Source organism: Perissodus microlepis, chromosome 7, assembly GCF_051167445.1.
Source record: "Perissodus microlepis isolate ML-2025 ecotype Zambia chromosome 7, ASM5116744v1, whole genome shotgun sequence".
NCBI classification, from domain to species: Eukaryota; Metazoa; Chordata; class Actinopteri; order Cichliformes; family Cichlidae; genus Perissodus; species Perissodus microlepis.
In genome coordinates, this window is record NC_140467.1 from 41,523,815 (window position 1) to 41,589,896 (window position 66,082).

Consider the following 66,082-nt stretch of genomic DNA (forward strand, 5'->3'; position numbering starts at 1 on the left):
TGTGTGACCACTGTAGCGTCTGCCGGAGGGCCCCTCTTTGGTCATTCCCTTGCTGTGTTCCCGGATTCCTTTGAGACTGAGCAGCCTGCAGGATGAAAACAAGTAAATAGACCCAGGAGTATGCGTAAAGCGGTGTGCCAAACACGCGCAATCCCATTGTGCACACGGTTAAAGGAAACCGACGGTGACAAAGCGACTGTTATAACGAGGTTGTCTTTGACTCAGTTATCCTTCATTTATGTCTGAAGGATATTCCGTGAGCAGTGAGGAAAAGCTAAGTTTCAGTGTATCCGTGTAAACTCATAACGCTCTGCAGCAGATGCGCTCTGTGAGACGACGGCGATGATGATGACGAGGAGGAGGAGTTAAGCATTTAGAGTTGCTGGTTCTGTTGCACAATCTAGTGCTGCTGCTCATATAACAACTGGAAGTGTGATCGTGCCCAGCCAAGAGTGTTTGATAACTGCTCAGTCTGGCAAGTTTAACAGCAGTAAAACCTTTTTTCTTCAGCACAAAGAGGAAACACGTATGTCTGTGCATCACACAGACACAGCAGCAGACGAAAGCTTTTTTTGTGAATCCATTTCGTTTTAGTCATGATGAATAATATGTCCCATTTCTTTGAAATGTCTCTATACTGTCTCCATTCCTTTCTTTTTCCAACCAGATTGATAAAAAGTCATGATAAACTTTTGTCCTGACTGTTGGATGAACTCCCAAACATACACCCTGCAACACCCTGTGCCAAAACTTTATTCACTCATCCATTATTTTTCTTTCATAGGAGAATTTCAAACCTAAACATGACTCTTTGATGGCCATGCAACACTTTCTGGGAAACCATCTGCCACATATCCACCCTCCAACCTCAACCCTAGCTGCACTGGAGCTTTGCTGAAAACGTGAAACACACATCACATGCAAAATTTTTTTTGCAAAAGTCACAATTAGTCTGTCCCGAGGAACCTCTAGTGATACTTGATATCTGCTTGACTGTGTCTGGCAGCTGACTGCTAAACTCTGTTCTTCTGCTGATAAATCCAAGTCATTTGGTCATTTGCTGCAGTCTAGTCAAATCACTGCCCTGGTGGTGACACCAGATGTATAATGCATATGTTGAGAAACTTAATCCACGGTTCTTTCTTTCTCTCTCTCGCAAACTAGGAAGTTTTTTCTAGCATCTACACAATTGACCGCAGGAAGCCTGCTGCTAAACCACAGTAAATGGTCACAAGGATTTTACAGCTTCTCAAATCGCAAAGTTTTATGAGAACAACCGACTTAAAGGGAAAGAATCTGGATTGTATTAGATTATATATGCTTCCAACATGTACGAATGCAATATATCTTTAAAAACACAAAGTTCACAAGCAAGCAAAGTAGCTGCACAACACATCTTGATTCATTTTAGTCAAGGTGTGAGGAAAAAGGGAAAAAAAGAGCATTAAAAAAAGAATTAGACTTCATGTGACACACGGCTGTTTAATGAATATGGGAAAAAATAAAAACAAATTTTCTGTATCACAGATCATTTGGTGTCTTATTGCTAGCAGATGACTCCAAACAATACTGCATTTTATTTCTCTAAACAGTACCTGAAAAAGATACCTGACAGGAAAATTGTACACCTGTACTTATTTTCTTTGATTTAGTTCTAGTTCTTGATGGGTTTTAAATCTGTGTCTGAAAATTAGGCAAAAAAAAAAAAAAATGTTGCTGAAACTGAAATCTGTGCCTGGGAGTTACCTTCAGCTGTGGAGTTAAGTGCCGGTCATTAGTGTCACAAAAAATGGTAATAACACTATTTAGAACATTTAACCTTTATTTCAGTTCACACACAGTTTGAAAGTGAGCACCAACACTGGAGCAGCTTATGGTTGTTATTTTGGGGGTTCTGGGTTTTCCTCAAGGTTGTGTCTTTGATGATGATGATGATGGGGGGTAATTTAAATTTCTTGTTTTCTCTTTCTTTTTTCATCCCCAAATGACTTGTGTTACTTGTTGGAGGAGTTAAGCACTATGAAAATCTTCAACCTTTACAGGGTGTTTTACATATTCACCATAAAAGTAACAAAAAAAGCCCTTATACACACTTTTCCTCTGCCCAATTTAAGGCTGTGAAATTTCCAATTTTCCAATCACTTTTTGGATGACAACACCAGGTTGTTTTTAAACTTCACAACCCATCTCATTAGGACCTTTTGAGCAGTGACACATTTTCTTCTTCTTTCAGCTGCTCCCTTTAAGAGACCCGGAGAGGGTCATCAGCCTCCATCTCTCCATGTTACTACCATGCTCCTCTGTCACACCAACTCTCTGCATTGTCCTCCCTCACTACATCAATGAATCTTTGCTGTGGTCTCCCTCTTTTCCTTCTTCTTGGCACCTCCATATTCACCGTTAAGGGGCGATCGTGGCTCAAGAGTTGGGAGGTCGCCTTGTAATCGGAAGGTTGCCGGTTCAAGCCCCGGCTTCGACAGTCTCGGTCGTTGTGTCCTTGGGCAAGACACTTCACCGTTTGCCTACTGGTGGTGGTCAGAGGGCCCGGTGACGGCAGTGTCCGGCAGCCTCGCCTCTGTCACTGCGCCCCAGGGTGGCTGTGGCTACAATGTAGCTTACCATCACCAGTGTGTGAATGGGTGGATGACTGGATGTGTAAAGTGCTTTAGGGTCCTTAGGAACTAGTAAAGCGCTATACAAATACAGGACATTTACCATTTCCAATATCTCCACTATCCTCTGCACATGTACAGGCCATCTCTCTGACTTTGTCTGCTCGAACCAAGCTGGGCATCTGATCTTGTCCATTCTCAATGGAAATGTTCACACCTTCAGCTCGGCCTCCTGTTTTTATGTCACTGCCACCATCTCCAAACCATACATCACAGCAGGTCTCACTGCCACCTTGTAAACCTTCCCTTTCGCTCACCCTTTTCAACACTTGTCTCCACCCTGCCTGCACTCTCTTATTTACCTCTCTTGTGCTTTGTCTGTTGCTTTGGATTACCACTGGTATTTGAACTCGCCTGCCTTCACTACATCTACTCCTTGCAGCTTCACTTTTCCATCTGCTTCCCTCTCATTCACACACATGTATTCTGTCTTGTTGTACTGACTTTTATTCCTCTTCTCTCCTGAGAACACCCCAACTTCTCCAGGCTCGTTACCACCTGGTCCCTATTTTCACTACAGATCACGATATCGTGTGTGAACATCATAGTCCACGGAGCCTCCTGCCTGACCTCAGCTGTTACCCTGTCCATCACACTAACTTAAAAGGAAACTCTAGCAGTTTTCTGTACCAAGGTTTGTAACCAGATTTGGTTATAACACTTTACAAAGTAACACATTACTGTAATTACATTACATTTTTCAATAACTCAGTCAGGTACTGTACTAAATTCAGCAATCACATTATAGCTACAATTATGTCGTTACTTGGGTTACAAAGGTTCTTCAGTTGTCTGCATCCCAGGTGGACAGAACGATAGAAACATCTAACATATAGCCTATCTTCCTGTTCACTTGCTACAATTAGCTGATGTTAGTGCGTGTGCAGGAGGAGGACAAATGGTGGCGGTCTTCAAGAGTGGAGATATGCACTTTACTTTTATTTTTATTGCACAAAAGACAAGAGGACGTTAATAAACTGAAAACTGCGTCCAGGAGAGAAACTACTGCATTACACTGCTAACACAACGTCAACTCTTTGCAACCATCTGCGCAGACAGCATGTTAGCTAACGCTAAGCTAGCAGAGAACCCAGAGTGATGATGAAGCAGCAGTGTTGCCAACTCCTCAGTAACGAAAATCGCTATTGGTTCTCCTAAAAGTCGCTAGAAGTCGCTAAATGATGTCATCGCCTAATTTGCATAATTGGTCATGCTAATCTCATTGTAACCTATGTTGTTGGAGAGAGAAATAACATCGTGGAAGAGGCATAAAATGAGTAAACAACGTCCTAGATGCATTTAGAGTTTATTTAGAACTACAAATTAAATTTCTTTTAGCAATTATTGTTTTTTTTTACAGTTTTTTCTGAATGCTTAAACCCTAACTGTGATTCTTACAGCACAATTCCTAAAACTATTAATACTTATAGCAAAACCACTCACTGAGTTTGCAAAACTAAAAGCACAAACACTGCTTTGCACTCAGTTTGCAATTTTGTAACACACACTTTGCAAAACTGTAGGCACAATTCACTGCACAACACTCTTTTTGCAGAACTTTAAACACAACTCAGTGCTTACACTCAATTACCAAATTTCCAACACACTCCTAGCAAAATTATACACATGTATGGCTATCATTAACACTATTTTGCCAACTGTCTGGCACACTTTCACATGTGAAAACTGTTTTAGATAATTAGTCCACTTTGCAATCAGCCTAAGCACTATAAACAGGCCACAGGTAAGCTGTCTATGTGGAGTACAATGGAAGGAGCAGTAAGAGTGAGAAGAGTGAGAATCAGAGGAGGCCGAGGGAGAGGACGTGGAGGTGAAGAAGCAAGAGGGTTAGAGGAAGTTAGAGGAAGAGGACAAGGAGGAGCAAGAAGAGGACGAGGAGGGGAAAGAGGAAGGGTAAGAAGAGTAAGAAACAGAATAACTGATGACATCAGAGCTACAATAGTGGACCATGTCATCAACCATGGGATGACCCTGAGGGAAGCTGGCCAACGGGTTCAGCCTAAACTGAGCCGCTACACTGTGGCAAGCATCATTAGGACATTTCGAAATGAGAATCGGTAAGTACTTTGTAGCACTGCCGTACTCTAATGAGAAACACAACAGTACCATACATGCAAAAATACTGAAATTGTTACTTTACAGAATTGCTAGACGTCCAGATGTTGGGGGCAGAGGCAGAATGTTCACTCCAGAGCAAGAGACCCATATAGTGAACATGGTGATTGCCAATAATGCAATAAGACTGCAGGAAATACAGCAGCGCATAATTGATAATGACACCATCTTTCAAAATATACACAGTGCAAGCATTTCTGCACTAAGTCGTGTGCTTGCGCGCCACAGAATAAGAATGAAGCAAATTTACAGAGTTCCTTTCGAGAGAAACACAGAACGTGTAAAGCAACTGCGATATGACTATGTGCAGGTAAGCTAGTGTCATTGGTTCTGAATTTGGAAGTGCATACTGTAGTGCTGTGCATGGGCCTGCTGTGCTGAATTTGTTTTGTCTTGTCTAGAGAGTGATGGAACTAGAAGCAGATGCAATGGGACATGAGCTACTTTTTGTAGATGAGGCCGGTTTTAACCTCAGTAAAACCAGGAGACGTGGCAGGAACATTATTGGACACCGTGCCATCATCAATGTCCCAGGACAACGTGGTGGTAACATAACCATGTGTGCAGCTATAAGCCAAAATGGTGTTGTTCACCATCATGCAACCATAGGCCCATACAACACTGCACACATTATTGCATTCTTGGACACCTTGCATGACATGCTCACTGTTCAGAGACCAGAGCAGACCCGATATGTCATCATATGGGACAATGTTAGTTTTCATAGGGCTGCTTTGGTCCGCAACTGGTTTACAGACCACCCATCCTTCATGGCACTCAACCTCCCTCCATACTCTCCATTCTTAAATCCCATCGAGGAGTTCTTCTCTGCCTGGCGCTGGAAAGTGTACGACCGTCATCCTCATCAACAGGTAGCCCTTTTACAGGCAATGGAGGAGGCATGTGGAGATATTGACCAGACATCATGTCAGGCCTGGATACGGCATTCAAGGAGATATTTTCCCCTGTGCCTTGGACTGGAGGATATCGCATGTGATGTGGACGAAATTTTGTGGCCGGACCCAGAAAGACGACATGATGTAGGCTGATTGTCTTTTTTTTTTCCTTTTTTTTGTGAAATTCCTATTTTGTGTTCTGACTTTGTCTTGGTTTTGATGAGTGTGAATAAACACCAATACTTGAAGTTTGGATCCTTGTATGTTTACATGACACTATGACAAAAGTGTGACCTCAAATTGACATCTGTACACAGAGAAAGCAAAAGCCAGATGTGTTTTGTATTCATACCATCAGTGTGCAGTTGGCGCATTGTGTGCTTAGTAGATGATGGCTTGTGTGTACTGTTTGATACGAAAACACCATTTATACAAAGGTGTGAAGAGTTAATCTAGCTGTGTTCGCTTTTGCAAGAGAACTACAATGTTTTGATAATTGGGTGACAGGTTTTCTTATTTGTGTGTAGAGTTTTGCAAAAATAGCCAATAGTTACAAAAAATGTGCTTAAGCAATCAGAAAAAACTGTAATGTCACAATTCCAACCCTGCTCCTTTATCCGGGCTTGGACCGGCAAAAGTGACCCGAAATAGGCACTCTGGTGGAGTTACTTTGTGTGTGTGTGTGTGTGTGTTTATAAGTAGTTTTAAACCTTGTGATCCACAAAACAGCATAAGAGTAAAAGAGTAAAAGAAGAACTGACTGCGTTACAGCACCCGCTGCTTGTTGAGAGTAAAAGTGATACGCGCTTTCACGTCTTTTTTTAGCGACTTTTTTTTTTTTTAGAAAAAAAGTCGTTAAGGGGTCTGAAAACTCGCTAAATATAGCGACAAAGTCGCTAAGTTGGCAACACTGTGAAGCAGAGTGTGGACCCCAGCCCTGCAGCCAGGCCCTGAACTTTAACAGGTAACAAAGGCAGTGATGAACAGTTAAGCTTACAGCCGCCGTTTCTACCTTTTCAGGTGTCTAAAGTAGAAACACTGTAGTAATAACGGTAAAGCTTATTTGTGCTGGTTTCCATCTTTGCGTTGTTTACATACCTAAATTCTAAAAGAAAGATTGCATATGTGTCCTCATTAGGATTAGAGGGTTGTGTTGGTTTGTGGGACTGTAGACTACTGTTTGCATTTTTAGTAATATTAACGAGTATTTACAGGACGTTATTTAACTTATCTAGTCGTTATAATGTATTGCACTGCATCAAGGTGTCACTATATCACAAAGCTGCTTTTTAAATCAAATTAACACATTTAAAAAGATGAAAAAATACTATGTAGGTACTCTTTTAAGCATTGCACTCGAATTAATACAAATAAATGCGTATGCGATTTACAACAATAATATTGCGGTTTCGGTGCATCCATGCTGCACTCTGTATGGATTTATTAAAAACACTGATGTCAAGCTACACACTTTTTTTACATTTTTATGCTGGTTATAAATCATCTAGCTCACATAAAAAACATTTTAGTAGGACTCGTTCTTCTGGAGAAGTGGCAGCTTTCCAGTTTCTTGATAGCAGTTTGCACATGTGCCTCCGATGGCTTGGTGAATTTAGTCAGCCATAGTTAGCAACGTAATAACCAGAATCATAGTACAGTGGTAATGATTCGAACTCAGATTCTTTATGAAAATGAAGACACGTAGAAAGGATTCGAACCGTGGTCACATTCTTTTCACAGCAAAAAGCGCCGCTTGGGAAGGAAACAACTCCTGGTTGACACACATAGCACTGCAATGCGGCCGCTAGCTTAATGGCTAATCCTCGTTAGTATAGTGGTTAGTATCCCCGCCTGTCACGCGGGAGACCGGGGTTCGATTCCCCGACGGGGAGGCTCTTTTTTTTTTCTTCTTTTTTAAAACTATATATATGAGAAGTTAACTTAGCACCATCAGTTTTATTTTAAAAACCAAATCAAAACAGGCTTTAGAGAAGATTAAATAAACACAAGTAAATAAAAAAACACAGTAAATGAAGATTAGACGTGTGACTAAATACGAAATAAAGCCAAATTATAACCAAACTATATAACGGTCCATGGCTGATCTAAACTACCATTAACCAGCCCCGTTGCTAGCCATCTTGTTCTTCCCTATATTAAGTTATGAATATTTGACCTAACATTTCAAGAGTGTTAAAAACAAATTTGACAAAAATTTCTGAATTAAATGTCAAATAAAATAAGTAAAGAGAAAAATGGATGCTAAAAATACTTTATAGGCTAAAAATGGGCTCGATTTAATGGTAGAGTAAACTGATTGAATCATACTGTAAATTACAGTTAAGTCAGCTGTATTGTTCTTGGATAATGACAGACACACATCATCTCGCTGTTGGAGGGAGGTTTAAGCTTGTGCAAACTGTGAGTCAGAGCCAGTTACAAGAGCTTGAAAAAGTATATTGACCTTGTAGTGAATCTGTTGATCTAAAGGTACATGTGGATACAGAAGAAGGTCCCAAAGTCTAATTTATCCAGTTGATACATGGAACCTGGCTTCACAATAATCAGGATAAAAAACGATGGCCTTAAATGATAGAAAAGCAAACTCTTATGAAAAAGCTGCAACAGCAATATAACCCACTGCTGTTTTGCAACTGTTTTCTGTCTTCAGTTTGTCTTCTAGATGCCGTCTAACCATTTGAATTTGAACTATTTTGGATCTTTTCCAGAATAAATCTGCTATTAAAGCCTGCCTTTTAGCCAAGACATGATTGTGCTGTTGCTTTTAGGATGACTAACATACATTCTGCATAACAACAGTTATTCCAAAGAGTGAAAACTTTGTACACGTGTTCCCGGGTTGCCTCCTCCTCCCTTCCTTGGAACACCGGAGAGACAGCCAGAACCAGCTGTACTAGGTCACTGATGTATTTCGTTCATATTTCATTGAAATTTCTTCTCTCTCTCTCCTTCGAGGGCAGCGCAGCGTTTGCTCACACAGCTTGGAGACACATCTGCAAGGAATTAACCCAGTTCTTTTGTCCACGTCGCTGGAATTCACCCCGGTTCCTGACTTTCTGGGCACTCATTTGAGCTAAAAGAATTTGACAAAAAATCCACGTCTGGGATGCAGAATATGGAGGAGGGGACAGACTCCTGCATAATAACACCACTGTGTAAAACACAAAAAAGACACTTTCATAATGCTAAATTTATCAAAAATCAGCACCAGTTTTTCAGTGCCATCATTGACTCAACATCTGTACTTATGTCTGATTCTTTTTTATAAGAAGCTACTAGTATGATGTAATCCCCACAGAGGTACTTTGGGACTTAAATAAGTCCTTAAAACATGTTTAAAATCCAGGTTCAGCTTTATAATGAATATAACTTTCTTAAATGTCTCCTGGATTCAGTTTCATGACATCCTGATGATCTCATCGCAGTGAAAGAGGACCACACACACACACACAAACACACACACACACATTAAATTAAAGCCTACTTCCTCTCTTCTGCTTCCAGGATTCCAACCTTCAGTCCCACAACAGTTTGCTTCTCCTGATCACAGATTTGTACACTCTCAGATTTACACTCAGGCTTCCCCTCCTCCCTCATCGAATAAAGCTCAGCTCAGACCTCTATGACAGAAACAGACAATTCAAATATTTTCTCCTCTCTCATAAATGGTGGGTTTCCATTACTGTTGGAGCACCCAAGCTGGGGCTTGCACTACACACACACAAACACACACAGTCTGGTGGACTACGTGGCAATCTGCACATACACTGACGTTTTTGTAACCGGGAGGAGGAGGAGGAGGAGGAGTGCTTTATCAAGACAGAACCAAGCAAACTTTACATTATTCAGTGACTCGTGCTGATTTATATTTCTCACTCCCAGTATCTGCTTTTATTTTATTTCTGAAGGGATCTGTTTGTTCAATCACACAACAAGAAATAGCTGTTTCTAATAATCCTGCAAGTTATCGTTTGGCGAATACACTGAAACTGCACTTTTATCAACATCCCTGATCTGACTTTAACCGGGACTCGGGCAAAGGTGGAGACTTTGCTATTGAAATAATGTGACTTAGCTTTTTTTTGGTAAATTTTGCTTTGCCTTGTTTTTGTCAACTAACACCCAAAGAAAACAACTCTCTCATTAGCTGCTAATAGTTCACTATTTCCGCAAGGTAATTGCTAACCACACTGTTTGGTACTGAGCAGATGGGATATGGTTGGTTTTTAGAGCTTTTTAACTGAAAACTATGGGAGCAGTGAAAGTGAACCAGAACAGTAAAGTTGGGTTGTGAGGAGGATGCCAAGGCATCAGATGAAAAGCAGTAAAGTAAAGCTGGGTGCAGCCACAGTGGGGGTGAGATAACTGTCTGTGGAGAAAGCTTCCACTTTGTAATCATAGTCTAGTAAACCACTATTCATCCACCTTCGTACTGTTTACATGTCATTTATCAAGAAAGAGAAGGCTAAGTTCATTTAATGGATGTCTTTGCTTAATTTGGCTGAAGTTTGAGGGTTTCCTGAGCAATAAAGCATCAGAAAATCGGGAATAAATGCACTGCTGAACTTTGAACATGGTGCCACAAGTCAGAAAGTTGTGAGTGTAAATCTCGGTCCCTCGTCCCTGTACAGGTTTGCATGTTTCTTCCCACGTTCACCCCTATTTCCTCTGTATACTCCATTTTCCTCCCGCAGTGAGAACACATGCTGCCCAGGTGGGCTGGAAAACATGCAGTAAGCTAAACACAGGTGTAAGTCTTACCAAGTAAGTGTTAGCCCGTCTGTCATTTCCATCACATCCAGCTCATGATGGCAGGTTAGACTTCTGTGATACCTTTACAATGACAAAACCAAATCAATAAATCAGCAAATAAACAAACACGTTATTTTTCTCATTCATACTTAAGTTTAAGCTTTTCACCTGGCAACATAAGCAACCAGCAGGAGATCATTTGCTATGCCGCGGATTTGCTTTGACTTTCATAAAGGGGTTTGGTTTGCACAAACTAGTGCAAACCACCTAAAAGAGTGGTTTTTGAGAATTAAATTAAAAACCAAAACAGAATCTGTACAATTCTAGTGAGTTTGAAGGTCAATATTTGGTGTGACCACCTCTATTCTTCAGCACAGTCTGAACTCTCTTAGGCAGCTTTCTTAAAATTTCTTAAAGTAGTCTTTCAGGAATAGTTCGCCAGGCTTCTTAAAGGAAAATCAAAGTTCTTCTTTGTATGTTGGCTGCCTTTCATTCTGTTCTCTGTCAAATATGATCCCACTCTGCTACAATATTGTTGAGGTCTGGACTCTGGGGAGGCCAGTCCATGACTCATAGCATAGTTCCACTGTGTGTGTTTCTATCCAGGCATGCTTTTATTGCATCCATAGTGTGTTTGGGATTCTTGTCAGGCTGAAAATGAAGCTGTTAACAATCAGATGCCCAAACACCCCTCGCTGAAATGTTGCTCATTACAGAGCCTCCACTCACACTCACTGTTGTACCTCTCTCCCAACTGCCTCCATACACACTGACAACAATATTGGAAAGAAATTGTAAGTTTGGATTCATCCCTCTATAAGACTGTTTCCACTGACTTTCAGTCCAGTTCTTGTGTAATGTGGGATACCTCAGCCTTTTCTCCCCTCCTTAACCATGGCTTCTTGACAGACATCTTTCCACCGAGACCTTTTGTGATGAAGCATAAGTGAACAGTAGATTGATCAATTGACGAGCCAGATACATTTCTCAGGTCCTGTGTCAGATTTTTCTGTGGATTTCATATGGACATTAGTTTTAGATACTATTCACCTGTTGTAGACAGTGTTTTTAGGACTGCTACTTCTTTTTTTGTCCTCCACTTGTCTACTTTCCTTAAAATTTTAAGGACACACTCTACACCAGCGGTCCCCAACCCCCGGGCCTCAGACCGGTACCGGTCCGTGAGTCGTTTGGTACCGGGCCACGAGAGTTGAGGCTCAGGTGTGAAATGTATAGTTTTCAGGGTTTTTATCGGTTTTCAGCGTTATTTTGTTATTGTTTTTATCGTTAACTCGGTTTTCCTGGGTCTTTTCATGTGTGTTAAGAATAAATCTTCTTTTTTTCGGTACCGGTACTAGTTTTATTTTGTTGTATTTATCCGCGACACCTTAAAGGCCGGTCCGTGAAAATATTGTCGGGCATAAACCGGTCCGTGGCGCAAAAAAGGTTGGGGACCGCTGCTCTACACCATATCGAGATATGTCAAGTTTTCAGCTAATTGCTCTTTGGGAATCAAAACTGTGTTATTAGATTCAGCTATAGAAATGGGAACAAATGATCTGTGTCTAAAGAAAATTTTCTAAAGATACAAATTAAAATTAGTCCTTTGCTATGTGTAGACAAAATATTGATTTATCCCTCGAGTTAGTGGCCTTTTTATGTTTAAACGATTCATAGGTCAGTATTAATTGACATAACAAACAAAAAGCATATTCCTCTGAAAAAGACCAAGTATGTGGACTGGACTGAAAATGAGTAAAAAAGGAGTAAAAAAGAAGCAAAACAATAAAAAAAAACTTTGGAAGAACTTCAAAAAGTCTGAACAACTATTGCTCAAGACCACTTTCCAATACAATCTGGCTCCTATGAAACAACAACAAAAATAAATGAGAGGTGTCTTATCAATTTGGCCATTTCTATAAATCGGCAGGTACAGATACATATAGATTCGTGCTTTGAAGGTCTGAATGTCACTTAAGGTGATGATTTTGTTTAGAAAGAAGGATGGCTCCACCTACAGGTCACAAACAGTAAAAGCACAATCACATCAATTAGATTGCTGAAATTAAACTTGACTACACTTTTTATATTACAATCTGCAGAGGTGAGAAGTAACGAAGTACAAATATTTTGTGACTGTACTTAAGTAGAAAACCTGGGTATTTATTTTTCTGACAACTTTTTACTTTTACTCTCTGCATTTTTAAACAACTCTGTACTTTCTGCTCCTTACATTTTCAAAACAGGCTCATTACTTTAACACATTTGAGGGGAGGGGAGTTGTTATTCCTCGCCATTGCTGGCCTTCAAGCATCATAACGATTTGAGCCTAAACAGTAACACAGGAAAGGCAGTCCTGTTCGTTTATTCCTCACCAGGGGATGTTGCTTAAAAATAATAAAAGAGGCAAAACTGTCTGCCATAGTCAGACGTTAAAGTGGGCTGTTTTTGTTTGTTTTTTAGCACACTTTTAGCACAGTGTGTTGCTAGCTAAAGCAGCATTTCCCAACCACTGTGCTACGGCACATAGGTGTGCTGTGAGAAGTGGAAGACTGCTTTCACCTGGGTGGCTGTAGCTCAGGAGATAGAGCTGATCAGCTATTGATCGGAAGGTTGGCGGTTCGATCCCTGGCTCCTCCAGTCTGCATGCCAAGTATCCTTGGGCAAGATACTAACCCCAAGTTGCTCTCCGATGCGTCCATCGAAGTATGAATGTGTGTAAATGTGGTTAGACAGCACTCAGTTTAGAGTCAGTGCTTATGAGGATTGGTGAATGTGGCATGTTGTATACAGCGCTTTGAGTAATCCGGAGAGCGCTATATAAGAATCAGTCCATTTACCTGATTAGTAGGGGAGAGCGGGGTAAGTTGTCACACTGTTCATAACTCCAACACTAGAGGTTCTATCTCAAAAATGAAATAGCCACTTTGTGTGACTTCTTCTTCTATAGTCAACCTCCTGTTCACATGTGGTCAAGACTGCTCTAATCTGAGGTGAGCACATCTTTTTTATTTTTTTGACCTAAAAGGAAAAATAAATCACTTTAAATTTTCTTCAGTACAACTTTGTTAGGTATAGATGTTACAAATTATTATTTTACACAAAATAGAGGAGACATTAACGTGTCTTTTGATACTTCAGCTGATGTGCTATGTTGAGCTAACCCTGACATTTAGCCAAAATTAGCATAAATGTCAGTTTGGGGCAAGTTGTCTCATTAACTTTGGGGCAAGTCGTCACATGTGACAACTTGCCCCAGTACAAATAAATGCTCCAAAAAATTGTGATATTGTAATTCATTTGTATTTGTAATAAGGTTTTTGAAGAAAGGAAGGAGAGGCAGGAATTAAGGAAGGAAGGAAGAAAGTAAGATGGTTCGAAATTATCAACGAAAGACAGAGCGTGGCAGAACACCACCTGACATTATGTTAAAGGCAGTCAGGCAGGTAAAGATGCAGAACAAATCAATCAGAAGTACAGCAAAGGATTTTTGACATAAATTAGCGTACTCTAACTCGGTATTGTCAAAAGATTACCAGAGAAGAAATTGAAAGTCAGACAGCCATGCCAACAACAATGGTTGGTTATACAACGCCAAGGAAGATTTTTTCCCCTGATTTGGAAAAGCAGCTTGTTGAGTATATTACTAGGTCAGCTGACATTTATTTTGGTCTGTCACCAAGTGAGGTCAGAAAGCTTGCCTACCAGTTTGCTGTGGCACACGAACTGAAGTTTGTGCCTTTGTGGGCAGAAAAAGAAAAGGCCAGCAAAGAGTGGTTTACAGGCTTTTTAAAGCGGCATACAACATTGTCACTGAGAAAGCCAGAAGCAACTAGCCTTGCCAGGGCAAGTAGCTTCAACAGAGAGAATGTCAATGCTTTCTTTGACAACTTAGAGAAAGTGTTATGCAAATATGAGTTTGGACCAGGAGACATTTGGAATGTTGATGAAACTGGGGTCACCACTGTACATAAACCAGACAAAGTGTTGGCCAGACGTGGATTCAAACAAGTAGGGTCATTGACCTCTGCTGAAAGGGGAACCCTTGTCACACTGGCCTGTGCTGTCTCAGCCATAGGGAATAATTTACCTCCATACTTTATTTTCCCGCGTGTCCACTTCCGTGACCATTTCCTGATCAACGGGCCACCCGGCAGCAAAGGAGGGGCAAATTCCTCTGGATGGATGAAAGACACACACTTTGTTGACTTCCTGCAACATTTCAATGAACATACAAAGTGTTCAAGGGAGAAGCCCTGTCTACTCCTTTTGGACAACCACGAGTCTCATCTGTCCATTGATGGACTCAATTATGCCAAAGAAAATGGCATAATCATGCTGTCATTCCCACCCCACTGCTCACATCGGCTCCAACCATTAGACAGGTCTGTCTACGGGCCACTAAAGAGGCACATCAACAGCACGTGTGATGCCTGGATGAGGAACAACCCTGGGAAGACAATGTCTATTTATGACATTCCTGGGATTGTGGCAATTGCATATCCTCTGGCTGCAACCCCATTGAACATTCAGGCTGGTTTTAGGGTGGCTGGGATTCAACCTTACAACAGAAATGTATTTCTGGAAGCCGAGTTTGCACCATCCTACGTCACAGATCGCCCTATTCCGGACCCTGCCCTGCCAGGCCCCAGCACTACCTCTGCACTGCCAGGCCCCAGCACCAACTCTGACCTGCCAGGCCCCAGCACTACCTCTGCACTGCCAGGCCCCAGCACTACCTCTGCACTGCCAGGCCCCAGCACCAACTCTGCACTGCTAGGCCCCAGCACCAACTCTGAACTGCCAAGCTCCAGCACCATCTCTATCACGAGCTCACCCTTACCCAGCACTGCAATTACTGACAGCGGACTACCAACTCCAGAGGACATCCGGCCATATCCAAAAGCTGGCCGCCGAAAACCATCCAGCAAAGGAAGAAAACGACGCAAATCAGCAATTCTAACCGACACGCCAGTGAAGCAGCAACTAGAAAAAGAAAAGAATAAGGCTGAATCTAGCAAAAAGCTGTTTCAAAAGAGAGGGACGCGAGGGGGGAAAACATCTGGACCTATGAAGAACAACGCAGCTAAAAGAAGAAAAATAATTCAAGAGTCATCATCAGATGATGAAGAGTGCTTCTGCCTTGTCTGTGTGGAGCCATTTTCAAACAGTCGTCCAAAAGAGACCTGGGTAAAATGCGTAAAATGCAACAAATGGGCCCATGATGCTTGCACCTCAGGCCAGGCAATTTATGTGTGCCAGAATTGTGACTCTGAAGTTGAGTCTGATTAATCAGAAATAGGGCATCTGTTTTGTTCAGAGGATAAACATGTTAAGTAAAGAAAGTTATTTGCAGCATTCCATTCAGTTATGATGGATTTATGTGCAAGCCAGAGAACATTTGAGTTTAAAGTTCAAACTAAAGTTTTCTTTCTACTTAATGTTTTGATTAAAATGTGTATTGGATTGAAATAATTGTTTTTTTTTCCAAATTCTCTTGGCATAATTGTTCAAATTTCCAGTTTTGGTTTGAATTTAACAATTAAAATCAATAATCACAATTAAGTATTTATGTTCTTATTTTAAGATAATCTAGTGTGACAACTTACCTGCCGATGGGGCAAATTGTCACAAGTGCACATTCTCCATTCAACAGTCTACAACTCCGTAATGAGATAAGATATGAAAATGTAATGAATACATCATATGTGCCCGAGACTTCCTTCTTTCATTTGGTGAAACATTTATTACGTTGTGATGTATGGTGCTCAGTAAAAGTTAGTCAGTGTGAAAAGTGTGACAACTTACCCCGCTCTCCCCTACTCTAAATCAGGAGTCCCCAGTCCACGAGGGCCGTGTCCCTGCAGGTTTTAGATCTCACCCTGGGTCAACACACCTGAATCACATGATTAGTTCATTACCAGGCCTCTGGAGAACTTCAAGATGGTTATTTATCCATTTAAATTAGCTGTGATGGATCAAGGACACATGTAAAACCTGCAGGGACACCGGCTCTCGTGGACTGGGATTGGGGACCCCTGCTCTAAATGATCGGCCTGAGTAACGGACAGAACAATTGCATCTCTTCCACTAGAGGGCAGTACAACTACCTGCTCTAATTAAATGGGTTGCCAACCGCCAGTAAAACAAGAAAGTCAATCTGACATGGGTCCTGAGCATGAGTAATGGTCAGTAGTGGTCAGAAAACAATAAAGGTATACTGGGGACAAACCGAGCCAACTCTGCTATGCCTGGTGGAGGAAAAAAAATTATCAATATGCTTTTTGTGACATTTTTGTTTTGTGGTGTGATTTTTCTAATGTGAAAAATATGCCGAATTGTTGAATTAAGTTGTGTATATCCACAAAGAACCAGCTCCAGTAGGCAGGTATCCTGGCTTGACTTTATTTATTTGGCTCCGCTTTAATAGTTTGCGTTAAGATTTTGTGTTACTGTAATACTTCATCTTTACTTGTGAGCAGTAAATAGGCTGAGTTGATTTAAAACACTGAGGAAAAAACATTGTGTGAAACCCGGAGGAATAATAATTAAGTAAACTGTCTTGAGAATTTATACTTCACACAATAAATAATTAGGCTGTTGCTGGAGCCAACAGTTGGAGAAACAAAGAGCACACTGTTTATTGCAGCTCAGTTTTTTTTTATTGAATGCAAAATGCAACATAAGATAGACAAGTCCATGAAAAGCAGATAAAGCAAAAATATATAACATTTTCAAGGTATGCTTACATCTCATCTGTGCATAAAATCTTCGTAATAGCACTAGTAAATCCCATCATCAAATCTGATAAAATATTAATTTTGGTACGATAAACTGCATACTGTAACAGAGTTGAACATATCTGCTGAAATCACATTTCACACTCTTACAGCTGATTGCTAAAATTCAAATAATATGTTAATCTCTCACAATAATATAAAATGTAGTTGTACAATGTGCCCTAACCTAGCCATACAGAAAAAAAGCAGTATGTCCTCCACAATAATGCTCAATATTTATGACCTGATTAACGTAAAGCAAAGTGCAGAGTAATGATAACAGATCCAAAGACAGTTAGACAGTGTGAAGTTCAGTGTGTCAGACAGTGAAGAGCAGACTTTTTAGTTAAGTGCCATGTCTCTCAATGACCAACGCTGAACACCCTGATAGACCTTCAAAATGTACAGCAGCAGCTTGGCCTACACTTTCTGCACTGATGAAGCTAAACCCATAGACACCAGGGATAATGCATGTAGAAAGGGCTGTCTGTGCACTCCAGTGGGTTTGTTTGTTGTACATGAGCTAATGGGAACAAGTGATTCTCTCTGGATATGGATGTACTCATTCAGGCAAGAATGATGGAGGTCAAGGTGGGTCTTTGGGGCCATTGTAGCCCTACTGGAACTAAAGAGAAACAAAAATGTAAATCACTTAAGAATATTGTAAACACATTAAATATTGCAGACTTTTAATTTTTCACAATTCCACCTCTCACATTATTTGGGAGACATTTTCACCCTCAAGGTCAAAACTAAGCACTTAGGTTAGAAATGGGAACAAATTTCTAACTTCATGTCTGCTACAGTAAACAGCTGTTTTGTCTTGGGTCTGTAGGATATTAGATTTTATATTATTTCAATATTTTGAGCTATTTAGAAAACATTCAGTATTGTTAATTGGATGGAAAATGATGATCTGACAGCAGCACAGTAAGATAAAGGGAGATATATACCTCATTGCCCTGCACGTCGTCTGTGACCTCATTGGCCTCCAGGTCTTGAACGACCCCATCGTCCTGGAGGTCTTCGATGACCTCATTGCCCTGCAGGTCCTGGCTTTCCAGAACCTATATAAAAAGAAATGTCCAAATTTTAATTAAAAAATGCACAAATTAGTAAACAATAAATAGTTTTTAAGTTTTTGTGTACCAGCTTTAGCAAGATGTGAAGCAAATAGATACTTTCATTACACTTTCTACTCAATTTGAGCACTAAAAATGCTTTCTCAAGCCTCATTCATTCAATCATACAAGGGCTTTTTTCTTTACCTAAGGACCTTTAACCTCACTGACACAGTATGCACACTGCATGGACGGATCGGGGTGTGAGTGTGTGGAGATAAAGCCAAAAGTGTGCTTAGGTGCACACTCAGATGGATACATCAGTGTGAATGTGGACTTCAGTATCTTGCCTAAGCACACTTTGACATGCAGTTCAGTGGAAGAAGGGATTAAATGACCTTCCCATCTGAGCCACAAGATATGTAAATAGGTGTTGTGCTTTTATATTGTGACTAGCAATTAGTTAGTGATGACTACTCACGGCTGCTTCATTGAGTGGAAAACAGTTGCCTGAAAGATCAAACACCACATTTGTTATTTAAAATTTGACAGAAGATGTAAAATAGTTGCATTAAACTACCATGGGTGAAAAATCAGTGTGATTTTGGTGCTGAGTGTTTGTTCTAGTGCTGTCTCACCTGAGCCGCAGCGTCTCTCCTGCCAACTGACCAGATTCAGACGAGGCGCCGCTGTGCATGGCGTGAGCCGGTTCTGTGCTGACGTGACACTGAAGACATCACGGGTGACAGATTGAATCCCAGTGTTTTCACAGATAATAGAGGACAGTGTCACACGGGACAGAGCTGCTCTCTGCTGTGTGGTGAAGACACCTGGATTCTCGTACCACAGCCTGAGAATTTTTCACCAAGTGGAGGAAGGAAGAGATTAATGTCAACAGAATCTATATCTTAAATGATATACTGATGTCAATAAAATAATATAAATAAACATGCATTAGCAAAGTTTCAGATTTTCTATTTTCAGGAAAAAAAGGCACGTTCATGATGTATAAATTATAAACGCCATAACTCTAAACTCTAAACTCCACATCCGACACTGTTTTGCAAGCATCCATACCCATACAGACCTGTCACCCTGGCGAATCCTTTGGAACTGGGTTGCGATGAGGCAAGCAAACAGAGGCCCGACACGACCACCCTCGGCAAATGGCTCTGCAACGCCTCCGAGCCAAACATCAATGTTGTCGGGGGTTCCATAGAGCTCCAGCAGCTTGCGGGCCAGGTCGCTGTTGTTCAGCACCCTACCCAGCTCTTCTTGATTCTTGGGCTGAGACAGACCACAGAACCCCCGCCAGGCGTTGTAGCCTTAAGGAGAAAAATACATAAAGTTAGCACAGATGAGAACCATTCTGAGATGATGAAATGCTAGAAAGAAAAACCTAAAAGTGAATAAGGGATGTACCAGGGATGCCGTGGTCACGTGCCCGCTGCATGTTGAGAGAAGCGAGGTCCAAGGATATATGCTGTACAAACTGGAACAGCTTGTCTCTCAGAGCGGTCACCATCATGTGATCCTGGGTGTTTAGTTTAGCGGGACTGCCAAACAAACCACGCAGCAGAGGGTCAATTCCACCTGGAAATAAAAGAGAAAAAGATTAGGCTGACAGTTTAAGACAGAGGATAAAAAGAAAATTCAACACAAGTTTTCCTCATGCAACTCACCCTCGAAAGCGATTCTCCAGGGTGTGAAGAAGGCTTTAAACAAGGGTACACTAGGGAACTGAGGGTGATCCCGGAAGTTTGTATCCAGGCGGAACATAATTGGCTGAACAGCTAAGTGGGCGAAGCGGTAAGCTGCGGCTGCAAAGACGTTGGAGATGCTGGGGTCAACGGCGGGATTATAGCCGGGGTAGCGGCCAAGCTGTCTGCGCATTGCATTGGTGCCAACGATGTGCGGCAGATAGTCTCTGAACACAAACAACTGAGAGAGACGGAGAGCTTTAATTTGAGTAAATATGAGCAAATGTTGGAGAATATAAAAGCTGATTCTGAAGTTTAGCTACCTGTGTGTAAGCACCCATGATCTTGCGGGCCTCTTGGTAGAGCGTCTCGCTGTCCCAGTGGGGGTTTATCCTCTTCAGTGCACGAGCAAGGCGGTTATGCTCACGCAAAAACAACGTGTGAAGGGAGGTCAGACCGATGTTTTCATCCACACGGGCATCACCTTATGAACAGAAAGAAAACAAACATCAATACTGTTCATCTCCTGCTTAGACTGTACATTTAGAGCAGTTTAATGGATTAGTAATAACTGAGCAGCCACTTCTGGCATTAAAAAATAAAACCAAAGTGCCACTAAGTGCAGTTCCTTTAGTGATTGCTTGAGAAATTACTAACCTGCAATGAAACAAGGAATCTCCCTGGCGTTTGTATCGTTGGTGACTCTTTTGCGAGTAGCGCACATTTGCACCTGGAGACTGTGGAAGGGCAGCAGCTCACGCCCGTTGTCTCTGAACTCTGTGTTTACTCGCAACAGGCCGCCATTGTCAGTGAGATTGCGAAGAGTTAGAGCGAGCTTATCTTCAGAGCCATACACCTGGCTGAGATCGAGGAAGGCTGTCAGCGCGTTGACCTGCTCTCTCCTGTTCGTCTCACCACCAAAATTTAAGGCACTGTATCCTGTGCCGCAAGCCGGGGCGGATCTGAACGCAGGGATGCACTGAGAGAAGGATAAGCGAGAGTCGCCGGGAGGAAGCTGTTCATAGACAAGAAAACATGGGTGAAAAAACTGCTGGTCATGGATACCGAAAACAACATGCCACTGTTTGGTTTCGTGCGTCAGACACTAACCGGGATGGGAATGCATGGCTCGGTGTGCTCACAGCTCTCGTCACAGTTCACCCCGTTGCTAAAGGAACGGATGCTGGGTGAGAAGGGTGTGAAGGTGAGGTCATGGTCGTTCCACTGGCCAAACAAGGTCACCATGTGAGAGTACATGGAATCATTGCTTATGCCTGCATCTCCTGTGCTTAGGATGTTGTTGGACACCTGTCGCACCTGAGAGTAAAGAAAGTAAGAATGCACAATTCTGGTATAAAAACTAGTAAATACATCCATTAAATTTAAAATTAAAGTCTGATATGTGTGCGTCCTACCAGTGGGAGCAAGAAGTTGTTGAATTTCCGGGTCCTGTTCCATCCTTTGGGTTCGGAGATGCCGTCGTCATACTCAGCAGGCAGCCAGCGGGTGAAGGGGGTGTTGGAAGCACCGAGGCGTGGGTTTTTTCTAAAAGTAAACAAGAAACACCCATGTTTGGAAACACCACTTGAGAAACTCCAAGGGAAGTGTACACATCTTTTGCTATAGAAGGTCTCAAATTTTTAGGTGTATTGCGCAAGGATTTCCTTTGAATTTAGACTCTAGTTGGTCTCAAAATCAACTAATTCCACACAAGATCTTTTCATTTTTTCTAGGAATTATGACATAAATTACCCACCCACCCCCCATCCCCAGCAACACATTATTATCCATGAAATCAAAAAATTAAAATAGGCTACATGATGAATAATGCAGTATTTTTCTCGTCGAAAATGAGAATGGTTTTATATTTTATGTTTGAAATGCACAATGGTGTGCGTTGTTGCATATGCATAAAAGAAGTGCTACAGAGGTTAAAATAGAAAGTTTCTCTTACAGGTTGTTGCACACGCTGGTGATTGTGCGGTACTTGATGAGGTTCGGTGTGGTGACGCACTGCGGAGCTTTGACTTGAGCGGCACATCCAGTTATTTGAGCAAGTTTTTGCAGATCTTCGGGAGTGAGCAAATCTGGAAAATGTGACAGAAACAGTTAAGTGAGTGCAACTTTGTCACCTTCACAAGTCTAATAGTTAATTATATTAAGAGAGAATTGAGTCTTGCATCATGAAACACTAAAGATTCTCAACTCCAGCCAGTAAAAGTTGCCGCAAAGATTGTGTGTGTTGCCTTTGTGTGGGTGCTGCATGTCTAACCTGTTGCATTGAGTGAGCGCTTGTGCACATGATGCACTTTCTCCTGCACAAGACGGATGGTTTGCCCCATGTAGTCCGCAGATCTCACCGCAGAGCGTGTGTCACCTCGGGGTTGCTTCAGGAGACGAAGAGCATCGTGAGGACTCACCACATCCCTGCGGACTCGTCTCAGACTCCTGGAGGGAAAAAAGTCACACGGTTGGAGAAAAAGGTGCATTTCTTCTTCTTCTTTTTTTTTCTGAACTGATAAATTATGGCATTACTACTGGCTTAAAAACCAGTTGAAAAGCATTTTACTGCGTAGGTATGTGGGGTAAGAAAGCCTATGAGATTAACTCACTCTTCTCTGGAGTACTTGTATGCATCATCCACAATTTTCCTTGCTTCTTCAAAAGATCGCTGAAGAAAAGGACTGCCAAGATATTCATCTGCAGACAAAGAAAATTAACAATCTTATGACATGACTGGGGGAAAAAATATCAGGTGAGGATGAGTATTAGTGACAAAACAGCAGCGTGAAGACTTACTTGCTGGTTTAAGCTCAGCGGGCACCAGGCAGATGCCCAGCATAAGCAGGACAGAAAAATGCATTTCTGAAACAAACATTTAATCAGAATCCAGTTAAAAACACAACAGCAAACAAACAAAGTAACAAAAAACTTTTTTATTATTATTATTTTTTAAATTTGGTGTCACATAAAAATATCTAAGAAAGAAATTTTTTTTGTTACCTGTGAAGGTTTCAGATGCTCTCTCAGGGCTTCAGATGCTCTTTGAAAGCTGGTGGTAGTGATGCTGTCTCTCACATTTTCACCCTTTTTATACTCTGTGGGAGGCCAGAGGCCTCACCCCCATAGATAGAGCAGGTACAGATACCGTCAGTAAAGAGCTCTTCCTTGTTCCTTCTATGTGTGTTGAAGGAAATGCTTTGTTTTTTTCTAATCAGTTACTGCTTCTGGTCAACTGATAGGACTGACAATACTTTTTGGGAAACAATATAAATATTTTGGCATGCGTACCACTTCGGGTGGTTGTCTTCATGGCAACAGCAGAGAAAAAAAAATATTAATATTTGTAATTTCATTTAGGGATTTAAATAAAATGATTTATCTTCTTTTTCAGTTTTATTTAAATGCTTTCTGTCATCAAACATAATGATGTTTTTTATTCATATTAATCTCCTGAGCTGACTTTGCAGTCTTATCTGAGCACGTTGCATTTGGCTTTTCTGCACTTTATATTTCATTCTGCTCAACACAGACCTGCTGCATCCCAAACAATGGAAATAATTTAAATAAATTAAAGGAGATAGGAGAGGGAATGCTATGCAAAAAATGGCCTGTATGTAGATATGAACCTTGCACGTTTTGGTTTTCATTTATCACTTTCAGCTTTGGCCATCAGAGACAAGCACACTAACTTTCTTTTTTCTTCTCATTTCTTTTCATAAATAAAAGTCAGACTGTGCTGGGTTGGGAGCAATTTCAGTGTTGCCTCATTCAGGCAGTTCTTATAAAAGGCTTTAAAGCATTTACGGGGTCTGTCTTTTTGTTTCATTTATTGATGTAGTTAGCGACGCGCAGCATTACAATACAAACTTCCTGCAAAACTTGGGGCAGATTTTTTTTTTTTATTGATAAAAAATGAAAATCTTCATTGAAAACTAAGCATAAAAATCAGTAATTGTGTTTTTTACCATTCTTTCCTTCTGGGCAGTTCGCATCAATGCTTTATTAACTGAAGGCGTTAGCCACAGACGAACAAGTAAATAAGTAATAGGTTGTATTTGTTAGACATGCTTGAGCAATGAGGAAATGCAGTGAACCATAATTTTACCTTGTACTAGTTTATCTGTGTTTGGGTGGAGATTCCTGTAGTTTTTGTATATACACTGGCTTTGTGTTATTTGTCAAGGCAACCTGTGACCCAGGGGATAATAACACAAGGAACAAGTCTGAGAGAAGACCATCAACCTGGATAACAATAACTATGTGCACATAGTCACAAGAAAACCATACTTGTTCTCATTAAGCTCAAAGATTAGCTAAAAACACAATTCGTGACAGTCTATGATGAAAAACACCTTTCATTTATTAACAGACTTCATATTTCTGCTGATAGACTGCAGGATTACATTAGACGCTGGCCTAGCTGGAACTAATTGCACATGTTTTTATACTTCATGTCTTCACAACATAGGCCGTCCTAAAAATGTCTGATTGAACAAGGAAATAAATCATTTTGTTTTTATTTTAGGTCGGCTACAAATATTCACTTGTTGAGACTGGATTCATTATGCGTGTGAAGAAAACCATCTTTTTTCCTTTCATTGTGTTTCAGGTCATCCTTTGCATGTTTACTGTGTTTATCCTGGAAGTGATTTGTAAACTGCGAGCAGACTGATCATCCACGCAACAAAAATAATTTGACCTTTGTTTTTGAAATATTTTTTAAAAATTGAGGTGCAAAAATTAAACATCAGGTAAATTTTCAAGCTGCAAAACAACTTCACCTCTACACCATTTTTGCCATCGCTGTCTTCAAGAAGGACATTTTACAGGGTGGGTATCTTTGCCACGCTGGGGTTTTATTTTTTTATTTCATTTTTTATCTAAAAAAGACGGTGGGACTTCACTTGAAAAGTTGGGAAATTGGGCTTACAGTTATGTCAAAGAAGAAGTACATCCTCTTTTGAGTCTAAGGTTTTACATTTCAGGGCATAATATTAATTAAAAAAAAAAAACCAAAAACATCCTTACGAGATACTAAGTAAGGTACACACAACTTCAGATGAACAGCAACACATGCCTTATTAGATTGTGCCATTATTTTATTTATTTAACAGACATAAGTCAAAATGCAGAAGCAGAGGGTGGAAAAACTAATAACAACCTTACTGTTTCCATAGTAACTAAGAAGGTAAGTATTAGTCAGGTGATGCTAATTAAATGCAGTCATTTAACTAATCATCAACAACGATGAGCATGTCTATAAAGTTTTAGCAGTTTGTTGATCTGGAGCATTCAGGTGTGTGTTAATAAAATACCGATGAGGAAAGATATCAGCAATGATCAAGGACTACGCTTCAGACTCTCAGTTAACTTTTAAAGTTCATGGCAGGACAATTAGACTGAACACGTGTGATTTCTTTGGAAGGCTTTCAGGGAGAAAGCCTCTTCTCTCTACAAAGAACATGTCAGCACAGCTTAGGTTTGCAAAGTTGCATCTGAACCAACAACAAGACTTGTGAAACAATGTCGTTTAGACGGGTGAGACCAACGAGGAGACGTTTGGCCATAGTGCATGGTGCAATGTGAAGCACGGCGGTGGAGTGACCTGGACATCTTGCAGTTACTGAGTCAAGCATGAACTCTTTTTTTTCCCCCTTTTTTCCCCCCTCTTTTTCCTTTTCCTGGATCACCTGTTGAGAAAATAGAAAACAAGCAGAAGAAGACTAGAGCAATAGAATAAACAACATCATGGATTGGATTTATATAGCGCTTTTCAAGGCACCCAAAGCGCTTTACAATGCCACTATTCATTCACTCTCACATTCACACACTGGTGGAGGCAAGCTACGGTTGTAGCCACAGCTGCCCTGGGGCAGACTGACAGAGGCGAGGCTGCCATATCGCGCCATCGGCCCCTCTGGCCAACACCAGTAGGCAGTAGGGTAGAGTGTCTTGCCCAAGGACACAACGACCAGGACAGAGAGCCCGGGAATCGAACCGGCGACCTTCCGGTTACAGATGCGCTTCCCAACCCCCTGAGCCACAGTCGCCCGTGGGAATATAACACTAAATACTAAATGTTTAACATTATTGTGCAGCACGTAAGATCGACAGCGCACATTGTGCTTTAAGATAGGAGCCAAAAAGGGTGTCGTTTGTGTGTGTGAGCACCCGTGTGTACACCTGTGAGCATGAACGCGCTTGTTTTTAAAAGGTTCCTACTTGTAATGATCTGTTAGCGGGTGTGGGGAGCCACAGCCCCGTCCACCGGGGCATGAACTCTTGACTCTAGAGTCAAATGTGAGGCCATCTGTCTGACAGCTAAAGCAGCTAAAACACTCCTCAGAGATTTGGGTCCATACTGATGTGACAGATTTGTCGGCCGCACGTCCATGATGAGAATCTCCTGTTGCTTCAACTTGAAGCAGTCACATTCCAACTCACTTAAATCACCATTCTTACCCATTTCAACGGTCAGCAGGTGATCTTGACCATTTTTGCATACCTAAATGAGTTGCATCGATGAGCAGTTGATCAGGTGTACCTCACAAAGAGCCCGGTGACTCTATATTTTTGTTATGAGACAGTTTAATGCTTGCTTTGATGTGGTAATGCAAAGCTTGACTTGAAATAAGAACATTTCCTGCACATCAAAACACATTACTGTTAATGAACTGAGATTAGTGACTGACAGTGCATGCAAATCTTTGGATGTGTCTAAGACCTTAAACATTAAGAAATATGATTCATGTTTTCGTTCAGACTGTCTGCCGGTGATAAAAAAAAAAAAAAAGGTTTATCTTTCCTTCTTTCTGTGAGGAAACCTCTGTTTTTCGCAACATTAGCTGAAGGATTTCACTTGCAGCCGTGTCCAAATCAGACTTTGAAGGAAGTAAAAAAGCAGAAATAAAAAGCAACGACTGAGATGTTGTTAACTAACTTCAAGGTTTAGCAAGAAATCCGATTTCACCACAGGGTTGGGTAGTAAGTTTCGAGGTTTTGTATTAGACCTGATTCTGCTTTTAGATTTTAGCAACAAAGCTGCACAATCAGGGAAACATTAAAGGTGGATACAAACTGAATGCAGCACTTTCATTTTTAATGATCCCTTTTGTCTAAAATTATTTTGTGAGATTGAACAATGCCTCTTAGTTCAGTTAGTAATTCCGCTGGTGCTTTATACTCACCTTCATTATAAACATGATAAGGAAACTGGGAACTAGAGACAATAAATCGTCACACTTGCTTTGGTAGTAGGAGTTCAGCATGCATGAAATCTTATCTTAACTCACCACCTTTATCAGATCGTCCTAAAGGTTAAACCACATTAACCCTTTTTATGTTTGTTTTTCTGAATCTGGTTCACCCCCCTTGTTTTTCTTTCCGCCAGAGCAGTTTAGGGTCATCAGGGCTATAATAAAACATCTTTGTAACCATTTTTTAAAGCAAGGTTAAAGCAAGGCTGTGTCATAAAATACATTTTACCCATTTTACCTGGAAGAACCCGGACTTTTCTTCTTGGAATTGAAAACTTAGCTGCTTGACCTGATTTCAGCCTGAACAAAATCCTAATATTCAGGGAACATTTCAGGAACTCCGTTATTGAAGTTTCGACGCGTCTTGTGAAACTAAAAGACAAAAGGGCATGTCTGTTGTCTCATGTGTGTTTCCTGTTTTTAAACAAAGACAAACGTTATAGTGTAATGAGCCTGCATACAAAGAGTGTGTGTTCATTATTATATACCATTTCAAATGCTTGATTCAAAAATAAAAAATCTATAAATTACAGCAGAAAAGGATTTCCGTCAGCCCCGGCATCACTTCACCTCTTTGAACTGTAGTTCTGTGTTGCTCCAGTTAATAACTGACCCAAACGCAAATGCAGGTACTTTACAGTCAGTATTTACATTTGTAGCACAGCGGTTTAATATGCGATTCAAATGGTTGTGACTGTACTTGTTTATATTGTGTTTATATCAATGAGTAATTCTGAAACTTTCTATCTCATATAGATAAGAGTTCTGAAGTAGGTCATACTAAACACACTGGCCACTTCATTACGCACGCCTGCTGACGTTCATACAGAGCGTCAGGACGAGGAAAGAAGTTAATTTAATTGACTTTGAGTGTGCCATTACTGTTGACAGGCACCCTTCATCTCAAGAGTCTCGATTTCTGCTGAAACATTTGAATGGCAGGGTCAGAATTGGATATAAACAAGATGAAAGCACAGGCTGCTGGCAGTGGTGTAATCATGTAGGGGGTATTTTAATAGCACACTCTGAACCCCTTAGTACCAATTTAGCAATGCCAGAGCCTATATATTGTTGCTAGCCATGTCCATCCCCATATGACCACAGTGTAGCTTTTGATGGCTTCTTCCAGCAGAAAAAAAACAAACCTCAAATCATCTCAAATTGATTTTCTGAGCATGACAATGATCACTTTACTCAAACTGACTCCACCGTCATTAGATCTCAATCCAGTGAAGCACCTTTGATGTTGTAGAACAGGAGATTTAGTTCATGGACACAACCATCAAATCTACAGTAACTGTGTGATGCTATCATGTCCATATGGACCAAAATCTCTGAGCACCTTTTTGAATCTGTGTCATGAAGTATTCAGGCATCTCTGAAGACAAAAGGATTCTAGCAAGTTTGCGCAGAAACACACAGAGTAATAGAGACAGACACAAAGATAATATGTGTATTAAATCTATGTTTGCTTGTCAACTTCAATCCATATTCCTCAGAGAAGCAGCTTCCACGTATCCCACTCCTGAAATTAAACTACATTTGCTACTGGCTTTATCTTCTGAGATTCAAATTTCAAATATCCATTCAAATTTCACGAGACTATATTACAAGACTGTACTGCATGTAGCAACTGTTTTCCAGCTTTTGTTTGGTGATTGGTGTCCTCGCTTACAAAACTGCAAATACAAATATCTATTGTTTCTGGTTATACATGAACGACAAACGGAAAAAAAATCCCGTACTGTGATCTACAATGAACAGATGAGCTTGATCGCGTCACAAATTGTGAGGTTGAAGGAAGAAGAAATGTGCAGAATGCCGAACTGATTTCACAAGCTGTGAAAGAAAAAGTACCTTGGAGAAAGAAAAAAAACAATGGGTTTAAATTAAACAATGAGTGATGCAATATTCAGTGGAATTCCAGCCTTTTTATTTACACTATCTATTGTGACACTAGGAACACGATACTATGGCTTTCTATTAATGTCTGTCATCTCCTCTGATTCAGATTACATGATACACATGATCACCAGGAAGTTTTATTTTTTATAGGGTTGAATAATGAAGCGGAAGAACAAAAAGAAAATATATAATTTTTCATTTCAGTACATGCCTCTGCAACACAAATCCAACACTCTTTACTGCAGTCACCTAGTTTGCGTGAGATACTTTTCAACCTTTAACAACCATCATAAAAGTACGTTATTACTTACAGGGCAGTGCATTTCTTCTTGTGCAAAGAGAAGTTATTAAGTGATGATGTGATAAACTAAATGACTGTGGGGTTTTGCAGAATAGCAAAGATGAGGAAGGATCTTCCTGCAGTGTTGATGAACCAGGTAATGAGGTGTTAAACCATGTGGTTGATACAATTCACAATGAGGATAGTGATGCCAAACTGCATTTGTTCGCAGCTTTTCAAGGCAGTTCTTGGAAAAATATTTAACAAGCAAATAAGCTGTCAAAAAAGAAATAGCTGCTCTGTTTCTTAATCTCTGGCTGGCAGTGGCCAGTTTAAAACATCTCATACCAGCTTTGCTCTGTATTTTTAGATATTGTGCAACATTTACTGGGTTTTTCCTGCATGCACGCAAAAATAAAATGAAAAATAAATTGGCAACCCCTCCAAGAAAGCTTTGGGCTCACTGTTTATTTAATCAAAATAATATATATTTGTTCTTAACTTCTTTTAAGTAGCACAATACAGAATCACTATGCAGACCAGTTATGCTTACATAAAGAGTCAGCCCACAAAGGCCCATTTTGATCCAGGAACAAACTCTCCTTTTCCCGCTGTATGTCGACTTGTATCCTCAAACATAAAGCCCGAGGGGGACATAAATGTTGGACTTTTAACTGTATTTTCATAAATTTTACAGCCTGTCCTACTGATAAAGACCTTCCCCACAGCCATTCATACCACTAAACTGAAGTAATAGGTGAACAATTAAATAAACGAAAAGCTCCTGTTTTTTCACTGTGCACTCTGGAAAGAGCTTTTCCAGCAGTTTGCTGACAGCAAAAATAAATCAAATCAAATAAAATAGGACATTTTCTATGACTTAACAAAAAACTTCTGTAATTTTACACATTTATTTCTTACAATTTAAGCTCAAGCCCTGACAGACATCTTTCATTTACTTCAGCAGTATTTCTTTATCATGTAAAAAAACAAAACTGAGAGGTACTGTTGAAATGGCACTTCCTTCTCTTATACTGAGATCTCTCAGGAATTCAATTTGCAGTTAAACTACTTTGCACTGACAGAAAGACCGCTTAAGATCAAAGTACGTTGTATGCGGCTCATGAACATACATGATTTACATGAACGTGATGTACGCTTGACACTGAATACTAATATTCTAATTACTTTCCTTGGAGGCCGGCAGTTAAAACAATAAAATAATTACTTACTGTTGGGGGCGATCGTGGCTCAAGAGTTGGGAGTTCGCCTTGCAATCGGATGGTTGCCGGTTCAAGCCCCGGCTCCGACAGTCTTGATCGTTGTGTCCTTGGGCAAGACACTTGACCCGTTGCCTACTGGTGGTGGTCAGAGGGCCCGGTGGCGCCAGTGTCCAGCAGCCTCGCCTCTGTCAGTGCGCCCCAGGGTGGCTGTGGCTACAATGTAGCTTGCCATCACCAGTGTGTGAATATGTGTGTGAATGGGTGGGTGACTGGATGTGTAAAGTGCTTTGGGGTCCTTAGGGACAAGTAAAGCGCTATACAAATACAGGCCATTTACCATTACTTGAAAAGTAAGCTGGAACATGAAAGGGAACAAAGGCAACAGAACTGACCACAAAAGAGGAACATGTGAGGGAAAACAGCACATTAAATGAAGCTCAGACAAAGTGGCAGCAGACCATTTTTTTTGTAACAGTGTCACTTTGTTACAAAGAAGTGCTTTACCCACACTGAATTAAAGTCATCTGTGCAGAACTGAGGCTAAAGGATAAACACAAACAGAAACATGAAGAAGAGGGGCCTACATTTCCAGTTCTTCCACAGATTTGGACACCTGACAGCTACATGTGTCTGCAAAGGTCAACGTAGCACCAACCAAGAGCCATGTTCAAGGCCTGGAGTTTCATCAGTAATAAGTTAGTAATAAACGAAACTCCAGAATCATTGTGTGGTTCTGACTTTGACTTCTGAATCATAGTTTGGTTCTAGGGAAGTGGATAAAAAATGTTTTTTGCAACAGGTATGATAATAATGATTGGGCCATGAATGGGACAAAACCCCTCGGAGTAAAGAAACGACACTTCCCTCCTGATTATGAATTCAAAACACGGCAGTGGCCTTTTATCGGTTTTATCAGATGTGATCACATCAGCCAATTCCTGGCGTCACTCTCGCTGTATCCTTTAGATTTAAAAAAATTCCTATTAAAAAGTCCTATGAAAGTTTTTCCACCTTTAGTACTAAAGAGTTTTCAGACAGAAAAGTAGAAGAGAAAAGAATCATACCCAGGCTGCTGCACCAAGCATTGTGGCACATGATCACCTGCTTACAGTTTTTGCCCGTTGCTTGAACACTATAAACCCATGCTTAGACTAAAGTAACACAACTTGAAGCTTTTGTTGCCATACCTCAAACACATGTACCCATACCTTAAACAAAAGCGTTGCTTTGCACCCTAGTTGCAATTATGCAACACACTTACTCCTTTATGCAACACACATGGTCCTGCATACTACACTCTATTTCATACATAAGACACCTCGTTCACAAAATGACATTTCAGGGTGCCATTTGGAAAACACATGTATCCAAAATACAAAACACATCGGGTAATTGCAACCACTCAAATACACACCTGAAGGCACTTACTTGCAAAACTGAACACCAATTAGCCAACTACAAAAAGCCCTCAGTTTAGCCAATTCAAGAACTTTGCAAGCATGGATGGAGGGAGAGCAAGAGGAAGAGGAGCAGGAGCAGGAGGAGGAGGAGGTCGAAGAGGCCATGCACGGACCCATATTTCTGATGATATAAGAGCAACTTTGATGGACCATGTCATCAACCATGGCCTGACTATGAGGGAAGCTGGGCAGAGAGTCCACCCACATCTAAGCCGCTTCACAGTGGCATCTGTAATAAGAACATTCCGACTAGAAAACAGGTCTGTCTTCACCTCTCTACCTTCTACTCTACTCAGATGGTTTTTATAGCACTGTTCTACAGTATATACCATTACCATATCAAGTGTACAGGGTATTGCAGGGTGCTAATGCTCCTTTTGCAGCCAAAGTGGTAGTTTCTGTGAAACATACCATGATTACTTATATTGAAGTACAGTGGATGATACAGTATATACAGTAAAGTACTGTAAGAAAAATAGGCAAAGCGATGACAGTATGTGGTTGTATTTCTCTAGAATGACTCGAAGACCTTCTGGGGGAGGACGCCAACGCCTGTTCACACAACAGCAGGAACTTGCCGTTGTGGACCTAGTGAGGGCAGACAATGCCATCCGTCTCCACCAGCTACAAAAGCAAATACTTGCAGACAGGCAAGTGTTCAACAACATAAACCATGTGAGCATCACCACCATCAGACGCATCTTGGGAAAACACAGCATCACCATGAAGCAGCTCTACAGAGTCCCATTTGAGAGGAACAGTGACAGGGTCAAAGGACTTCGAGCTGAATATGTACGGTAAGTGTAACTGTCCTTTACATGTACAATAGAGTATTGGTGAAATCCAGTAGCAGCTGAATATGTACCATATCAGTACCACATGGATCCATTCTGAGAGCTACACAGGTACCTGTGTGATGGGGTGAGGGTTCTGTATGTGTAGCACTGTAGTACAGTAATATGTTCTCTTTTTTTTTTTTTTTTACAGAGAATCTTGGCCATGGATGGAGCTGCACAGCCTCATGAATTCATTTTCATTGATGAAGCTGGATTCGACCTGTGCAAAACAAGACGACGGGGTCGTAATGTAATTGGCCAAAGGGCAATTGTGCACGTCCCAGGGAAGCGCGGGGGAAATATCCCATTGTGTGCCGCCTTAAGCCTTCGAGGGCTTCTGCATCATCATGCAAAACTAGGTCCATACAATAGCCAACATATACTCACATTTCTAGATGCTCTCCATAATATAGTTGTACAGAACAGACCAGATCAGCCCAGGTTTGTGGTGATATGGGATAATGTCAGTTTCCATCGGGCTGCTCTGGTCCAGGCCTGGTTCTCCAACCACAACCAACTTGAAGTGGTATACTTGCCCTCTTACTCACCATTTTTAAACCCTATAGAGGAATTTTTTTCGGCCTGGAGATGGCGTGTATATGACCGCCAACCACATGCCCCCATGCCTCTTCTGCAGGCAATGGAACAGGCCTGCGGCGACATTCAGGTGACAGCAATCCATGGATGGTTTCGACATGCAAGAGGAGTTTAGGTTTTGAGAGTAGAGTTTCAATTTGGCACAGATGTGAATGGTATATTTCCCAGTGTTGTGTCATGTTTACTTGTGTTTAGAGTTTTGGCACAATGAGCGAAGTTTTGCAAAATGTGTTCAAGCAACGGGCAAAAACTGTAATCAGGTGCACTAAACTGGCACTAAAACTGACTTAAGGTTTCAGTGGACGGATTAAAAACACAATGGTTGTTACTGTTATTACTGGAAGTGCGTCAGTAATGTTCTCACCTAAGTTATCTGTTCCAGTGATAGTGAAGACTATAATAATTAATCCTTTCACCCACCAGAGGTCACTACTGGTTTCTTAGTGTTTTTTTTTTTTTTTTTTGCATATTTGTCATAATTGCATGTTTCAGGAAAACATATAAATGTTAATATTAGACAAACATAACCTGAGTAAATGTAAAATTTAGTTCAGTTCAGTTTCATTATTTCATTTATTAAGGGGAAAAGGCTGTCCAAAGCTACTTACATAATTGCTCCCTAATCCTAATAACTGGTTGTCCCACCCATGACAGCAAGAACTGTAATCATGCATTTGTGATGACTGCCGATGAGTGTTTCACATCACTGTGGAGGAAATTTGTCCCACTCTTCTTTGCAGAACTGTTTTAATTTAGTCACATTGGAGGGTTTTCAAGTATGGACAGCCAAAAGGATCTCATGTCCAGACTTTCACTAGGCCACTCCAAAACGTTCATTTTGTTGTTTTTGAGCAATTCAGATGTAGATTTTCAGGTGTGTTTGGATCATTGTCCTGCTGCATAGAGAGCAGAATTCACAGTTCCAACAAATTACGCCAATTCATCCGGGTCCTGAAGCAGCAAAGCAGCCCTAGGCCATAACACCATGTTTGACATTTGGTGTGATGTTCTTTTTATTAAATGCTGTATTAGTTTTATGCAGACGTAACAGGACTCCAACCTCCAAGAAAGTTCAACTTTTGTCTCCTGAGTCCACAAAGGTCTTGGGGATCATCAAGATGTTTGACGACAAATGTGAGACTTTTTGGTCAGGAGTGGTTATTTCCCTTTCCATGCATGCTGCTGTTTCACTTTGTTACAAAGAAGTGCTTTACCCACACTGAATTAAGGTCATCTGTGCAGCACTGAGGCTAAAGGATAAACACAAACAGAAACATGAAGAAAAGCAGCCTACATTTCCAGTTGTTCTACAGATTTAGACACCTGACAGCTACATATGTCTGCAAAGGTCTACGTAGCACCAACAAAAAACTGTGCTCAAGCCCTGGAATTTTTTCAGTAATAATTTGGGATTAGATGATACTCCAGAATCACTGTTTGGTTCTGACTTTTACTTTTGAACTACGGTTTGGGCTCAGAGACAGAATTACACCCAGGCTGCTGCACCAAGCCTTGTGGCACGTGATCACATGCTCAACCAGGTTGTAAAGCTGAAGCTTTGGCCATCACACACCTTTGCCATTGTTACGCCCCAGTCTAGGGGTACAGGAACGCAACATAAGTTTGAAAGGATTGCCCCGCCCTGGTCCCCAAAACCATACACAGAGGGAAAACCAATTTCTTAGTGAATGGTGGTTTATTTTTCTACACTGCAAAAATGAAGCTCCGGGGTGAACAAAGGCCAAAGTAACAAACAAAACAAGCTAAGTCAGGAGGAGGTGCTATCTAAAACCCTATGTGAAATCAAACATCAAACAAAAGACAAGTGCTACACCTAACTCCCTAACTGAAATAAACAGGAGAAAACAGTGCAAGGAAAACAATGGCAGCTCACCCCTTCTGTCCCAGTGCTATTTACAATGTGCTATTTACAATGAAAACTAATGTACACACTATATACAGAACTGAGAAAAGTCGCACAAAGTCACAGGCACAAATGTCTCAGGTTTTGGAGGCCAGGGTCAGGTCTGCTGCTGCCGTCAGTGGCTGCCCCCGGGACAACTGCTGGTGATGGATTTTGAATGCGACCACATGATCAGCGGACCAATCGGCAGCCGTCAGCTCATCCAATCCGGGGCCTGCAAAGACTTAAAGACACAGACAAAAACAGCCACCAAAACAGATTATGGACAGGGCCATAACAGCCATTGTAACACACATTCCAGAGAATTGATTTATTGGCAGGAACACTTACTGGCAGTGTGTCAATAATGATCTCACCTAAGATAGTTATCTGTTCCAGTGATAGTGAAGACTGTAATATTTAAACCTTCCAGTCATTCACTGAGTCTGGATGGTCCCTGTTTCATTTTTCCCCCCACCAGAGGTCACTACTGTCCATCCCTGGGGTGAGTACTCTGCCTGACGTGAGCAGCTCACCTGTTGTCAGCTCTGGTTTTCCTGGATTTGCTCACGAGACTTGGATGGGAAGTTCGTCCCCAGGCTTAAGTGTTTCAGTAAAAGCCATTCTTACCAAGGTCAGCACCTGGAGACAGAACTGATAACGGATCTGTGTCAAGTCTATGGGTGTCACAACACACCCTACCGGTAAATGAGTGATTGAACCAAATGGTGGCTGAGAGCAGAAACAGAATTATCTCCTATTACACCTTAGTGGGTTAGGGAATAATCAATAACTACGCTATATCTATACCAATACAAGAGATAAAGAAGAACAACAGGAAGCTAGGATTTCCTTGTTCTTCCAGGTGAATATGCCCCAGCTGTATATCTGAGGGCACAGAAGAAAGGCAAAGTTTGGTGACAGACATAAGGGACGTGAAGTAGAAAGTCCCCCCTATGATGAGAACTCTGAGTTAAAGCTAAGAGTCACAGCATAGAAGAGGCAGCAAACTCTCCGACCACTATAAATTTACAAGCATAAGTAAAAAAAAAGCAGAACTTTACTGTAAAAAGTTGCAGTTACAGGTGCACCGTGTAAATCAAGCATGGGTCACAAACGGAGTCCTTTCACTTCTTTGTAGCTCGCTGCTTCATTTATAACTGAAACTCTACCAACTATATAACAAATTCTTGATCATTATGTATAATATTCTAAAAAATATATAAATAAATATATAAAGCGTGAATTACAAAGATTTATTTGCATTTTTATTGTTAAGGAGGACAAATTTCCTGGATGTTACCTCAAACATAAAAAGCAGGCAGATTTTCTGCAAGAATACAGAAAAACACTCCAGTAATGATAAGCAGCTGTGCACCAAGACTGTAATGGGGTTGAAAGGGAATGACATTCATGTAAAACTGTCTCACTGTTGGGATCTAGACTGAAACTGTAAGGCATATTGAAATAACTGAAGTGACGTGTTCTCCTCTGACAGGTGCTGCTACTGTATTTTTGTGGTTTCTCACAGGAAAACTCAGGTTATATCGAGAAAGGGGAAGACTGTCGGGGGACAGCTTTCAGCTCTGGAAAACATTTACAGCAGGCACTGACTTAGGAAAGTCAACACTATCTGCAAGGCCCAAGCACACCCATGCACAGCCAATTTGAACTTCTCTCATCCAGCAAACTAGAGCAACCTTTCACACATAGACCTTGAAGCTCTGAATTACGAGCCAAGAGCCATAAACAGGTTTAACTAGTCCATCAAATGTCCGCATAACGACTGTTTGGACACAGTTTTAACTACCACACTGCAAACCTGCACTGCAACCATATTATTGCATTACCTGAGTCATTTTGAAACCATTTGCAATTTGCACTGTATTCATATTTTTTATTGTTTTATTATATTACTATTTTTTTTATAGGAAAATTATTTTATTATATGGAAAACTTGCACATATCTGTGCTGAGTGTAAAGTCATTGACTGCGCTGTGAAAATATGGTTTTGGACATTTGTGAACAACATGAATGAGAGAAACAGAAACATTAAAAATACTCACGGTGACTTAATGACCTCAGATTTTCCCCTCAAAGGTTAATCAGGCAGAGACTATATAAAAACAGCATGAGCTGCACCAAGTTTAGTGGTTTACACATGTGCCTGGTGATCCCAGATTGCAACAGGAAGGACATCTAGTGTAAAAAAAATCTGGTAATCAAACATGCAGAGCTACCTGCTGGGCTGTTTGATTTGGGGGGATTGGCCTTTTTAAGACTGCATGTTTCCCAGCATATCTTCACAAATGCCCATTGATTGTTAAAGGAAAAAGAAAACAAACAATCAAAATTCTCAAGAACATATCAGGAATGCATCCAAATCCAGATATCTTTCTGTTTCAAGTGTTCTTAATTCGTGCCTGTTGTGGAGGGAATTTCAGGCCCTGGAAGAGGTTTGCAGTCTCAGACCACTGCTGTTCAAAACGGTGATGCTTCTCATTATCCGTGTCCACAGCTGTGAACGGGGCAATTTTCAGAACTTCACTTGGTTTGGTGTGAGATTTAGTAAAAAAAAAAAAAAAAAAATCGGAATGGTTTCAAAAGAGTGAGAGACATTTTTCTGAACAAAGCAGAAATAGATAATAGTTAAATAGTAATAAAATAATTGTAATCTAGATAAATATGACTCAAATGTTTATAGAATTTGGTTAAATCAGCCAAATCCATTAAAAATGTATATAAAGTCCTTATTAAGTTGTTATAATTGAAGAGCCTTACAGTTTTCTAAATTCTAATTTTCTACATTGTCTTGTATAGAAATAAATGACTTCAACAATTTGCATTATAATTTAACTATATGGAAAAAAAAAGACTTCTGTAAAGTCCAGAGAGCTGCATCTTTCCAACAAAATCACTCCACGAACTCCCTGTATTTTGATATTTGGTACAATTTCCAGTTGAATAGCTTTTGAATTATTTCTTGTCTAAACATGTGGGAGCAGGTACATCTGAGGTGTCACTGAGCAGTCCTTTGTTGTAATGCAAACATAAAAGTTGAAGAAGCAAGAAAGGGAACTAGTGCCATGATTTCCTGTAACTGAAGCCTCATGCTGCTTTTGACTTTATTTGAACCTGAACATGTGATTGTGCAGGTGTTACAAAATGTAGCGCAAACAATGTGGCCTCGGTTATCTTCTACAGCAGTCAGTGAAATAATAATGCACATCTTCACCAAAAACCCCCACACTACTCTGCACAAATTAGTGACCAGGAACTGGTTGTCCCACCCATGGCAGCAAGAACTGTAATCATGCATTTGTGATGACTGCCGTTGAGTCTTTCACATCACTGTGGAGGAATTTTCTCCCACTCCTCTGCAGAACTGTTTTATTACAGCCACATTTTTACGGTTAAAGGTTAAACGGCCTGTTTAAGGTCATGCCGAAAGCATCTCATGTCCAGACTTTTCCTAGGCCACTCCAAAACTTTCATTTTGTTGCTTTTGAGCAATTCAGACGTGGATTTTCAGGTTTATTTGGATTATTGTCCTGCTGGATAGAGAGCAGAATTCACAGTTCCAACAAATCATGGCAATTCATCCAGGTTCTGAAGCTGCAAAGCAGCCCCAGACCATCACACTACCACCACCATGTTTGACTGTCAGCGTGATGTTCTTTTTATGAAATGCTCTTTTTTGGTCAGTCTCTGTTTTTTATTGTTGACCATAACGGAGGAAAGGGAGGCCTGCAGATCTGTATATGTTGTTCTGGGTTCTTTTGTGAGTTGTGAATGTGCTCTTGGATTAATTTTGCAGTGGGAGATTCACAAATTCTGGGAAGGGTCAGCACTCTTCCAAGGTTTACCTGTTTGTAGATAAAGGCTGTCACCATGGTTCATTGGAGTCCCAAAACATTAGAAATGGCTTTGTAAACCTTTACAGAAAGTTTCTTTAAATTGTGATGTGATATCTCGTTTTTTGAGATCTTTAACTTCACTTTGTCCGACAGGTTCTAGTTAAGTGTTTTCTTGATTCAACAGGCCTGGGTGTGGTTAGTGAAACTAACCTCAGGTTTAGGCCCAGTAGGCCCAGTAGGCGGGTGTGTTTAGTTTTTTCTCTTAATAAATGAAACCATCGTTTGAGAAAATGTGTTCTATATTTACCCCGGTTTTTAGTGTCTAACAATACTTTTTGTTTGATTTTAAGCATCTACTCTGTCTGACAGTATTGAGCTAGTTATTCTCATTTGTTCCAGTTCACAGGAAGTAGTAGTACGAATGGCATGTCACAGAAGTTTTAAATGTAAAAATAAACTTAACAACGACCTACAGTCATAGATATGTGGTTATCAAAGCTTGTTGTTAGCATTAGGTCAAGGCTGTAAGGCAAATTCCTACATGTTTTATATTATTTGCTGATATTGCACAAACTCTGGGAAGCTAAAAGGAACGAGTTGAAGCAGGAGAAACATTTCCCCCATTTATGTTTGTCAAATGCAAACTGAGATTACAATCTGAAACAGTTACGTTGTGAATGGTACAGTTTTAAAGAAAGAGCGATAAAGTATGCAGAGTTGGATATGACAGTGTAGTGCATTAGGAAATACAGCACATACTTACAAAAAAAGCCCACACATGTCTTGAAAGATAAAATAATAACTTGTTTTTGCACCTTTGTGTGAGGAAGTGAATATGAAACTCGACTAACATTACCATATTGAGAATGGGAGGGGGAAAAAAAACTTCTGCTAACTGAATGAGATCTTATCAAATTGGTTCAAGCCCCCCCCCCCCCCAAAAAAAAAAAAAAAAATCTAACTGGTTGAGACCACAGCTGTGGATCAGATATAAGCAGCTCTTGCAGTTCACCCACAGATGTCAGGAAGGAAAACTTCCAGAGACTAACAGAAGATGGCCCTGCTTACATTTGCCCTGCTTCTCTCCATCGCTCTCCAAAGCTGTGGTAAGACAATAAAATAAAGTATAGTGATGAGATTAATTAAAGTGAAGGTTATTAATGAAAATTTCTTCCTGCAGCCTTGACTTACAGCAGCGGTGGTTTGGAAAGCGTTCCTGAAGAGTTAAAAGTAAGTGATTTCTCATAGTTAAGCCATGTTTTACATTTAAATTAGGGGTGTCAAACATAAGTGACGGGGGCCAGAATCAGCTCTGCAAGGACTCGGTCCACTGGACGGCTTTGGAAAATCTTTTCATGAGTCTTACCGCATTGCCTACTAATAAAGGCCTCCTGCATGGCCACTCAAAGTAGACCAAAATAAATAAGTAAAAGACAGAATTGTTGCTGTTTTTTTTTTCATTACTGACTATAGAAATTTCTAATTTTTTCAATGCGTGAGGTCTTTTATTTACTTCAGCAGCATTTCTTTGTCATGTAGAAAACCTGAGATGAACTGTGGAAATTACATTTCTTTTTCTTATGTTAAAATATCTCAGGCAGTCAATGTGTAGTCTTTAAACTCACAGGAGGGGAAACTTCACTTGTCCGGTCCACTTATGATCAAAGAGGGCTGTATGTGGCCCTCGATGTGAAAAGAGTTGGACATCTGTGATTTAAAATTTAGTAGTAGTTAGTAAAAAGGAAAAAACTCACATAATTTCCCTGAGTACCATGAACATGTTTGCAGACTTTTTCCCTAAAACTCTTTTTTTTTTGTGGGGAATTGTAATGACAGTATAGGAGTGTGTGATACTTTAGCACTGCTCACAGTGAGGGCAAAAGCAAATGTAAGGGCGCAGTGTTGAGAAGTGAGATTTTCATTTCTTCAAAATGAAGAAGTCTGCTGTTACGTGTCGAGTTATAAAAAGTTGTAAAAGTTTTACCACCAACTTTTGAATCCAGATTGAATAAACTTTAAACCAAACTAAACTGTGCCCACAACACAGAGATCCCAACACTGCAAAAAAAACCTAGATTTAGGGTATTAATTTATGTTCATCATGTGATTTTGTTTTCCAGACCGGAGATGTTTGCCAGGACTGCACCAAAATATTTGAACTCCTTGTTGACATGCTTTCCAATGCAGACCTGCAGGTGAGTACACCTGGTGCCCGAGGAGCAAACACATTCCTAAATGTTCAAATTTGCTCACTGATAATATTATCCACATCTTCCATTCCCATATTAAATATATTATATAAGATTAAAATATGAGACCTGTGGCATGAATAAAGAAAAACTAAATATTTTACATTCCAGGAATTTTTAGTGTAATCTTATCATCTAAAGCACATTTTTCACCTTCAGAGATGTAAATAATCTGTAACCAGTTGTGCATGTCTTAAAAACACACACCAAACTAAAGGTCACTTCATAGTTTTGGTGGTGAGCCACTTCCTATTTTTTCTAAGAAAAGTTGAAATGAAATTTACCATTCAAATTTTGTTCAGACACACACACACACACACACACACACACACACACACACACACACACACACACACACACACACACACACACACACACACACACACACACACACACACGACTTCCAAGATCCTCTTTTGATCTAGCCTGATCTGGTTTACAGGCTCCAAAGACAGAAATAAGTTGGGGTTTTTTATTACGTATGTTGATAAACATTGATATAAAAGAGGATGTACACATGGAAAGATGCAGAAAAAGATGTTTGAGATTTATTACATAGTATGTGTCTGGAGCTTATGTAGCACAGCAGCATGCTGGTGTGAAGTCAAGCAATGCCTTTATTTAATGAACACAGCAGTATTGTGAACACCCCCTTGTTTTCCTTTTTCACACTGACATGGAGTGATGTATATATAAAAAAAGAAACAACACATTAGTGTCTGAATATTTGAGTTTCACCAAACACAGCATTGTTCAGTGTCCACGCTTCACCTTTAAATCGGTTCTGCCGCTACGAAGTAACACCTAAAAAATACCAGCGTTTAATCACGTCACTGTATCAGTGCACACTGTTAATCTCAAAAAACAAAAATGAACCAAATATCTGTAAAAAAAAACCAACCCAAAACTGTTACACAATACTGTGCAAAAGTCTTGAACCACCCCTCATTTGGTTGTGTTTTGCTGGGGAAAAGGTGCAGTGGTTCATTGCAATGTGCAAGCATACATGGAAATACAGCGTAAGAGACAAAAACAGAGTCTGATTCTAATGAGGTTGAAAGTCAGTATTTGGTATGACCGCCTTTATTCTTCAACACACCCTGAACTGTTTTCTTGTTATCTCTTAATATTCTTATTAGTCTTCAGAAATAGTTCTCCAGGCTTCTTGAAGGACATTCAAAGCTCTTCTTTGGATGTCGGCTGCCTTTTGTTCTGCTCTCTGTCAAGATGATCCCACACTGCTTCAATAATGCTGAGCTCTGGGCTCTGAGAGGCCCATCCATTACCATTAGTGGCAGGCACACTACTGGATGAAATGCATCCCCACACAACAGGAGATGCCAGATGGCTGTAAACACTCACTGTTGGATCGCTTTACTGAGCTCCTCTGAAAATGACTTAAACCCAAAATGTTTCAAATGATGATTCATCACTCCATAAGTCCTGTTGCCACTGATTTTCAGTGTAATTTGGTCAACCTTCTCTCGTCATTTCCCTTCCTTAAGAATGGCTTCCTGACAACCACCCTGTCCACTCAGACCATCTCTTGTTAGGCAGTGATGAACATTTTTATCCTCTATTTGTCCAGTTTCCTGAAACTTTTTACAGACACGCTGCACCTGTCTGCCAACCTTTGATTAGGTTGGCGCAAAAATACTACTAATACTAGGGTTTTGATGCTTGAATGCATCATAGGTCAGTATTAAGTGTCTTAACAAGAAAAGGGTTCCTCAAGACTTTTAAATAGTATTATATAGAGGAAAATATGAAAACATAAATAAAAAGTAATATATGCCTTGTACTCAACCACTACCACATGACACCATAGTAAACAAGTCTGAAAAAAAAAACCTGCTACTGTTAGGCACAAATAGAAAACTGAATAGTGAATAATGAACATGTTGTGATTGGATGAAAGCTAAAGGGGCAGAAGACAGGGGGGCGATCGTGGCTCAAGAGTTGGGAGTTCACCTTGTAATCGGAAGGTTGCCGGTTCGAGCCCCGGCTCAGACAGTCTCGGTCGTTGTGTCCTTGGGCAAGACACTTCACCTACCGCCCACTGGTGTTGGCCAGAAGGGCCGATGGCGCGATATGGCAGTCTCGCTTCTGTCAGTCTGCCCCAGGGCAGCTGTAGCTACAACTGTAGCTTGCCTTGCCCTCCACTAGTGTGTGAATGGGTGTGTGAATGGGTGGATGACTGGGTGTGTCAAGCGCCTTGGGGTCCCTAGGGGGGACTAGTAAAAGCGCTATACAAATACAGGCTATTTACCATTTAAATGCATTTTAATAAATCAACAAGTTTATTTATGTAATGTGAAAACAAAAAAAATGCCACACCTGCTTCTCTGCTTATTTAGCTGAAGACAAATTGGGCTACCAGTCTTTAAGTCAATATTCTGACTCACCGCTTTATTCTGCACAGAAAAAGATCATGAATGGCATTGAAAGCGTGTGTGCACTCATGCACGGTCCAGCTGCCAATCTCTGTAAACAAGAGGTGGAGAAGATGTTCCCACTGGCCATCAATTTTGTTACTTCCATCTTGGTAAGTCTGAGAAGTCCAAGACCGGATGCATCCTTGAGTATGGCATTTCTGACACTACTGAGAGGTCAGTAAACACGTTTTTCTCTCTTCCACAGAAACCAGCGGAGGTGTGCAAAATCCTTGGGCTCTGCAGCTCTTGTGATAAAGAGCAGATGCTCAGCTATTTTGCCCAGGAGGCCCTTCAGGCTGCTGTGACAAGTGATAATGTGAGTATCTGAAGTTTAGAAAGACACATTGTGGGGAGAAAAGAAAAACAAAACAAAAAACATTGTGCTGAACTCTTGCCATTTATGTGCCTCAATCAGGTGAAGCCCTCAACCGAATGCTCCTTCTGCACCTTCCTCATCAAGACTTTGGAGGGTTTGCTTCCCAAAGAAAGAACAGAGGTGAAACACGGTTATGTGGTGCACATGAAAACAGTACTTCCTTGTGCTGCACACAGACACTTAAAAGCAATCAGACCACACAGCTGAGAGTAATCACTGTCAGTTTTTGTTTATTTATTTATTTATTTTTTAAACCCTGCTCCTCTTCTACAGGAAGCAGTGGTCAAGCTGCTGGAAGAGATCTGCCATATTCTGCCGGCCTCCTACCGCAACCAGTGTGAGACTGTGATCGACAAGGTCAGCAGGACAGTGCTGGATGCAATCCTGGCTTATGCGACCCCGCAGGCCATCTGTCACCTCATGCACTTCTGTAAAGGGGAAGAATCTCCGCTTGTGGGTCAGTTTGTTCTCCCTTGCTTTTATTGCAGTGATTGTGATCGTTTACTTAATATGTCATATGTTGGACACAAGATCTCCAGAGACCAGGATGTCCAATAATTTGTCTTGTACATGCTTTATATTTAAAAAGTTTAAGTGCAGACCTAATATAGCATAATTATACATTAGTTACAACTGCGTCACTCATGCATTACAGTACTTTTTAGGCCCAGGAACTGAGATTTAAATTGGATGCATCCATCTAATCTGAAAGCACAAATCAAAATATACAAAACGTCCCTTTAAAGAATTCTCAGTTACCAAGTGAACTTTCTTCTATCTCCTGCTTTAAACCTGCAGATCCATGCACTCTGACAACATACAGATGCAGAGACGTCAAGACTGCTCTCAAGTGCGGAGTAAGTAAACCTCTATTACAATGAATTCACCCGTTCAGCTTTCAGACACTGCAGTATTACATGCGATGCATGTCTCACTCTGTGCAGACTCTGTTCTATTGCCACAAATTTGCCTGGAAGCCTCTGAACTACAACACAATCTGAAGGATTAAGGTGGGTGTACATTGATTTCACACAAACTGTAATCAAAGTAAAAAACATGCAGTATCAATAACACAACTTCTTTTCAAAGCAGATCAATAAGAGTCAGCGTGGTGGACGCAACAGATATTTCATCGAGCACCAAATCTTCATCAGCAGCATTTTAACAGTATTTCACATCCCAATTTGATTTCTTACTGTATATTGTAATTTTTGCATTACATATTCAGCCTGCACAGAGTTATGAAATCCAGAAAACATTGTGTTTAAGTGTCATCTTTACTCCGCTACTGCTACTTCTTGTAGCAGAGTAAATATTACTGGCTCAGAGTTAGATTTCACTTATTGCCTATGTGCTTTTTTTATACCAACCATTTATCAAGTTTCCTGTCTCTTCTTTAATAAAGTGTTTTTGTAGTGTTTCCCAGCTGACTTGACAACTTATCCTTTGCTGTTAAATAGACTTATGTTTGAGATTTAGAAGTCAAACGAGGTAAAAGTGTTTGAGTCGACTGCTGAATGTAGGGTGGGCACAGATATTTTAGTCTTTAGTCATCTTCCTACTTTCAAGTCAGCAGTTTGGCAGAAGTAATAAAGCACAAATAGAGACCGTTTCTGTCTAAGGAAGTGTTTGTCTTTACCACCTCGCAGACATAGGATCACTTCTGCTTTATTTAAAAAAAAAAAAACAAAAAAAACAAAACAAAACATGAAAGTGTCATCTACAGCAGCACAGTTTAAAGAGGTTGAAGTTAGCACTTAACATAAAACAAGTACAGCCTGTAAGCACAAAGCAAGGGTGCATTTTATTTCAACAGTTTAAGAGAAAGTCAACAACAAATCACACTCGGAAACGCCAAAGACGGAAACTAGCCTTGGGGTTGTCAGGGTCAAAATGGTAAGTTGTGTACTTGGAGGTAGGGGAAGAGGAAATTTGCAAGAGGAGAAAAGGCACTTTTTTTTTTACCCCCCCCCCCCATGTTTAGCAACTGCTGACAGACTTAAATGATTTAAAAAACAAAAACAGTGAACAAGGGAGGGAGTGCTCCTCAAACACATCGTCCACAGGAGACATGTAAACAGGCTGGTTTCTCTGTACAACACCAACTACCATTTTCTCCATCTGTGGATGAGCGAGAGGAGACAAAGTTTAAAAAGTAGGTTCCTTAATTTAAATAACCAGTGTGACATTAGCCCCTTTTAGACACAGCATCCTGTTATTGTGATTGCATCCTGATGCGTTTGCTGCACGATGAAAAAAATAAAATCTTACCAAACACTGCAACATTAATAGATCACTTTAAGCATGCGCCAAGTCTGAATGAACGCAGTCACATAAATGCGACACCTGCATCTCTGTGGGTTGCTCAACTCACAAGACAGCAACCTAGAAATAAATACACTGGACATGGCAAGTTATCTCACCAACTCTTCCACTCGGCGGCAAGATTAAAACAGTCGTCTACAACTGATCTCTCCCTCCCTCTGTCAGAGGCTGTGTGTGAGGGTGCAGATCTCAGAAGCAGCGCAGCAGACGGCAAAAGGGGAACAGTAAAATGTGGTTACACTTCACAGGAGAAAATTTCATTAGCACAGCAATAAGTGCAAGCAGTCTTTTGCACAAATGCCAGATATAAAGCCTGCGGGACGACCGTCACTATTGTGGGAGTGTCTGAACAAAGGTGAGGGGAACATTAACCCTCTTTCAGACATGTTTGCCAGATTTGTAGGAGCAATTTAAATCTGTAGTACATGCAACGAGCCACAATGTGGTGCTACAGGAGTCAGACTAAAAACCTACTTCACTATAATTTTGGGGAACACAGCACCATCTAGCTGCATGATGCAGGCATATTTTAAACCTGCCAATAACCAACACAGGAACATCCAAATGCTGTAAGCCTGAGTTCAATCAGCATTTAGGTGAGAAGTGCAACAGGAAAAGCATTTAAAGGCAAAAACTCTATAAAAGCCTCAGGTTTGAATCTAGCCAGGGTCTGACAATCACGCATACATGAACAATCTAGAGTTTTAGCAAAAAAGTGTATCAGTCTCTTTAAAAGAACAGCAGTTATCTCAGAACAGTTTCTCATGGAAACATTTGATTTGTCACAATCATAGCCCACAATGTATGGCATTAAATATGAATACATCTCTTTAAAAACAAATATTTTAAAAGAAAAGCTTCTTTTACAACTTCTGCATTCGATTAACAGCATCTGTACATGCAATATGTAATTTACGTAACCTTAAAAACTACTAACTGCAGCTGTGCGGCGCTCACATCTTTGTGATGTAGCTTTACTCTTCATGTTCCACTTTCCCATTGAGTTCAGGCGGGACAAACCAGGATAGGCAACAAGATTGGGAAAAATTTTCTGAATTAAAAAAAAAAATAAAATAGACTTGACAAACATTCAGTTGTCCCTCCTTGCTGGTCAAACTTAGGTCCCACATTCAAACACCATCATAAAATATTTCAAGTACGGTGTTTCCATGAGATAAAGGCAGCCCCTGCTTAGAGGTGACGGAGCCCAGGTTTCTCTGTAATACACCCAGACTCTGTCTCAGTAATGCCAAGTACTGTGCCTTCATCTTCGTCAGCAGAACGCTCACAAATTTAACATCATTTGTAACATTCACATGGTTTTAAAACCTACAAAATAAATTGAGGTACAGCCCAACATAACCACGAGATCATAGCAGCTTCTGACTTCTCTGTAAAACATCAGAAAACACTGGCCTGAAGAGACAGCACAAACAAAAATAGAAATAAATAGAAAACTGTAGCGTTTGACCCATCTTTGCCATCAAGAGGTTTATAAAAAAAAAATATATATATATATACACATTAAAAAAAAAGAAAAGAAAAAAAAAAAGGAGTGCAAGTGGAATAGAAGATGTTTCTGTACTGTGAAGTTACCGTCAAGTTAGACAAAACATTTCTACTGATCACTTCTAAAACTACACTGCAGTGAGATTCTGAATTTGAAGGTTGTGGAATACTAGAAGTGTTTTCATTACTGTATGCAAGTATGGTTTTAATATAGAGGTGTCAATAATACCAGATTTGCTGACATACAAATCGGTGCACTCTTTCCATAGGTGTGCCAGGAAACATGATCTCCATTAATTATGCAAAAGAAAAAAAATGCACCAGAAATGATTTGAATCTGGCTGCAGCGCTTAAACTCTGGTCTTGGCAACTGAACTGAAATAGCCATTTTTTTTCTCTGCAGGGATGTGTACCAACATGTGGATAAAGGGCATTTTGTATGTAGCAAAGGCTGTCAAAGTGTGGCTGTTTGTGAGAGGAAGAATTTTAAAAACGGGAGAAGACTGGAAGTAGGAAGGATGACAGATACAAGGCCCATTAAACAGGAGGGGGGTGTTCAGTACATCAGCTTCTTTGGCACCTCCCATGAAAAGACGTCACGACCAAAGTGACCGTAAGCTGCTGTGCGCTGGTAGATGGGCTTCTTCAGGTCAAGATCCCTGAAACAAGAATTAAATAGAGTAACTCGCCAGCTAAACATTTCTGCTCTTGGTAGTCGGCATCAAATGCGGTTTGGTTAAAGGAACTGTTTTAACAACATACAATAGCTGAAACTTGTTGTTTAGAGATGTTAAAAAACACAAGATGATTGTAGAGGAATGTTATATCATATAACTCAAATACACATGCAATAGTTGCACAGCCAGTGTTTTACCTCATCTAACAGACTAGGTTCCATTTTAAGAGTTTTCTGACATTTAGGCCCCAGACCCCAAGAGAGAGAGGGAATAACGTCTGACTGGGTGAATGACACTTTCACTGCTGAAATATCATAGAGAAGTAAAAACCACCTACTTTGTGCCCAATTTCACCTACCAACTACTTGCCAGCTGGTCAAGGAATCCACATTTTTCTCCATAGTAACCATAGGCTGCCAGATGGTCACCGACCAGTTTCTAGGCCTGTACAGCTAAGGACTTCGACTACATGACTAGCCTTTTTATGCCTCTTGTTTAAAACCAAATTACAACAATCCTAATAAAACAGAACTGAAGTGCAGGTTTTGTAGCAAAGACCTGATACTATCACAGAATACCTGACAATAACTCCTGGACGGAGGTCAAAGTTCTTGTTCACAATGTCCAGCAGCTCCCTTTCACTCTTCTGGGAGGTCCCGTAGTGGAAGATTGAGACAGAGAGGGGATGGGAAACACCAATGGCATAGGATACCTAAAACAATTGTTAATCATAAACACATTCAAAAATAATGACAGGAGAGACATTTTAACACCAAAGCACTCCACATGTGCTTTAGTACACTGATTAAAGTCAAAAATCTTCTCCAATTCAATTATGAGTGTGATAATACAGAGCTGATCATTGCTGCAGTTAAGCCCAGGAATAGTGAGCTTACGGACAAGCTGCAGAGACCAGTTAGAACAGCATTGAGAACTTTTTAACTGTAGAGTACATTTTACAACACATACTGTACACACTGATCAACAACTCAAATCTAGGCAGTCACAGAAAATATTTTCTATGCTCTTAGAAAGCACAAGAATCCAATACCAGCAAATGAAAATCCAGAGCAAGATGCAATGATGCATGTACAATGGTAACAGGTTTTTGCAGACAAATTAAATATGAAAACATTAAAAGGTGATTAAACCAACAAGCAGAATTCAATAGATGACAAGCTGGTGCACGACTGTCTACGAGGAGCTGTAATCACTGCTTTTTGGAGGATGTAAAACCATGAATTTGAGTACCTTCAGTTCTAGAGGCAGCTGAGTTTTATCCCATTATATGCAGGTTTTAGATTGAGTAAAACTGAAATACTGTGTACTCACCTGGACCAAGACACGCTTGCAGAGCCCAGCTTTTACTAGAGATTTGGCCACCCAACGGGCAGCGTAGGCTGCAGAGCGGTCTACCTTTGTGTAGTCCTTCCCAGAAAACGCTCCACCGCCATGGGCTCCCCAACCCCCGTAAGTATCGACAATAATCTTACGCCCGGTCAGTCCAGCATCACCCTGCCAGAAGTAAAGGTGGAGGTATTAGTCCATTAAATCTCACTAGAAAGTTTAATGACCTTAGTGTGACAGCATGGCTGCCTTCAAAAGGTTTACAGCTTTTGGTTCACCTGTGGTCCTCCAATGACAAAGCGACCACTGGGCTGCAGGTGGTAGATTGTGTCATCGTCAAGAAACCCGCTGGGAACCACGGCTTTCACCACCCGCTCCTTCAGAGAGCAACGCATCTCATCCAAACCTACGGCCTCATCATGTTGCACAGAGATCACAATTGTGTGGACGCGCAGAGGTACCATGGCTCCTCTATCCTGCCTGTACAGAACAGTCACCTGAGGGAGAAAACAAAAACAGGTGATGGCTCCAGCTAGTATGATCACAGGTTTGAACAAACGTAAGCAAAACAGTTTGCCGGAACATCCTGCAATAATAATGACATGCATCTGTATTTACCGCAAATATTGTCACTGCCTGTGGCTAAAGCATTGATAGTTAATGTGAGGATGTCTTTTAGCTAACAGTATCTTTCCAAAAAGAGCATAAAACCCACAACACAAATCTTCATTTCTTGCAGAGCTCCCAAAATGTAGGACAGACAGTATTGCCCAATTTTATCTGAACTATAAATATAAATGGTATAAAGATGATGTAGCTTCTGTGTTTGAAAAGTGAAACCTGTGGACAAAAGCTTTAAATCTGCAATGTTTTTAAGGTCCACCAGGTGGAGATACCTGCAGTTGGCCTATGGGAGGACTGCTTTCTTTTTTCACATTGCTTTTCTGGTCTTTCTCCTTTAGATAACAGTAGAGGGGAAATGAGGGATTAGGAGGAAAGACATGCAGCAGTGAACCTTTGATTGGAGTTGAACTCGGGCTGTTGCATTTAGCTTTTCAACACACAGTCAGCTGCTTACTATGCAAGATAAACTGGTGCACAGGAAAGACTAAGAGTAAACATGTTCCAGTCAGAATGTACTCTTTACAAGTCAGTTTTATAAACCGTCTTAGCACATCCCATCAGAAAGGAGGATAATCCATGGTATGACTTTTGTCTACCAAGTTGTTAGCCAATGAGTGTGCAGTTTCACAGTCAAACCCGCTCCTCTCTCCTCACATCAGGTTTAAAAAAAACAAAACAAAACACCAAGATGGCAAAAAAAAAATAAAATAATTTTGAGGCTTCAAAGCTGGACTTCCAGAACTAAGGAGTGGCATCATGGTAGCTACATCCACCCATCCAACTTTTACACCGTCTGTGTGAGTGAAACTTTATAAACTGCATCAAAAATGTACAAGAGTCAACGGCAAATGCACCAAAACAGGAACAGAGGGTACCAAGCACTTTAAACACAGAATATAAAATATTACCATTCATTATTTATACACAGTATTAAGATTTCCCTTTTACAGCGTGTCAAAGCAGGAACTCAACATTCAAACCACACCTAAATCTGCAGATACTGTCTAAATTATTCAGTACAATCAGAAATAGGGTTACAGCCAATAGAGATTGAAAATGTGATGTCATTCAGGGGTAAAACCGCAAAGGATTCTGGGAACTCGTGGCAAGAGGTACTAGCGCACGCAGGCTTTCAATTGAAATCAGTTACACAGCGATAAAAAGGAAACAAAATATGGCAAGAAGCTGTTGTATTAGTAACTGCAATAGCCGGTCGCATGACAGCCACGGGAAGCCGACGGGTAAAGAGATCTGTTGTTATCGGATTACGTCGTTGAAGAGAAATTGTTCGAGCCATGTTTCCGAAGTAACAAAGAGGCGATGGATGGCCTGGATTGCAGCCGTTCAAAGACCAAATATAACGTCCCAGAACACTCCAGCTCACATATTAGTCTGCTACAAGCATTTCCACAAAGGTCAGTGTTTTGTAGTAGTTAATACATCATTTTTCATAACACAATTGGTGATATAGGTTACAAGCAAGTCACAGAAATTGTCGCGCTATGCTCCTTTGTTTATTGTGCATAAATAGTGAATTGTCCTGACAGAATATTGCGTTTCGCTTCTGTTATTACCATGGTACATTGACAAAAACATACTTTTATTCACAGGATAAAACAGGTTTTTGTATCACTAATTGCACAGTAGGATTACAGCATACAATATTATTGTCACTGCTACATTTCTGTAATGCGAACCAGAAATTATTTCCACTACTAATTAATTATCGTTGAGCTTAAAGGTTCTATTAATAAACGGTTAACGAATGTGTATTTACGATTTGAGACTGGTAAACTTATGATACGTACGATGGTCTTTCGTTCTGCACGGTGCATTTCAAGGTCCTGTACCCATCCGTCGGTAAACTGTACCTGGGCTTGTTGTAGTGACCTGAAGTTACTAAACTTCATGAGTGTATGCACTCACTCCAAGAACCATATAATTATAAATATGAGCGTGGTGAAAGTTGGGCAGCACGCTAACGTATTTTGTCCACTCTTTGTGCTCATAAGGGTCTAACCCTTTCACTCCTTTGATTTTTTTCCTCGCATCTTTTCTTTGACTTTTCATCAAGTCTGTCTTTGTACGGACTGGCATTGTTCTCCTTCGTTTTGTACATAACTTTTTTGGGAGACAAAGAAAAAGCAAGAAGGTATTGGAACCGGAGAATGAACGTTTTGCGGTGCTGCAAATGCTTGCATTTGATGCATTGCTTTGATTGTTTTGCCACGAGTACCCGGCATGCAATGCGCGAAAGTCACGTGGTCTGTCAATCTCTATTACCAACTAACCATAAGTGTACAAACTGGAGAGGAGGAAGAAAAAACAAAAGCCAAACAAAGGAAGGAAATAAACTTAGCTTCCACCTACACTTATAAGAACTTAAAGAACTGGCTCCAAACTGTAAATATACTTTGACCACATACCTGAGTTTTGGAATCGGGGCAGAGCCAGGGCAGCTCTCCATTTCTGCGCAATTCAGCCATCTTGGCATTGAGCTTGTGAGCCAGGACAATGGTAAGCGGCATGCACTCCTCTGTCTCATCAGTGGCATACCCAAACATCAGACCCTGCCACAGTTGCAGTCATGTGTCAAATCATTAAAACACATTACTGCTACATTTCTGGCTCCAGTTACTTGGCTCTAGACAAAATGTATAAATCAGCTGACCTGATCACCGGCTCCGACATCCTCCTCTTTGCGATCCAGGTGAACGCCCTGGGCAATGTCAGGAGACTGCTGCTCCAAAGCCACCAGCACATTGCAAGTCTTGTAATCAAAGCCTATAAATCCCCCAAAATAAGCCTCAGTAAAATGTTTCAGCTTATCATTATACGTCAAAATAAAGTAGTATTAGGACAAATTTTGTGTCAACTGAATTTGTCACTATGTGCAAACAAGATCTGTAGACCAACTATAGTTGATAATAATTTTTTTTTAAAAAGTTCAAGAATCTTTCAGCCTACGTCCATGATATCAGTGGCATTAAGCCAGAGTGATGGCAAGTCTTTTTATAAAAAGGGTAATAATCAGACTTCAAGATTTACTGTAATTTTCTCCAAGAGAGAAGAGAGTTACCATTACTTTTCTTTCTTTGGCCTTTTGGATATAACTGCACACATTTGAACCGGAGCTAAACTCACCGCTAGCTGATCTTACCTTTCGAAGAGTCGTTATAGCCAATATGTTTAATTGTGTCCCTGACAACCTTCTGGTAGTCCACATTAGCCCTGGAGGTGATTTCCCCAGCCAACAGGATCATCCCAGTCTTGGCAACAGTTTCTGAGGACAAAAAACAAAAACAAAACAATATGCAGTGAAAGCAATGAAACTAAAAGCAATGCAAATGGCCTGAAGCAAATGCAGTTCATTAACAACTGTTGCCATGTCTGCACCTAAACGCCACCCTAGGGCAGAACTTTGAAAGCACATGATAGATCATTTGAATACAAACCCCGAAAAACAACATTTTAAAAAAGTACATTTTCAGACTGGTATTGTTTCAGAGATTTGTAACATGCCCAATTTTGCATACATATGGTTCAACAGTGGATCATGTGCCATAGTTAAAAAAAAAAAAAAAAAAAAAGCCTTTATGGTTGCCCTGCCTCTTTGACTTACCACATGCTACTTTGGCATCAGGATCTTGTCTGAGGTGTGCATCCAACACGGCATCGCTGATTTGGTCACAGATTTTATCTGTGGAGCAAAATAAGCACAACAGTTTAATGAGATTCCTTAGTTTGGTTGGTAAAATGACGATAACAGCTGATATTTTACTTCATAATTAAATGAATGAAACATTAAATTATGCATATGATAAAAAGCCAAGTCTCAAATTAAAAATTACGATCATTAAGAGAAGGTTTTACACTTCTTGTCACTTAAGACTGGATAATGACTAGTTTTCAATCAATTGTAACAAAAGCAAAAATCATTTCAATGCAAAACAGATACAAAGATATTTGTGCTTGTGTTTGCCCCTTCATGATGTAGTTTCCACATTTGATTGCTTGAATGCAAAGAAATTGAAACCTGTAGCCTAAACTCCATATCCACATATTTGGAGGCCTTTAACTATAGTATAAGACCAACCATAGTGTGTTGGTCTTCAACTTCAACATTTCCAAAAAACAAATTTTAGAACCGGTGTGACAGGATTTACAAACAGACTATTCAGCTTCCAGGTTGTTGAAGCAGTTTTTCTTCCCTTCTAACTGCAAAGACTGTGAACGGGACTACTTTGCCCCCAGAGTTGAGCACTAGCCCCTGCAGTGCCTATATTTAGGAGTACTGGTAAGCCTATTATCTGTTGCAACAGAGCTGCCCCAGTATGAGACTGAGAACTGCAGCACACTGTGTCCCAAGCTGCTCAATAATTCTTCAATTAAAACATGCAAGACCTCAGTTTTGGCTTCTTGTAAGCCTTTTCACTGAAAAGATTTAACTAGTCTTGTCACAGCGTTTTTAATGATGGCTTAAGTGCTCTAGTAAGCCCTTACAGTGAATTAGCCAACACAAAAGCAGTCCTGCCACGGGCCCGAGCCTCATTAAGCTTATTAAGTTAGGTTTTTGTTTGAGCTGTTTAGGAGAGGTGTCAGTCTGCGACTTGAAAAGTGGCGATAAAGCGGGACAAAACAACTCCTAAACATCTCCGACAAATTAAGCATCATTATCTGCCTGAACTTATGATATGATGCAGCGCTAAAGGTAGCCAAGGGTCCTAAATAACCACAAATTTGCGTTTACTGCCAACACCCCCAACGGGATAAAACATCTGACTGCTGACGGAGGGATGGGGTGGATGTGATTGACAAGCACCAACAGTCCGGGATAACGTGGTGTTAGCATGCCAGCTAGCCGCCATGCAGCTAGCACGCAACCGTGACTTTGAGCTTTCAAATAAACTATTCCCTTAACTTCTAAGGAGTATAAATGATTACAGGTAGAGTCTGCAAAGTGTGTGGGAAACTTTACATTTTGTATAAACTGTTTAACAGTCCACAAAACTCTACACACAAGCCGAGCAGGCCATTCTTTCATTCATGTTTTCTGAGTTAAAACGTTCTAAATATCGGTTTTATTTAGCTTTAGAATTTAGCCGAAATTAGACTGCTCCAGCCAGTGTAACTTTTAGCCCTTTCCCCTTTAAAACAACCTTTACATTTATAGTTTTCGCAGCATTTTCACTTAAATCAAGTTGTGTCCTCTTCTTTGTGTCCCTTTTACTTAATATTCCCTGACTTTACTGTTCAAAAGTAAATTAAACAAGCCACTGAAATTATTTCTAGCTTTTCAATAAACTTCACTCAGACATGCCAAGCTAGCAGCGGTACCCAACCTTGTTTGACAGGCTAACAGGATGCTAAGCTAATTATTATGGTCAAGGAGGAGGAGGGAGGAAACTACCTCACAGACAGGGAATGGCACGTTAAAACTTACCGGGGTGTCCTTCTCCAACTGACTCAGAAGAGAAGAGGAAGCAGTCTTCATCGTAAACCGAGCTGCTGTTGTTAATGAAACCGTTCATCTGGTAGTTCATTTTAGCCACTCTTAGCTTACAAGCTAGCCGACTATATACCTACTTACACAGCTTTAATAGAAAACCGGGAGACACGTTTTACACCTTCACTAGGGTCACCTGCTCGCTCTTCTTTCACACATACACACGCACACACAAAGCGACAACCACAGTTAAAGTTCAGGGAAAACAGGACGGACCAGACAGCTGAATTTATGGTATGCACGAATTTCCTCAGACCCCTCAAATCATTGCTCTGCAGCCAATGTTATTGTTGAGCACAGACCATGTGGTGCTCATGGGCGTGCTCTTACCAAGAGCTAAACGCCAAATGGCGCTGAAGACAAATTGCTCTAGTGACTCAAGTGAACCCTGAGATCTGCTGCACGCTGTGTTTCGTTGTGTTTAGTATTTGGAAAGCAGTTTCCAACGTTTGTGACAAGATGTTATGGTCTAGAATGTGGAAATACAAAAATAAGAACCCTAATAAACCATGATTGCACTATTAAAATATGTGCCATGTGAGGGATTAATTTATAGCGAGATTGTAAATACGTAAAGTATAAATTTCCACTGTACTGTGTGCAAAGTGTTTTCATATTTTTTTTTTAATTTCTACTGAAAACATTATGAGATGTGTAAAGAGAATAGGAAAAGGTCAAACAGTTTTTTGGAAAAATTACAATTTTTGTAATACCCTCTGCACACCAGCACAATGGATTTAAATCAAACAATTAACATGTGATTCAAGTAGAGACTTTCAGATTTAATTTAAGGGATTTAGCAAATGTATTGCATTAACTGTTTAGAAAGAACAGCCACTTTCAGAGGCTCAAATGCAACTGAGCAATTGACTGACAAGCAGTTTCATGGCCATGTGATGTCTTTCCCCCGATAATTCACAAAAAATTAAGCAGATAAGTTGATTCTAAGCATCCAACCTTTGGTAGCTTTCCACTGGAACACTCAATAAGAGGTCCAAAGGGAAGATGGTGCAAGTGAAGACTGAAAAACCAGAGAAACAGCAACAACTTTAGGAAGAAATTCAGTGACCAGCTCAGCACCACCAAAAGGCCTAAAACATGACAGGAAACAGCTTAAGTGGATGATGACAGAATTGTTTCCATGGTCAAGAAAAACAGCTAACAAAACATCTAACATAGTCAAGAAGGAGGAATGTAAATACAAATGGGTTTTAGAACAAGATGCAAACCACTGGTTACACCCAAAAATAGGAAAGTCAGATTAGACTTTGCCAGAAAACATCCAAAAGAGAGCACAGTTCTGGAAAAACCAAATCAAAACCAAAACAAACTTGCACCATAATGATCGTGGAGAAGGAGAGAAACAGCTCATGATCTGAAGCATATCACATTATCTGTCAAACATGTTGGAGTCAATGTTATTGCATGGGCATGTATGGGTACCAGTGAAACTGGGTCACTAGCATTTATTGATAATGTGACCGCTGATAGAAGTAACAGCATGAGCTGTGAAGTGTACAAGGCTATACTCGCTGCGCATGTTCAGCCATATGTTGCAAAACTGATGACTCAAAGCAACCCAAGAGTTTCACAAGGTAAAGAAATGTCTTCACTGGTGATGCAGTCACCTGATTTCTGTAATTCTTAATCATATTATGTAATACTATTGTTAAACCCACAAACTAGAAGTGAAATTCTGCACTCCACTCACATCTTGATCCACTTTTAAATCCACTTTGTTGGTGTACATAGGCAAAACTACAAAAGATATGTCATTGACCAAAGATCTACTGTACTTTTCGAAGTCAAAGCTTTGCATCTATTTTTTCAATAAGGTGCCACATTTATTATTTGATGCTGAAGAAATTCAAAAGTAATGTTAATGTAATGAGATCACACTCCATGTTTTTGTAATCCCAACTTTAAAAAATGTTATTTGTGTTCTGGGATAGATAGAAGAACTAGAATTAGTGTCATAATCCATTAGATTAATTAATGAATTATTAAGGGACACCAAATAGCTCCATAATGGTACAGCCACATGAGGGCATCTCACCTTCATTTAGGCAGAACCACATAAGTATCTAATGGAAATATATCTTCTCCAATGGTAAAGTGAATTGGAATTAGAGTCCTGTTTTCTAACAATACAGCCATGAATATTAACATTTAACATGCTAACTGATTCAGGATCTGAGATGTAACTCTTATTTGTCTTATTTATTGTTAAGAGATATATTCTAAAACACTTCTTCAGTAGAGAATCAGAGAAGAGAAACACACAGATTTTCTTGCTAGCAAGGGCAGCCTCCTGAGCTCACACACCAAGAGTGAGGCTCAGAGACTAAGCACTGAGGACTGCCCTGGTCTTTTATTTATACACTTCAGTGAGCGTTTGTTCAATACATTGAAATGTGGAGGTGTGTGTGTGTGTGACCCCATAAATGACTTCCCTAAACCTGCTGGACTGGAAGTCCAGCAGTTCATCTAAACAAAAACACACATATAGTGTGGGGTGTACTGGTACTGGTGACGTACTGGGCATATGAGAACAGACATAATAGTCTGCATTTGCCGATTCTGCCTTTGTCCTGTCGTGGATATACTTATGGCTCTTCTACTGTCCATCCTCAGCAGAAAAACCCCTCTGTGGAAAGGGTGCTGGGTCCAGTTATCTTACTGCTGTTATGATCCCAGCAGTCTTCAGTGTGCCATCGTATGCACAGTACAGTGACACAGCATTAGGTGATGTTCATAGGAAACTGCTGTCATCACCACCATAGCTTCTAGTTCCTGTGCTTTCACAGAATCATGATGCCATCCTTAGACTCCCTCTGCGTTGTCGATGGAGCTTGGCACGCTCCCCTCATCCTTCAGGTGCCCGTCTGTTGTCCACAATCTCCTCTGTTGACCTCTGGAAATCCCCCCTGGCACAGCTCTCATTCCAATGCAGCTTCATGGTCCTTGCTGTGGCTCCAAAGTCTGATCTCATGATGGGCCCCAACCAGCTCGATCTTTGACCTCAACCACTGCCTGGGCTTTCAGCTATGCCTGGAATGGTTCTTGCTTCTCACTGGGCCTCTGAAGATTTCTCAGGAGATGACTGCTGCACCTGTATTTCCTTGCTAGGAGGAAAAACTTCTATTTGGAGAGCATGTCAACAATCATCAAACCACATTTTTTAGTTCAGTGAACTTCACTTATAGGCCATCAAAGCCTCATCTACACATGGATGCACCACTTGCATAGGTTTGATACCTGTTGAATGAACTGTTAATCACACAAATCGCTGCAAAAATCATATAAAACATAGTTTAATGTTAATTAATTCATTGTTTCATCTTAATCCTGGACCCCTCCTCTTGACGCATGGACACTCCCATGAGTCAACTCATCAAAACCAGATTCCTGTCTTAAAGAAAAAGGTTAGCTAGATCACGTCCCAGGCAACATCAGGGCGTCTCCTCCTCTGGAGCAGCACCACCCCGGACCTATAATCCTGCAATAAAAGATGTTAGTGTGTTTTGCATATTAAGTTTGCTTAAAAACTGGCTCCGCCAGGAGCCTGCATACACACCATCATGGCCTGAAAAACAAGATCTGGAAGTGAAATCAAACTTCACGCTTATAAACAATTGTATCGTAAAAGTAATAAGTATTCATCACTAGCAAGACAAGTGTCATGTGCAGGTTTTCTCAAATCAGTAAACTACAATTATTTCCATAATTTGCCTCAGACATGGATCATCCCATGTACTCAGTCAACATTAATGTAATCGGTGACTTTCCTTAAGCAAAGTCACTCAACTCATTAATCACTAGTTTCAACACAGGAAATTTCTCACATGTTATTCACATTGTCAAAGTAACCTTCACATTTTCCCAAAAACACAGTGTAACAGCATCACCAACTCATAACCTGTAAACACAGTTTCTTCACACATAAACCCAGAAATCCTGTAGTAGAAAAACATTAACTAGTCCTCTTATAAATCACATGTTCAAACACATGAAGAACTGTAATGCTGTAGAAAAGAAAATGCAAATGTTAGCGCTGCGCAGGCGTATGCATACTTTGTCACAGTTACCTCTGTAAGCAACACAAGATAGTGAATAACACCCCTGGTAAATGCACAGACACAGAAAGTGGCATTTAAAAGGTTAAATCGTCATGCAACCTCGGATGTTGCTGTCATCTTTCTGCTCCTGTAAAAAGAAACACATAAATTCATCCACCCTTTTGTCCTGTCTAGGTGGAGGTTAACCTTGAGTCGTGGTCAAGTCTTGTCAGCTTTTACCAGTCAGTCAGTTTGTTTTTATTTCCATTCATTCATTCATTCATTCATTCTTTCTTTCTTTGCTGATAGTGGAACCTATCGTCGTATTTAGTTTCCACCCTCAGCAAAATGATGTCATTTCAAAAAGAAAAAGAAGAACTTTAGATCGGATTACCTCGCTGAATCCTTTTTAGGCAGGGACTCTCATTTTCTAATTGTCCCAAATAAGTGGCTTTCTCCTGAGCCCATTTTAATGTGGAGAAACTCATTTGTAACAATTTTCTCGACGACGTGTAGCACTTTTAATTCCCGACGTGCAGATCTGCTTAAACAGAGATTATCGAACAAAACTTTCAGTGCACTGTGAAAGTATCAAAATAAAAAGGCCTTGTTAAGTCATGACACAAGCTCCTCATCTCAGGAGGGTAAATCATACTATTGGCATGGTTTACCATACCATCATACTAATTGGCAGGCTCAACTTCACAACAAAAGAAAAATCATCAGCTAGATTCACTCCAAACCAACCATCAGCTGCACAACACACAAAATAAGCCTAATGTCTTATTAGCTATGAGTTTAATCCCCAGGTCTGTGCTTTTCACTCATTTAGGCCACACACCCATTTTATTCAGTTTTCCTTTTTTCCTTCATCATAAAACATGTGACATGTTGTCATGCACTTCACAAAAGAAGTTTGTTCTTACGTATTCAGAGTTGTGTATCTGGGTGCAGGATTCACTCGCACATCAAAACAGGAAACTCGGTGTTTTAGAGTCTCCACTCTAACAAACTCCAACACATCCCATTCACTCGTGCTAGAATTCAGTCACCTTTATTAATCTAAGAACGATCAGCTAATTTGCATATCAGCTATTAACCCACTAAGATGACAGGACAACAGAAATGCATGTTCAAAATCTTATCACAAAAATAGAATTTCCCTCATACAGTAAATTACTTGTGCTGCATCAGTCAGGCAGAAAGCATCTCCCAATTTACTATATTAACAACTAAATTTATTGTCTGATCACTGGTTGGTCAAACCAGAATCTTTTTTCCCACAAAAGTTAAACTGTTGTCCTGCAACCTAGAGAGTCAATTTTTTTGCATTGGATAAATTCAGCATTTGATAACAAGTGTCTGCTAAATTTACCCTATTTTAACACTGATGAGAGACAACAAGCTGATTTTCATTGCATGTGTGTTTGTGTTATTAGGCAGGTTTAATGCATGTCTGTGGAGCTGCATATCCAGCAGAGCATGTTCTTAAAGCTGCCTTTCCTACACATTTCTCCGCTATTATTTAATCATTTTGTAACTGATGTGCTATGAGTCCACTAATCTTTGCATCACTTCTCATCACACTAAGTGACTTGGACAAGATGATAAACAGACTCACATGCTTAAGATGCTGTCTAATCTTCATGAGCTCTCTTGTGTTTGGAAGTGTTAGTAGGGTTAATGCATGTTCTGCTTGTGTGTGTGATTTTGTATGTTTCTTTTTGCAGTGTTTCAGACTCCTTCTCAATTTTCCCACTTAAACAGTCAGTTTTGTTTTTCCCAGGTTTGCTAACCCAAATTTTGATTTCCCACATTTAACACCAGCACTCCTCTGTGTTCTACTTACTCTCACTCTGTTGTCCTCTCCCACTTCAACAGTCCAATAGCCGGCAGTTCTCTTTCAGCTTTGTCCTGTGTTCCACTGTCTCTTCTTGCCATTTTCTCCAAAGGTGACAAATGTCAAACTCCAACAGTCTCCTCAGTTCTCCTCAAACGTTCTTTTCACATGCACAGTGAATTTGCAGCTTGTTGGAAGCACAGTGACATTCATCCAATCAGGCAGGATGATGGGTTTGCTCTTCTTCTCTGATGCTGTTTGTCCACACTGCTGCTGCTTGCTGGGTCTCTTTTCTCAGGACTTTGCTGCTGTCTCTTTATCTGCCATGTTATTGCTCTTTGGAGCTGCATTCCTTGTCTTCAGGGAGGAGTGAGAGCTCGCTTGTGAGTTTGAGAGACACATGGTGCTGTAAATAAGTTAGCCAGAAACTTGGCCTGAATGTTTCCAATGATGTTAAACTATAACTTTCTTCCGACCGCTGCATGTGGAAAATTGATTCAGGTCTGCTTTTCACCTGAAAGTGACAAACTAAGACATTTTCATTATTATTATCACTGCTTAATCAACACACATCTCTCTCTCTCTGTTTTTGTGAACAGTCCTTTCTTAAAAGCAGAAAATGAGATTGTAGTTGTTCTTGGCTGATCAACACAAAACCTTTTTCCTATGATTATTTTTCATCTACAATGTAAATTTTGTCTCTTTATCACTCTTTTTTTTTTTTTTTTTTTTACAATAGCTGGTGACCTGCAGAATCACCGCTCTCACAATCAGAGGCAATTACTTTTACACAGCGCACAAAAACACTGACGTCAGACACATTCACACTCACTTTTTCATCTGCATAAATAAATCACATGGCTGGTGATATGTGCCATGGTGATCCATAAATATGATCACAAGTTTATTTAATTATTTTCAACCCAACAAAACAAATAACAAAAACATGATGCTGATGCTATGAACACTCTACACACATGAGTCAAGATGCAGGAAAACTGCTCACGGAAACGCTGCACACTCCAGTTATCACAGTTATCATAGTTATCATAGTTTCGTTTCCCTCTCTTTGAGGAGTTCTCAGCCAGATCTCGATCTGATAATGTGTAGCTTGCTCATCAGCTCAGAAGAGACCGCAACGCAACCTCACAGTGGTTTCATATTCAATTCAGCTTCTCCATCATGTAGTTTTCAGCTGTTTCATACAGGGTTCAGCATATTAGTCGTTTTCATAGGTGTGCTCTATATCTGAACCAAGACGACAGTCTTTCAAACAGGTCAAGTGCCTCTATGCACGTCATTAGTTTAAATATTTGCCTACTTTACTTCATCTCATATGTCATTGTACTAAATTTGAGCAACCCAAACTTAATGCAAATTACTATTAACAACTGGTTAAATTAATGGTCTGGAGCACCGGCTGTTGTTGATCAGGGCAATCTAAAGAATCTGCGTTTTTTTTTTTTTTTTTTTTGCTTTTTGTGGATTTCTCCACCTATTTGCACTTATTTTACCTGCTCCTGCTTGTTGTTTTTCTAACCATTTCTCATCAGGTGTTAATTTTGCTTGTTTATTCCCCATTTTCAAAGATTTTGCTGGGCCGTCGCTGGCACGCTTGACTTCAGAGTGGTTTACTGATATGGCCTTCGACTTCACCCTAACGGTGAAGCGGTATCAGTTTTATGAGATGAAACTCAACCGTTCTCCTTTGTCACCAGTATGTGAGCCTCAGCAAAGAAAACAAAAATGGAAGTAGTTCAGCAGCGTATTGTGCTGTAAAATCAACTTACTTCCAGACACACACACACATAGACATTTGCGCGCTAATTTGTCACGAAGTATTCAGCTACCTCTAAAACCAGTCTAAACACAGTTCCTTTTGGCGAACTTAAACCTATTTTAATTTCTCTATCTCAATGTGTTTTAATTTGCCTAAACGTATTTTAATTTGTCACGAAGTAATTTTGGCTACCTCTAAAACCAGTCTAAACTTAGTTCTTTTTGGCGAACTTAAACCTAATTTATCACGTTTCTTTAAACCTTTGCGGCCGTTTTATATACCAAAATAGTGTTTCTCACCCTCGGACGTCTCACTGGTGGTTCGGATCATCAGACTGAATCCCACCGCCGTGGACCAGACTAAAAACACCGGCCCAGACCCGAATTCACGTCCTGGGGCTCTCTCCTCATCTAAGAGGGCTGTCGACAGACTTCGGTGCTGGCTTCCCACGGCATCAGGAATCAGTGCTGGATCTTGGAACAGAGTCACAGATAACAGTTCTGATGTTTTCTGCTCCGGCTCGAAGGACCAAATATTGTTAAGAGATATATTCTAAAACACTTCTTCAGTAGAGAATCAGAGAAGAGAAACACACAGATTTTCTTGCTAGCAAGGGCAGCCTCCTGAGCTCACACACCAAGAGTGAGGCTCAGAGACTAAGCACTGAGGTCTTTTATTTATACACTTCAGTGAGCGTTTGTTCAATACATTGAAATGTGGAGGTGTGTGTGTGTGTGTGTGTGTGTGTGTGTGTGTGTGTTTGTGTGTGTGTGTGTGTGTGTGTGTGTGACCCCATAAATGACTTCCCTAAACCTGCTGGACTGGAAGTATATATATATATATCAATAGTGCCTGGGTGGAGGTAAGTGCTTGTAATGAAAAAAGAAGGACTTTCTATCTGCTTGTAACCTACAGGCTGCCCACCTCGTATGTGTAAAAAAACCCATAAATAATCCTCAGTGAAAAAAGCGCCACGCCCGTACTCAGAAATCGGCGCCAAATAATTTTATTAAAACACCCTCGGATGAGGTATTGTGCGGGAAAGACTTTTCTTTTTTTTAGAGTCACTTTTCTGACAGGTTTTCTCATTAGCAGAAAACTCTCGACAGACAGAAACTCTAAAAGAAAAAGTTCTTGTTTTACACACATCAAGGAGGAGTCAACAACCCCTCTAATCGTTATTAGTATTTCTTAATGCCTCCAGCCAAGCAAAGAATTTCATAAAGACCCCAACTCCTCGTACGTGCAAAATAACCCAGATGACTACGCCGGATGGAAGCATAACCGGAACCGTGGCAGGGACTTTCCCTTTGACCTTCATCCTGCTCCATGATCAGCTGTTAAATCTTTCCTCAATATTGCTGTAATGTAACAACAAAGTTAGTTTTTTAAGATCAGACAGGTCCCAAAACATTCCTTACACACCCCCGCAGTCACTGAATTAGCATCTGTGGCACAAATAAGCTTCAGGGACTGACTTGTTTTTTAGAACCGACCTTTGACACTTGGATGTTGGCTTAATTTTTACCCAAAGAGAAATTTGACCCTAATAAAAAAAAAAACACGATACTGTGGTGAATACTTACCTCAACTTTGATGTTTTTTTCACAGCTATTTATTTTGAAAAAAAGTAAACATGTCACAAGGACACAATGCACATTGCAGAGTACATGAATGGGAAGTAGGAATTCCTCCTCTCTTTACACTCCTCCCTAACAAATGTCAAGTCATCATCCCCATATTGTGTGTCCCACTTTTCGAGTTTCATTGAAGTGTATCCAAGTGCACAAGATGTAAAACAATGTATTAATTTTTTGAGCCATTCACCGAGTCCCCGTCAAGATGGCATTCATTTAAGAGACTAATAATTTTTTGAATTTAAACTGTGCTAACTTCAACGCAGTAACATTAAAAATAAAACATATTAGAACTCATTTTTTGTTGGACACAAGAACAACTCGAGCATCTTTCTTTCAGGAGCCGAACCAGGGCTTACAAGTTTGCTATGCCCCTGGGGG

At 40.4% G+C, this 66,082-nt stretch overlaps 4 protein-coding genes, 1 non-coding gene and 1 pseudogene across 5 annotated transcripts in view; 3 read left to right on the top strand and 3 right to left on the bottom strand.

Annotated features, from left to right (window-relative positions):
• The window catches only part of loxa (lysyl oxidase a), a 6,615-nt gene extending 6,135 nt beyond the window's left edge, over positions 1-480 (bottom strand). The window contains exon 1 of the mRNA XM_084935103.1: positions 1-480. This exon is cut by the window's left edge and continues 462 nt beyond it. Coding sequence (XP_084791229.1) covers positions 1-157 — 157 coding nt within the window. The 5' untranslated portion in view covers positions 158-480.
• A 7,044-nt stretch (positions 481-7,524) lies between these two features.
• trnad-guc (transfer RNA aspartic acid (anticodon GUC)) lies at positions 7,525-7,596 on the top strand. Its single transcript has one exon. It is a non-coding gene; the product is annotated as a tRNA-Asp (tRNA).
• A 9,533-nt stretch (positions 7,597-17,129) lies between these two features.
• On the bottom strand, positions 17,130-23,073 carry mpx (myeloid-specific peroxidase). The gene is made up of 16 exons (XM_084935104.1): positions 23,021-23,073; positions 22,817-22,882; positions 22,630-22,717; positions 22,290-22,465; positions 21,972-22,104; positions 21,433-21,562; positions 21,128-21,334; positions 20,675-21,032; positions 20,341-20,501; positions 20,000-20,258; positions 19,740-19,910; positions 19,405-19,642; positions 18,956-19,167; positions 18,799-18,827; positions 18,210-18,323; positions 17,130-17,881 (listed from the first exon to the last, which is right to left on the bottom strand). Exons 2-16 carry the CDS (start codon positions 22,878-22,880, stop codon positions 17,873-17,875), a joined length of 2,349 nt encoding a protein of 782 aa, XP_084791230.1. The 5' UTR covers positions 22,881-22,882; positions 23,021-23,073; the 3' UTR covers positions 17,130-17,872.
• Positions 23,074-32,660: 9,587 nt separating this feature from the next.
• LOC146383699 (uncharacterized) lies at positions 32,661-33,537 on the top strand (annotated as a pseudogene).
• A 6,791-nt stretch (positions 33,538-40,328) lies between these two features.
• Positions 40,329-46,010, top strand: sftpba (surfactant protein Ba). The gene is made up of 10 exons (XM_084935106.1): positions 40,329-40,444; positions 40,519-40,568; positions 41,459-41,533; positions 44,010-44,132; positions 44,228-44,338; positions 44,438-44,518; positions 44,672-44,855; positions 45,197-45,255; positions 45,343-45,408; positions 45,491-46,010. Exons 1-9 carry the CDS (start codon positions 40,393-40,395, stop codon positions 45,397-45,399), a joined length of 792 nt encoding a protein of 263 aa, XP_084791232.1. The 5' UTR covers positions 40,329-40,392; the 3' UTR covers positions 45,400-45,408; positions 45,491-46,010.
• Positions 46,011-46,179: 169 nt separating this feature from the next.
• mat2aa (methionine adenosyltransferase 2Aa) lies at positions 46,180-56,684 on the bottom strand. Its single transcript, XM_084935105.1, has 9 exons — positions 56,324-56,684; positions 54,503-54,580; positions 54,041-54,163; positions 53,552-53,664; positions 53,307-53,450; positions 50,535-50,753; positions 50,242-50,424; positions 49,488-49,621; positions 46,180-48,891 (listed from the first exon to the last, which is right to left on the bottom strand). The coding sequence occupies exons 1-9, from the start codon at positions 56,421-56,423 to the stop codon at positions 48,789-48,791; spliced, it is 1,197 nt and encodes a 398-aa protein (XP_084791231.1). The 5' UTR covers positions 56,424-56,684; the 3' UTR covers positions 46,180-48,788.
• Between the last annotated feature and the right edge of the window lie 9,398 nt (positions 56,685-66,082).

Bases quoted from the DNA above. Each gene is read 5' to 3' on its own strand.
- sftpba (XM_084935106.1), top strand. From the start codon at position 40,393: ATGGCCCTGCTTACATTTGCCCTGCTTCTCTCCATCGCTCTCCAAAGC. The intron at 40,569-41,458 runs GTAAGTGATTTC...TTTGTTTTCCAG, and splicing joins GCGTTCCTGAAGAGTTAAAA to ACCGGAGATGTTTGCCAGGA. The intron at 44,339-44,437 runs GTGAGTATCTGA...TGCCTCAATCAG, and splicing joins CTGCTGTGACAAGTGATAAT to GTGAAGCCCTCAACCGAATG.
- mpx (XM_084935104.1), bottom strand. From the start codon at position 22,880: ATGCATTTTTCTGTCCTGCTTATGCTGGGCATCTGCCTGGTGCCCGCT. The intron at 22,105-22,289 runs GTTAGACATGCA...CACATTTTCCAG, and splicing joins GCGCTCACTCAATGCAACAG to ATTTGCTCACTCCCGAAGAT. The intron at 21,563-21,971 runs GTAAGAGAAACT...GTTTACTTTTAG, and splicing joins ACCAGCGTGTGCAACAACCT to AAAAAACCCACGCCTCGGTG.
- mat2aa (XM_084935105.1), bottom strand. From the start codon at position 56,423: ATGAACTACCAGATGAACGGTTTCATTAACAACAGCAGCTCGGTTTAC. The intron at 54,581-56,323 runs GTAAGTTTTAAC...TTTGCTCCACAG, and splicing joins AGTTGGAGAAGGACACCCCG to ATAAAATCTGTGACCAAATC. The intron at 50,754-53,306 runs GTATGTGGTCAA...TTTCTCCCTCAG, and splicing joins GCCCCGATTCCAAAACTCAG to GTGACTGTTCTGTACAGGCA.